Raw genomic sequence first — 72,089 nt, forward strand, 5'->3', positions numbered from 1 at the left:
GATGTATCCAATTTTTTTCGGATTTTGGATATACCCGAATCCGATCCGAAATCCGTTGGATCGGATTTAGATTTGAATTTTCGGGTATTTTTCGGGTTCGGATCTGGTTCGGGTTTGGTATAAAATTTCGGGTTTGGATTTGGATTTTGTCAAATCCGACCATATTGCCATCCCTAATCAATATCAGCGGAATGCAATCTTGAAAAAATGGAGTAGCTCTAGTTCAACTACTTACTATCCAGATTTGCAAGAATATTAAGTTCGATTCCAGTGCATTTCTTATCTGAAGTGTAATCATGAATGTAATCGAATTCATATCTAAAGTTTCACAAAACTTACCAGTGACTTTTCCCTTATAACTCTAATATTTGATGAGTATATTATTAGGCGATTTTAAATTACGTAAAGTTTGAAACCTCACTGGTACACCCTTAAAGATCATATGAATTCAATTATTTCTGATCTTTAATTTGATTGTTAGCTGCAATATAAATGCACATTATCAAAACCTACCTAAATTCACAACTACCCAAAATCAAAAGCTTAAAATTCACAACTACTTGAGGTCTTCCCGTTTAAAACATTGTATTTATTTTCCAGTTTAAGCCATCCTATTTAATTTCTGAACTGACAGCTTTCACCAAAATATGCATATATACAGATTCTTAAATCATTTAAGGTTATACTAAAAATAAACTAGGTAGTAATAATAAGATCAAGTACATTCATTGATATTACACCAGTACATTGATCAAGCAACTTAATAAAGCTAATAGGTTAGAATTAGAACTAAACATTTGTTTCGTTTCATAATAATACAATCATACATATGTTAATGTTTCTTCCCCTTGACGAGTCCACAAGTGCTCAATCAGATCGTTTCGAAGCTGGTGATATAACTCACTTGACCGTATCTTTTTATTACGAACAAGGAACTTAGAAAATGTGGATGTTTGATCATGTGAAACTTTACTTGGCCTCTCGTAGAGTAGTTCAATTCTTTCATTGTCTTCTTCACCGCGTTGATACTCAATTGTCATATAGTGCAAGATATTACACGTTTTCATTATGTAATACAAATCAACTTGGTTTCAAAAACGAGCCAGTCCTTTCATAATTGTAAAGGTTGCTTGAAGTACACCAAAGGCTCTTTCAACATCTTTACGATATGCCTCCTGCATCCTTGCAAAATTAGCCTTTTTTTCATCACTTGACTCCCTAATAGTTTGGACTATTGTTGCCCACTTCAGGTATATTCCTTCAGCAAGGTAGTAGACCATTTTATACTATCTTCCGTTGATCACGAATTGTGCCAGTGGGGCTTGACCAACACAGAGGTTGTCAAAAAGAGATTGATCAAGAACGTTAATATCATTAAACAAACCAGCCTCCCAAAGAAAGCATGACAAATCCACAAATCATAAGATGCAACTGCTTCAAGTATAATGTTATACTTTTTAACATGTCCCGTGTACATTCCATGATACGCAATTAGATTTTTTCCAAATTGTCAATGCATACAGTCCAAGATTCTTAGCATCCCTCTTGCGATATCGGTTTCATTTGGAGCTCGCAAGTACTCTGCTTTAAAAATCTGCACAACTCCTTTATAAAAAAAAATTAAGCGACTCAATAGCAGTACTCTTTCGATTTTTATATATTCATCAACACCTGTCAACCGACATTCCATACGCAAGCATGTTCAACGAAGAGGTCATCTTCTGAATACCTGATAAACCAACAACAACAACAATATCATGTTTTGTCATGAAATAGTTGTCATGTTGCTGAAGTTGAGTTAAAATCCTTTTAAACAAAGATTTTGGAAATCTGAAACAGTTGACGAAAATGTTTATCATTGAAAATAGAATGTGAGGAAAAGTAATCCGAATGTATTCTTTCGTTCGTAGCAGCTCTATCACGTCGAATGAAAGCTCTACCAACAATGGAACCAAGATGATCTACTTTTGAATTTTGATTAGTTTGCATTTATTTATAGCTGCTCAATAAGACTTGTGACTTGTAGCATTGAACACTCATTTTCATCATCAGAAGAATTCCCGCCGAAATCTCCCCGTTATATTTTTTTTAGAAAAAAACTGCACATAATAATATTTTGTTAAGAAACTATAGAGAAGATATACGAATTGTAAGACTTTTGAGCGATGGTTCAAAGTCTATATGTTTTAAGTTAAGTTCTAGTACATGACTTTTGTGGAATGTTGGTTAAATTTGAATGAAGTCCTATTTTAGAATATGTATCGGAGCACTAGTCCTATTTTAAGATCAAAATACACTTTTTAATTTCAAATTGTAACAATAATTATAGTCATTTTCTCTTTAGAATTGAATTTGCTCTTATATATTCAAAGTTATCAAAATTTTAATAACATAATCTTATCGAATAATTTTTTTATTATTATATTCGATAGTTATCGAGCTCCTCTTATCTTTTGTAAATATTCTCACTTTCAACAAATCATATACTATATATTCATTGTTATCCAACTTTAAATATTACTTCACAAGAAAAAATGATATAATAATAAAATTGTATTAGATATCTGTTTTTGTCGGGGTAAAATATTAGATATCTTGATTGTAAAAAGATATCATTATTTGTTTAATATTAATTTGTGTACTCATTCAACCCACTTTTACAATAAAAAGGAAAAAAAAATGTGATGCGATTTTCATTTCAAAATTTTCTATTTACTTGCTACATTCGCAAAGATGCTCCAACGTAGTATCAAATATACCATATATTTCTCCATATATTTTCTATAAAATATATACTCTATTATATTATACTAATAATCTCCATTTTTGTTATTTTTTGAATAAATACTAATTATCTTTTAATTTTACACTCCTAGTTACTAGTACTACAGTTTTATTCGACTATAAATTAGTACAAGTTGCATCTACAAAGCGGCGTGTGTTTCAACTGTGCGTCTTCTTGTGTGTGTAATCTTTGTACTCCCCCCTTCTTCCCATGGCAGCCGCCGCCGTCGCCGTCGCCGCCGCCGCCGCAGCAACCACCGCCGCAGCCAATCTCCAAACACTCTCAACACAACCCCAAAAGACCCACTCTTTCATCTCCAAAACCCCGTATCAAAAACCCCTCTTAACCCTCTCTAAAACCCTCCCCTCAACCTCCTCTCTCTCCAAAACCCTCTTCACATCTCTCTCAAACAACCCCATTTCCACCGTCATAACCTCAAATAATCACACCCCAGATCAAGATTTGGATGAAAAACCCCGAGAAGAGTGCGGTGTTGTGGGAATTTACGGTGACCAAGAAGCCTCAAGACTGTGTTATTTGGCCTTACATGCTTTACAACACCGTGGTCAAGAAGGTGCTGGGATTGTGACAAATAATGACAATGTGTTGCATTCCGTCACTGGTGTTGGCCTTGTTTCGGAAGTGTTTAATCAGTCTAAGCTTGATCAGTTGCCCGGTGATTCGGCTATTGGGCATGTAAGGTACTCTACTGCTGGTGCTTCTATGTTAAAAAATGTTCAGCCTTTTGTTACTAGATATAGATATGGTTCTGTTGGTGTTGCTCATAATGGTAATTTGGTTAATTATGAAGAACTTAGAGTTAAGTTAGAGGAGAATGGGTCGATTTTTACGACTAGTAGTGATACTGAGGTTGTTTTGCATTTGATTGCTATAAGTAAAGCTAGGCCATTTTTTTTGAGGATTGTTGAAGCTTGTGGGAAGCTTGAGGGGGCGTATTCGATGGTGTTTTTGACTGAAGAAAAGTTGGTTGCGGTTAGGGATCCGTATGGGTTTAGGCCGTTGGTTATGGGTAGGAGGAGTAATGGGGCTGTTGTGTTTGCTTCGGAGACTTGTGCGTTGGATTTAATTGAGGCTACTTATGAGAGGGAAGTTGCGCCTGGAGAGGTTATTGTGGTGGATAGAACGGGGATTGAGTCTTCGCTTTGTTTGATGAAACATGTGGTGCCGAAAGCTTGTATTTTTGAGCATATTTATTTTGCTTTGCCTAATTCGGTTGTTTTTGGAAGGTCTGTTTATGAGTCTCGTAGGAAGTTTGGGGAAATACTTGCTACTGAGGCACCTGCTGATTGTGATGTTGTGATTGCTGTTCCGGATTCAGGGGTCGTAGCTGCTCTTGGTTATGCTATGAAGGCAGGAGTGCCATTTCAACAAGGGTTGATCAGGTCGCATTATGTTGGGAGAACTTTTATTGAACCTTCGCAAAAAATTAGGGATTTTGGGGTTAAGCTTAAGTTGTCTCCGGTTCGAGCGGTTTTGGAGGGGAAGAGGGTTGTGGTTGTGGATGATTCAATAGTAAGGGGGACAACATCCTCGAAAATTGTTAGGTTATTGAAGGAGGCAGGAGCCAAAGAAGTTCACATGAGGATCTCAAGCCCACCTATAATTGCTTCTTGTTATTATGGGGTGGACACACCTAGCTCCGAGGAGTTGATATCCAATAGAATGCGTGTGGAAGAAATCAGGGATTTTATCGGTTGTGATTCACTCGCCTTCCTTCCAATTGACAGCATGAAAGAATTTATGGGAACTGATTCTGAGAACTATTGTTATGCTTGTTTTTCTGGCAAGTACCCTGTTCTGCCCACCGGTAAAGTGAAACGAGTTGGTGACTTTTTGGATGATGGACTAAGCGGAAGTATAGATTCCTTTGATGAAGGATGGATCCATGGAACTAAAAATGAAGTCGGGAAGACTATAAACTCAGTGAAAAAAGAAGATGAAGCTGTTGCATGATTGCTGGTTTATACTGCTAGTCAACGGATATTAGAAGTGAAAACTCACGGTTGCTACATGGGATGTGGAATGAGAGTAGTTTATTTACTGTTTAGGTCATTTCTGGCAAACTTTGTAATGTTATTCTGTTCTGGAGATTTTTATATGCAGTTCATTAGTGTCATGATCATGATGAATGTTGTATGAAATACCATGCTCGTCTTTTTGGGTCTGTTTATGTTGTGAACTGTACTCGTAGTCTGTAGCGAGTGAAAGTCTTATAGTCACTGTTAGATGATATCAAATGACTTATCAACCGAAACTTTTGTTTTTCTTCTAAATTGGCGGATTATACTTGTATTGTGTGTTTCTAATCCACATTGTTCAACTTGGGGATGTCTATGTCAAGGCCCTTGAGGTTGTATCTATAACCTTGCTTGAAGGTTTGATCAAAATTGAAGACGGTTCCTCAAATCTCTGTTCTTTTTGTTATGGTCAATTACAGAACGGGGGTTTCATCTTACACACTGCATATAGGATTTTCCCAAAAAATGTTGTAAATACTAACACCCTCCATATATTACTACAAGTTCACTCCTGTATTGTGCAAGTGCTGATGAATGCAAGTTCACAAGGTCGCATTCGCATCATTGGTTTTTAACGAGGGATCTGAATAATTTGATTATAAGAATATCCCATCCATTTAACATTAGGTAACTGGAGAAACTGGACAAAAAGTTCTAGAGTCCAAATGTTTTAGAAATATTAAGAGAATAAGTGCTTACTGAAAATAAATGAAGAAAACAATGAAGCAAGAAATTGGTTTCACTCATCAATACAAGTTTGGGTCACCTTTGGTCCAACTGAAACAAGGTAATATATTTCTGGCATTTATAATCAAAAAACATGGTAGACAATCACTACAACACACATTGTGGAAGCTGTGAATGTATAATGATTTGGTACAGGAAATTCCTTGCAGCAACTCTCGTGCAAGCATAAAGGGAGTCAATTTCAATGAAAATAAAAGTGAAGCTGGCAGGAAAGACTTCTGCACCTGGGTTGGAGGATAACTAAAACTAATCAAGTATGTGAACATTGCTGCTTTTGAATTCTAAATGAGCATCTAATTGAAGTGCACACATTACATTGACAAACCAAAGTATCTTTGCCTAATGGAATTTCCATCAGGATCGACTTCATCCCCTTTAAACCTTGCCAGTAAGTGTGATCGATCATACGAATTTGTTCTTTTACGTTAAATATGGGACTTGGGAAGTCATCTGGAGCTCGTAAAAATGCTGAAATACTTTTGAGTTAAATATAAATAGATTTGTACTACAAAACCAGATTTGGTAAAGCTAGTAGATTTACAAAGTGAACCTCCTTATAGGCCTGCTAAGGCTAGACTGGATAGCTCCTTAAAGAACTACCGGCGAACTTCCAGGGGTGCCCATGAGTCTTCAAGCCGGTTCTTATATTGGTAAAACTGCACATCATATTTGTAAATCAAGTCATATAAGGCGCACTTGTACCAACAGGCAACAATTTTAAGACCTTATGTAATAAAAATTACAGCTCAAAACATGAGCTGCTGTTGTGTGACTAATGGGATAAAAAGCTAACATGTATCGAAGCATAAAAGGCACATATTATACCTCTTTTACAATCTCTTCAGATTTCAAGCCTAAGTCTTGCTGTTTAGCTGCTGAAGAATCTTTTGCTGATTTGATATTAGCCTCTATAGTATCCACCTAGCAATCAAACACAAAAAAATAACAATGTTTTAGTTGAACTTTTTGTACAAGGAATATAAACCAAATAAAATAATAATCAAAAGATTCTGAGTGTACCTCAGTAAGAAGTGCTTCAACATTTCTCTTCCTTAATTCAAAGTGATGCTTTCTCGATTCTACTTCGAGCTTTACATTTGTCAATTCTTTAGTAGCTGCCTCACAGTTGAGCACTCCTTCCTTTTCTAATTGCTTTTTTAGTTCATGCCGTTGGTTCGCTGATTAAGACATGTCACCCTAGTTACTACCAAGAGAAAAAGGACTAAATCTGAACTAAACAAAGTGTGCAACCTCTGCCTTGTCGTTCCACCAATTTAGCCTCAAGAGACTTGTCCAATACTCCCTCATCGGCCAGCTTTAATTTTAGAACCTTCATTTCCTTTTCAATTGCTTTTGCAGAGTTCACCTATTTGAAAAGGGGTTCTTTAGATCACAGTCATGCTATTAAAGTTTAATGGATGGAAGATGGAACAACTGTCAAAAGTTGTAACCTTGGCTAATGGACTATCAAAGGAGCAGCATATTGCATATTAGATACCGTAAACTAAATTTTCTTTTAAAAGATGATAAAGTTGAAGTGCTGAATACATGGGTAATCTTTTCACTTTGCCTAGCAAACAATAGGATTAACTCACCTATCTAACAGCTAAGACCAACTTCTATATAACTATAACCACTTGAACCCACAAACATTGTTTATGAATGATGGAAAATTAAACAGGTAAATATAATCAGTTTGAGTATCAAACCTGTTCTTGTATGTCCTGCATCTTAGCAAAGTGCTTTGACATTTTCTCGGACGCCTGACACAGAATAAACATTACAAGTTATCATTTCTTTTCTTTTAGTTGGTAACAAAAGAAATACCCTTCCAAGTTCTATTTTGTCACCCGATTTTACCCAACCTATCATCTGTACCAATCTAATTAAATATGACTAGGCTCAAATACTTTGATAAGGGGTGTGCATGAATCGAGTCAGTTCGGATTATTTCGAAAATCGATACACAATTCAATTCCTATCTTTTGACCATAGACAAACCAAAAATATACAGTTTTTCGGTTCAATTAACAGTTCAGTTCTTAATTTTTATAAAATGAAAATTACAATACAAACTGAACTATGTGAGCTAACCATGAATTCCGTAATACAAAATTACAAGTCTAATTTACAAGCTGATTACTAGACATAGAAAAATTGTACCCCAGATCACCATGGATGTACAAGCTGAATAATGGATTATGCCTTGATCAGAATGAATTTTGTTCAAGCTATTGCATAAAAGTTATTGTGGTGAATGTACATCTGAACATCAAACAAGCTTAGCAAATTCAGAAATTAGTGTTAGATTGTTATCTCATTAGACCACCAAACAAGCTTTTGATTCCAACTTCTACAATTTAAATTAGTTCATGCATTAATACTCGGCCTATTTCATACTACATTCAGAACTATAAACATTTTTTCTACACATAAGAAACTCCACAGAAATTTCTAGCTTATACTCTGGATTGCTGTTATTCTATTATTGTGCCAGGTAATCTTGATGGACCTATCATATACAGTTGTTAAAACCCATTTCCCAGTTCTGTTTCGTCACCTGGCCTTATTGTCCTAAACCTATCATAATATAAATAATTAAATCTGAATAGAGCCAGTAGAACCGGAAGTTGGAGGCTTATAAAATTTCGACTATATTTCAAGAACTATAACTGGATGCAAGAAGAGTTCGCAGAGTTTAATCTTCAAAATCAAAGTTAGAGTTTGTTTTCTAGATAATTGAACTTTAACCCCAACCAGAGATAAGCAAAAAAACAAAGCCCTCAGATATATTCCGGGTAGCTACACAAGTGAAGAAACACATGTACAAACTTTTACTAGTTCAGCTCAGACACACCAAGAATAATGAAGAATCAGTAGTAGAATACCTTTGTGTAAACTTCACAAGTGGAAGTCTTCTCCTGAAAAGATAGCATTGCTGACCTTTCAGCATTCTTTGCCTCTGCTAGGATTGCTTTTCGCTCCTCTAAGGCTCTCTTTAAATTTGATAAAGATATTAGAATACTAACTATCATAAAATATGTTGAAAAATTTGAACAATACAGAACACCTACCAAAATTAGAATATAGATGGAAAGGGGTTAAAAAAATTGAGGAATGAAGAATTTTGTTGCGAGAATTAAAAACATTAAAAAACAATAAAAAATGAGGGCTGGGGTTGATGCAAAAGTTTGGGAATGGATGCTCCGCACACACCAATATAACGAAACTTAGACACCAAAAAAGTAAGTAAACTCCTGTAACAGTATACAAGTCATATGCTGGTACACCATCTCCATTCACTCACTATTTGAAATGTTTAGATGAAAACAATATTTCAATATGAATAATCTTGAAAAAAATGATCAAACAAGAAAGAAAAAGACATCAGAAGGATATCAAGGCTTCAATTTTTTTATAAATACGGAGCTAATTTGAAATCTTTCATGTACATATATATTAAAACGTGCCTGCAGTTCACGAGGATACCTCATTTATCAACATTACAATTTACAAGTACCTGCAATTTATCCGGTGACTGAACGATTTTAGAACGTAAATTGGCATTTTCTTGGACAGCTTGTACCAAAGCAAACTCAGCACTGGAAATCTGCGATAGGAAATCGAAACGGCAGTCAAAACATACATAAAAGTTAAATATTTCTAGTATTCAAAATGACACCATTGTTGTTTATCTTCAAATCGTTTTATTCGAGTATTAGCTATTGACTTCAATTGTTTGGAATAATAAGAAAGAGATTTTGGCACCAAATAGTTATATCAACATAGTTAAATTATGTTTGCACATTATCTTCAGTCTACAATTGTTGGAGGTGCTTAAGAAGCACTAGTACAACCTTTTCATCCATTTCTTTTGCATTCTCCTTCATTTTTTTAATTGAAGCCTTCAAAGACATCTGATGACTGTTAAGACCAGGGATAGTCTGATGCAATTCTTTAACTTTAGCTTCAACTTCTTGAACAAGTGGGATTGAACTTTCTCTAGCTTTGTTGTACTCTTCTATCTCTGCATTTAACTGCAGGACACTAGTTAGACAATACATTGACACTTTAAGCACTGATCTCAATTCAATAAATTACAGACAATTAGATATACCTCTGAAGTTTTGCCCTCCAACACTTTTCGCCGGTCATCAATCAACATCATCTCCTCCATTATTGGATTCAAAATATCCAATTTTGTTCCTCTGGAAGATGTTCACTTTTAAATAGGTCTAATACTATTTAAAACTATAAGGAAATATAATGATGTAATTTACATGTATGGTCACAAACATGAAGTATAAAACAATACTAGTGATTGAATAACTTGTTAAGTTACAAAAGTAACCGCTTAAGTTGCTTCACATAATTTGATTTTTTCCGTAATAAACTTATAAATTTAATTACAGACACTAAGAAGTTTAAACCTTGTACATCCCGACAAGCAGTGTTGTGAAAAGCGTGCCTAGGCGCAAAGCGAAACAAAGCGCACCCTTAGTGCCTCATATATGTCGAGGCGAAGCAACTTCAATCAAGCGCACGCTTTTAGCCTTGAAGCACAAAGCGCGCTTAAGCGGTAGAAAAGCACGCTTTAGCGAAGCTAAGTGCTTAATAAGAAATTTATTGTTATTGGGCCACTTTTAAGGCCCAAAAGTACTAACCCATAACAAAAAAAGAATTTTGGGTCACTTTTAAGGCCCAAAAGTACTAACCCATAAAAAAAAAAAGAATTTTAGGCCCAAATAAAAAGGCTATATTAGGCTCTCAGCTTTCAACGACTTTAAAAGGGAAAACCCTAGTCGTCCTCTCCTCTCATCTTCTGAAGAGCGCCATTCAGCACAAACCCTAATAATAAGTAAGTATCTTCTCACTTACTTTCTCTGTCTACATGTTTATATATACATACATATATATTATCTTCCTTGTCTTCTGCTCCTTGTCCCCATATATAATATATAACCCATACATATTCACATGCACATACTTAAAGTTTATTATATAAACTTAAAGTTTATCTTTCAGATTGTTAATTAAAGATGACTAGCAAAGCTATTGATCCCGCTCATAAATATGCCACTCGAAACACCACATGTTTGTACAAGTTCACGTACAATTTATGTGGGAAAGAAACAACAGAAGGAGTTTTTAGAGCAAAAGAACATTTAATTGGGGGTCGAAGAAATGCAAAGAGCTGTCCAAAAGTTCCATCAGAGGTGAAAAAAGAGATTGAAGAGTACATGGCTGGAAAAAAGCATGCTAAAGAGGATGAGAAAATACCATTTGAAAATTTGGGATCAGATTCAGAAGAAGATTTAGAGGAGATTGAAATTCTGCAAAAGAACCTAAAAAAGACATCCGGTACCTCAACTTCAAACCAGAAAATGAAGGGGCCGCTTGATTTATTGTTGAGACCTCATCCTGAAAAAATGGTTCAAAAGCGTAAGGGCCAGACAAGGTTGGATGAAAACGACGCTATTAAGAAAGAATTAAGAGTCATGGCTTGTACAGCTTTTGCAAGATGGATGTATGACGCTGGTATTCCATTCAATGCAGTGAACTACAATAGTTTTGATACGGCAATAGAGGCTATCGGACAATATGGTTCAGGAATGAAACCACCAACTTACCACGAGGTCAGAGTGCCATTACTGAAAAAAGAAGTGGATACAACAAGAAAGATTATGGCTGAACACAAGAAGGAATGAGAAGCTAATGGTTGCTCAATCATGTCCGATGGTTGGACAGACAAAAACCAGAGGACATTGATTAACATTCTAGTTAACTATCTTAAAGGAAGCTTCTTCATCAAGTCTATTGATGCAACATCATATTCAAAAACTGGACAAAAGGTTTATGAGCTGCTTTCTCAGCATGTTGAAATGGTTGGGCCGTCAAATGTTGTGCAAATTGTGATAGATAGTGTTTCTAACAATAAGTTTGTTGGACGAATGCTGGAATCTGTTTTAGACGCCGTGCGCTGCACACTGCATGGATTTGATATTAGAAGACAATTTGATATTAGAAGACATTTGCAAATTTGGAAGAATCAAGAAAACATTAGAGAAAGCAATTGCTTCCGGTGTGCAGCACACGACGTCCAAAACAGATGTTCATACTTTGCTTCTAGCATTCGTCCAGCAAACTTTTTGTTAGAAGCACTATTTGTCACAATTTGCACAACATTTGACGGCCCAACCATTTCAACATACCAGCTCATAAACCTTTTGTCCTGTTTTTGAATATGATGATGCATCAATAGACTCAATGAAGAAGCTTCCTTTAGGACAGTTAACTAGAATGTTAATCAATGTCCTCTGGTTTTTGTTTGTCCAACCATCGGACATGATCGAGCAACCATTAGCTTCACATTCATTCTTGTGTTCAGCCATAATCTTTCTTGCTGTATCCACTTCTTTCTTCAGTAATGGCACTCTAACCTCGTGGTAAGTTGGTGGTTTCATTCCTGAACCATATTGTCCGATAGCCTCTATTGCCGTATCAAAACTATTGTAGTTCACTGCATTGAATGGAATACCAGCGTCATACATCCATCTTGCAAAAGTTGTACAAGCCCTGGCCCTTAATTCTTTCTTAACAGCGTCGTTTTCATCCAACCTTGTCTGCCCCTTACGCTTTTTAACCATTTTTTCAGGATGAGGTCTCAACAATAAATCAAGTGGCCCTTTCATTTTCTGGTTTGAAGTTGAGGTACCAGATGTCTTTTTTAGGCTCTTCTGCAGAATTTCAATCTCCCCTAAATCTTCTTCTGAATCTGATCCCAGATTTTCAAATGTTATTTTCTCATCCTCTTTAGCATGCTTTTTTCCAGCCATGTACTCTTCAATCTCTTTTTTCACCTCTGATGGAACTTTTGGACAGCTCTTTGCATTTCTTCGACCTCCAATTAAATGTTCTTTTGCTCTAAAAACTCCTCCTGTTGTTTCTTTTCCACAGAAATTGCACGTGAACTTGTATAAACATGTGGGGTTTCGAGTGGCATATTTATGAGCGGGATCAATAGCTTTGCTAGTCATCTTTAATTAACAATCTGAAAGATAAAGTATAAGTAAACTTTAAGTTTATATAATAAACTTTAAATATGTGCATGTGAATATGTATGGGTTATATAATATATATGGGGACAAGGAGCAGAAGACAAGGAAGATAATATATACATATATATATATGTATGTATGTATAAACATGTAGACAGAGAAAGTAAGTGAGAAGATACTTACTTTATTATTAGGGTTTGTGCTGACTGCTGAATGGCGCTCTTCATAAGAATGAGAGGAGAGAACGGCTAGGGTTTTCCCCTTTTAAAGTCATTGAAAGCTGAGAGCGTGATATAGCCTTTTTATTTGGGCCTAAAATTCTTTTTTTTGTTATGGGTTAGTACTTTTAGGCCTTAAAAGTGACCCAAAATTCTTTTTTTTTGTTATGAGTTAGTACTTTTGGGCCTTAAAAATGGCCCAATAAAATTAAATATCTTATTAAGCGCTTAGCTTCGCTAAAGCGCGCTTTTCTACCGCTTCGTGCTTAAGCGCGCTTTGTGCTTCAAGGCTAAAAGTGTGCGCTTGATTGAAGTTGTTCGCCTCGACATATATAAGGCGCTAAGGGTGCGCTTTGCTTCGCTTTGCCCCTAGGCATGCTTTTCACAACACTGCTTCATAGTAAAAAGAGGAACAGACTCCAACAAAAACTAATCGATTTAGTATATGTCAAATACAACAGAGCATTGAGACGACGCTTTGAATTAAGAGATAAAATTGACCCTACATCACTTCTTGATGTTGATGAAAGCAATGAGTGGATGGTTGAAAACCTGGACGGGAAATCAAATGAAGATGATGAGCAGGTCTTCTCCGATGATGATGGACTAAATTGGTCAACAGTTGAAAAGGCTTCAGGTGCTAGAGAGCCTGCATATAACTCCAGGTCGCAATCAAAATCAGCCTCAAAGTCTAATAGGGTTCAAAATAACCCCAATCCTTCAAGTTCAAAAAAGAGTAGAGGTAAGAGGCCTCGACGTTTAATAGATGAGGACGAAGAAGAAGAACGGGAGTTTGAATTTGAAGAGAACACTTTAATACATGAAGAAGAGTCAGATCAGGATTTTGAAGATGAAGACTTCGATGAAGATGACTTTGGGGAAGATGATTGATAAAATATCTACATGTTGGGAGCTAGAAGCCTGGAATTTTGCCTGGAATTTTTCCCTCTAAAAGTATTATTTAATATATTATAAAGGATAAATTAAGTTATTTTTGGCTTAAAGTGTGATTTAATATATTATGAAGTATAATTATATTATAAACCTATATACATATATCCTAAATAATAAATAAAAAAATTTGTAAAACATGTGCCTAGCTTCTAAGAAGCGCGCGCCTCGCTTTTGCACTTTGCGCCTAGGCTCCAGAGAGTTTTGCGCCTCGGTGCGCTTAATGCTTTCGATAACACTGCCGACAAGCAAAAAGATAGAGAAACCCAATACAAGAAATCAAAATATCAACATTGTTCACAAGGCTAACTTTCAAACTCCAAAAATAACAATGACCTCCAAGCTCCGATTGTCATTATATTAAGATTCCAAAAGAACTTCTTAATCACGCAACTGCATAGCTTTTCCTGATAGGCTAAACAATATATCAACTATGCCCCAAATTTCAATTGTATACATGTTCCTCACAGTCTTCACCTAACAAACCTACATTCATTGAAACTTGTTAACGAAATTGAAGAAATACTTTTGCAATTCCTATGTTAGCCATTTAGGTAACTTTGAGGAACATTATTAGAAGTTTTAAGCTTAGGCCTTAGGGGGGAAATTCTGCATTTTCTTAAATTTATGAGGAATATATTAAGTTTAAGTAACATCTGGTGAAAGCGATTATCATTCCATTTCTGGCATAAAACCGACTTAAGTAGCAAGTACATTTGGTTAGAAGTAATGGAATGTGGTGGAAAATGGTAATAAATGAGATAATATTAATCTATGGACATATGTTCATAACGTGTATAAGCAATTAAAGCTATAAGTCTAAAAACCATAACATCAATAAAACTCTTATAAGTTAGTATTACTCAATTGGTTATCGACTTCAATTATATATACATTTTCAATTAAATCCTCTGATTAATTAGTACTCCCTCCGTTTCAAATTAGATGTCCACTTTCAAAAAATCACGTATTTTAAGAAAATTGAATGTTGATAAATTAATTGCATTAATTGACCATTATATGCGGAATGAGGTTGATCTAGGAAATATAAATAAGAGATATGTGAAGTAGAGTTGAATTTGGAAATATAAATTTGCACCGAAAGTTGAAGTGGACAACTAAATTCAAACAATTTTTTTAAAAGTGGATTTGTAACTTGAAAGGAGGGATTAACTTACATTAATAAAAAAAATTGAGATAAAAAGGGACCTGTAGAGAATGAAATTGAGCACGGCACTGAGAAAAAACTCAGTACGATCAGAATCAGGCCTAACGAGATCCTTAAGATTAAATTTTCTAGGGCAATAAAGAGCAGCAACAAAACCCCTAATTTTCTGCAACAAATTCATAATTTGAACCGACTCCAAATGGAGATCCGGATTCTCAAACTGCTGCAATGCATCAAAATTGATTTTTCCATCATCTTCCCTGCAACCAAAATATCAACACAAAACCCCTAAGTTAAGAGAATACATTTGCCTATACGTAGAGAGAGAGAGAGAGGGAGATAGATAGATGGAGAGAGGGGGAGGTGAGGAGCGGGAGAGGGGGAGAGGGGAGAGAGAGGGAGAGGGAGAGAGAGCGAGAGAGAGCGAGGGAGGGAGGGAGGGAGAGAGAGAGAGAGAGAGAGAGTTCATACTGAAATAACTCGAGGTAATAGAGGATACGTTTGTAGAGGCTTATTACTAAATCGGGGCTGGGGTGGAGTAAATCGGACTCGGAAACGCTGGCGATTTGAGATTCGGCGAGTAGTGACACTATTCCGTTGAGGGGGAGCCTGGGGTAGTCCCATTTCGACATCTTTTTCGAAGCTGAGGTTTTGCAGTGCGTGTATTATGTGTGTCAGTGTGTATGTATTATCACGATTACGGTAGGGAACGAGAATGGAGAATTATCCCGCCATGAGTTTCAATTTTTTCGCTATCCTTCGCAATTCATTATCTGTTTTTTATTAATTTTCGAGAATAATATTTCTGAGATTACTCAACTAAATTTTCTGTGATAAATAAAAATTCTTATATAAAAATACGAGGGTATTATTGTAATTATAGAAAATTATGTACAATACAAAAATATCAATAATATTTGATATTAAAAATCACATGTCAGGAATATTATTCTCTTAATTTTGAAAATTGTGTTTTAAAAAATAAAATTATTTTAATCATAATCATCTTCGATCATCATCAGATTTCTGATTTTACAAATTAGTTCCAGTAAATTATTTTGTTTATTCAATTTTTAATATCCGAGTAATTGTTACATTATTTTTGTAAACTAATATGTTAATGATAATAAATTAAATATTAATCTATTATTAAAATATACTCTACATCCAATTATTATTTCTGATTAATTGCCGATTATCGCTGCAGGATCCGGGGTCGGTTATCAATTTTAATAACATTGACCATGAACATCCTCGAATCAATTACTATTAAATAACTAAATTAGGCCGATTAAAGAGATTTAAAGATCAATCAATGAACCAAGGTCTTTGCCCCCGGTATGTGCTCAAGCTTGAGAGTGGAAATTGCATCATAAGCGACAGGGAAGATTTGATCTCCTCTCCAACAATAAAGGTAGGAGAAGAGGGTTCAGATATTTTTTTTTTTAAAATGATTTTTTTCGTCACCCAACTTTTTGTGTATTTATAAATTTACTATTCAACTATAATTTTTTTTGTTTTACTCATTAATGTTAGGTTCGGATTTTTTTTAGTCACTAATGTTAGGTTCAGATTTGATTATTAGTATTTTGTCAACATTTTATAGCATTATTAAAATATAGTGATAACTAATACAAAAAAATCATATGTCTTATAAGAAAGTTTATATGCGTCTGAGTTTGCCAGATGCATATGGAGGAGTCGTATAATGTCCGAATTATATACGCCTGAAGCACACATATTATTTTAAACATCTGGTCAGAACAGACATATATACATTATAAACAGACGCATACAATTAGTTCATATACGTTTGTTATTTTTTAGGTGGGGTACTAAGCTCAAAACTAGAATTATTAGGAAGATGCATCATAATTCGTACTAAAATTATTGGGAAATAAGAAAATAAAAAAATCAATATAATGAAATTAGCAAACTGATCATAAAGTACTAAAAACATTAAGAAATTACATATTAATATTTTACCAAACGACAGTTTCAAAAACCCAATGAAATCACTAATCACAACTCCTTCATGCAACTCTTATCGACCCATAATCAAAACTATAAACTCATGCATTCTAATGAAATGGTGAAACAAGTATATATATAAATACAAAAATAAAATAATGTTATAATAATGTGAATTTGGTATTAAATCAAACAACTCTCACAAGATATTTTTCTTACAAACATATTTGCATAACTTATTTTTTAAATTTTTTTTTGTATATAAAAGTTTAAACGTTAAATTATTATTCAGAAGGAAAAAGTTAAAAAAAATTATGAAACTACATATTTAAGGAGTCTTAAAATGCGTGTCAAACTATATATAAAGATATAGACATATATCAAATCATTAAAATATTACAAATTACCAATATGTTTTAAATAATGCTACAAAAAATTGAAATAATGCTAATAATTAAATCTGAACCTAACGTTAGTGACAAAAAAAAATAAACCTAACATTAGTCAGTACAAGAAAAAAAAATATAGTTAAATGGTAAGTTTCTAAAGACAAAATAAGTTGGGTGACGAAAAAAAATTTCTTTTTTTTTGAAGATTTTTCCATTCAATTTTTGGTGTTTGCCGAAGGTTTTTTTGTTTGCCTCGAGGTGGATGTTTGCCCATACTACTTCCTCCGTCCCATTCATTTTGAATGACCTTGTTTATATATCACGCACTTTAAGAAATTCAGGTTTAACTCTAATTTTAGCCACATAAAAGAGATAGTGGATAATAAAATAAGTATATTATGTGAATGTATGATTGTGATAATCTTAAATAACGGTATAACTAGCATAATAACTCGTGCGAGACACATGTCATTTTTTAGAGTTTTTTAATACATCATACAATTATAATGTTTATAGAGCAACTTCAACAATATCCGTATATAGGCTCTTCAGTCAAATTTTGAAGAAATAGAGATAAAATTTCTCTCCAACAAACTTCATGTACCCCTCTATAACATGAGGAGCTTTGAATGCTTCTTCACTTTTAGGAGTGAATATCTTCTCAACTATTATTATATTATATTATTCTTACCCGTTATTTTATATTTAATGAATTAATATAAATAGGGTAGTAAGTGTACGTTTAAAACGAAACGATTAAACTTAATCTTTAGAATGTCGTTAGTATGTTTACAAATAAAAAACTACAAATTAACATATATGTTGAATACAAAGTTGACCAAAATCTTGAATTTTATTTAAATAAACTATATGTACTGCTCTATATTATTACTGAGTTAACTACTAACTTACAATTAACTTACTCAATTTAAAAAAATAAAAAATGCATAACTGAAGTCAGAATGACTTGCAATCATAATATACAATAATGTAACATTTACATTATTGTTAATATTAAAGTTGATTTTAATGAAAAATATTAGTTTTTGAAATTCAACATATGTATGTATGGGAAAATGTTAGTTTTTTATTTACACTACTGTTAACAAAGTAAGATTAAGTTATATGTATGTGTGTGTGTTAGCATGTAAATTATTGTATGTTACATTTCTTAGTAAATTATGATGGTTTCAATTATTTATATGCTAAATATCTTATTTATGTACATGTATAATCATTATTAACATCTAGCGAGATAATTGATTACTTAAATAACATGCATTTAAAATTATTCAAAAATTGAAATCATGTAAGAAATAAATTGCTATAATTTATATATGGTATTCACATTATCACTGACAAATAATCCATATATATTTTTTACGCAACTGAGTATCAATCATGGTTGTAACATAAAAATGAATTATATATTTTTAAGACTTATTATTGATATTCATGATATTTTTTCAAGAATTCGAAAAAAAAATTGTATTTATATATTTATTTAAATCGTTTTGAAGTTTTTTTCATTACGACTCTAATATTTTTTCATGTAATAACTTCATAATATTTTATAATATTCTTCTAAAATTAAAAAATTTCAGTTCGATAAAGTTTTATAAATATTAGTTGAATTGGTTAATTCCTTCAAATTATTAAACAATATATATTTTTTTCTTTAAAAAATATAAAATGCATTGAATCAAATGCTACAATATACAATAGATATAACTTTTATTTGAATAATTAAAAATATTAAAATAATTCAAAATATTTGTACAATATTATCTTGATCAATGAATATTGTTGATCTAAAAGAATTCTTTTTAAAACGTTAGTTTTTTTTAAAGTGAAAAATGAAAAATAAATCGATTTAATATATAATCATAGTTTTAACAAATCTAGTGAGATCTCATTTCAAATTTCAAATATTCTTAAAATTGGGACAAATCCCAAAAATAATTATTTATTACCATTGAAGTTAGTAATTTTAATATAAATAATCAATTGACTTGATCCTATAAAAACTCAAACACATTAATTTATATTAACATAAGATATTAAAAAAATTTCACATTATTGGTAAGATATTCTCGCCGAGCTTGTAATTTAAATTTACTAAACGTATAATGTGACGATGTTTTTCGGCCGGGTCATGTATTCAAATTTCAAGTATTTTTTGAATAATGAGTTAAGTTCTAAAATGCATTAACTCATTACAATTCGAACTTATGTAAATATGTAATACCAATATAAATTATTTATATATAAGCAATTTTATATTCAATATTTTTAAAAAAAATTATATATGTATATTTTAATTACTTTTTATAAAAAAAATATGTTGAAAATATATGAGATATATTTTCAAACTAAAAAATGATTAATAAATAAGATAATAATCAATTTATGTACTATGTCTAATTTTATATCTGTAATTCAATTCTTTAAAATTAAGTGTACAAATATTCAACTAACTATCCTTTTTTTGCGGAATTCAAATAATTATCTTTAAAGTTAAATAAAATATTAATTTAGCACATTTACATATTATGTGTATGATAAAAAGAACATGTGAAAACATGGTGTAGTGGTAAGAGGTTGTATAGTTGAATGAAATAACTTGAGTTCGATTCTTACGAACCACATTTTTTATAGGCGTGACCGTTTAGGAATCAGATTATTAGAACGAGTTCAACAGTATTCTAGTGGATTTTCTTACAAATATTATAAAATATTAATTTTAGTGATTTAACACATGATTTTGAATTTTAAGAAATAATTTAAGAAAGAACGATTTAAAAAATGATTTAAAGAAGAACTAAAATACCGTTAAAGTGTCATTTTTTTCAAAATTCTTATAACTAAATTTAAGAACTCATATAAGGTCATAAAGGGAGCTTGTTTGTCTGACATTTTAAGGTGCAATGAACGTCTAGTTACGTTTATTATTTTTTGAAATATCCTTTAAATTAATTTTATTTTAAAAAATAAAAAAGAAACTATAACTATTAAGTCAATGCACCTTAAAACAAGTGTCGAAATCAAAATTTACCAAGTAATTTGAGACAAATTAAAACGTAAGCAATATATTAAGTTATAAAAAGTTGACGTTGCATCCGAACAATGTAACACCCCCAAATCCGGGGTCAAGATTTGGTGTCACTAAACAATCCTTACATAGAATAAAGAAATAAATAAATAACCCCTTGAATCCGGATCTTTTACAGGTCATGGTGTGAAACAAGAATCTAACCTTCTACAACTCACTTCAACTATAAAACAAGTATATATACCTTTGAACTAATGCTCTTGTCACATTCTTCTAACACCTTCAATCTCTCGCAACGGAAACTTCTCTAACTTCTGCTGTCTATCAAAGCTATTCACTTTAATCCTTATCTGTTTCTGGCAGAAATAAGAATTGACAAAGCAAGAGTGAGCCAAAAATGCCCAGCAAGTATATAATTTGAGTCTCAAACATTAATTTCAAAGAAAACTTTCAGACAAAATCTCTGAAATATTTTGAAGAGCGAAACACGAAATCATATAAAGGATATACTTTATCAACTTAAAATCAATTTGATTTGTATTGCTATAAATCACAAAGGACATAATGACATTTTTGTCAGAGCTTTTAGAGATCGCGTGTTTTCAAAATAGCTTCTGGTATCATTTCATAATTGAGCAATGGATGCAATAACTATTCATAAAACAACGTTCAAGAAATTCCTAACTATTCAGTATCCATCGTTATCGACTAAGTTTCCATAGACTTAGCCTGCTAAACCAGCCTGATAAGGACGGATTGAATAATTAAGAAGATCTCAATTCATTCAAGATCCTAACTATCACTGAGCAACTAATGCTGCAGCAACAATCTGAACCTCGAATATATTTAGAAACATTGTAATTTCCCGAAATTGAGGGCTAAGAAAGAATAACTTTAACCCATAATCACATTTTATTTCAAGAGGGAATGCCATTAATGGCGAACAACAATAAATTGGACTGAACACTAGAAACCAACATATGCACTATAACCTGCTGATCAGTCAGGAGATAATGCGGATCTATACCCAACTGCATAGACCCAACCAACATATGGGGCACCCAGGCAACTATGGCCTAAAGGGTCCGGTCCATCTCCGGCCCATAGGATCCAGTTCATCACTGGTCCTTATAATAATCGTCCAGCCCGTAGAGTATTTTGATATCAAATCATTCTGATTTCAAAACATCCCAAATTAGGGTTCGCAAATAACCCGAATGAATGGGTATTTGCTCAAAAGAGCAATCTAATTATAGGAACAAGAATTTAAAAGAACTGGCATAATAAGAGTAATTGCAGCGAAATATAAAACAGTTAACTATTCTGAACTTAGAATAGGAGAGAATAAATATTTGCAGTATTTAAGGAGAAAGGTTAGGAATACTTGCAGTATTTAAAAGGAAAAATCCAGAATACTTGCATAAACAGAATTATTTAATTCAGCGATATGTTTATCAATTCTAAACTGAGAATAGGGAAAGCAATACTTGCATGATAAAATTTAAAATAAATATCACTTGAACAATAAGTGATGATAGAGATACTTGCATAATATGAATCGAATTAAACGTCACTTAAAGGATAAGTGAGGTTAGGGTACTTGCCTCAATAAGCTTTAACCGCTATTGACTTTGGTTCGACTTTGATCGTTCGGCTTTATCGTCAAACTACTTTCCTATTCTTGATATGATCCCAACATTCAGACCCTTCAGTTGGAACTTCGTTGATCTCGACGTCTAATCACTAGATCGTTCCTAGTCCGATGTCAAATCTCGGGTCTTCCGTCTAAAACCTACAGGGTTGAAATACCCTAATTCAGATAACCGCTTAAGCTTAACATCAACTCGTTATCATATTCTACCCATACGATTTCATAACTGGATTCATATTTATATGTATTATCGAAATACACATAGCAATTATGGTTCACATCTTCGAAACTCGGTTCGGTATTTATTTTCAGAAAATACATATACTCGTCGTTTCGAAAAACAGGATAATCGATTATTTATAAACTATCTTGTCTTAATCGCAGTCAAGTTCATATAATATAATTGTATATAGTTATTCGATGTCTCCGATAATTATAGGTTACGTTCCCGTATTTTCGGATATTTTCCCGAAAATCGGGCAGCGTTTCCTTTGTTTATCGGCCTACCCGTCGAAATCAAATCGACGTCCATCCACAACAACAATCCAATCACAATAACAACCACGACATAATTCAATCCACAATCCAATTACCAAGTCCCAAACTCCGATTCGCTTAATTATTAATACTATTTGTATTTTGCATTTTCATTCGTATTTTTATTTTATTCCCATTTTCGTTTCACAACTAATTTACCAACTATTTTTATTTAATTAATAACGTAGGACTCAGATAGAAATCATCATCGCCCACCGTCGGCTCGCCGAAACTCATCGCCGACGGCGGTAAAATTCGTCGGTACCCGTTAAATTCGGGTTTCCATACGAATTCCACCGATTAATTTCAATCATTTCTCGTACGAATTTTATTTTATCACGAACCGTTAATCAATATTTTTCTGCAAAATTAATAAAAAGAATTTCAGTCAGACAATTAAATAAAATCACAGAGGCAACAATACGTGTCACGCACACAGGTACACAAGTCCGGCTGCCATGCCGGAAAAGTGCGGCAACCGGAAAGAAGAACAACACACCATGCAGCAAAACCCACGATGATCAAGCCAAACATCGGTATGACCAACACAATACAGTGAGTAAAACAGAGCAGACAACGGAACCGCAATAACAAAGCAGCCACGCGCCACCCACTCGCCACCGTCTTGCCGGAAAGATCCGAGGAGAGGCGGCGGTTCAAGGCAACGCACACACACACACAATTATACATATATAAACACATATGCAGCAATAACAGGTATGAACAATGAATCCAAGGCTGGAATATATAAGGCGGCGATCGGAAAATTACCGAGGAACAGGGGAAAACGGAAAGGGAAGAAACAATAGAGGGAGAGATAGAGATTACGGAGAGAGATTTTGAGAGAGATTGTAGAGAGACAGTCGAGAGATGCGAGAGAGAATTGAAGAGAGGGAGAGAACGAAGAGAGAGACGGAGACAATTGATGTTTATCAGGAAAAGAGGAGATATAATTATCTCTTCTGATTATTTTATTTTGTTCTTATCACCACTTATTTATTTTCTTATAATGTCTGACTCATTTCTTCGCAATTTAACGAAATAGTTGCACGTCAAATTTTATCGAGAAAATTATAAATTATATATCACACTTCCCGGAATATTCAAAAGATATCAAAATAATTTTTTTCATGATTTTTGAAATATCTTGGTATTAAATGTTGATTTTACAATTAAATGGAATCATAAAATTATTTAAAATTAAATAATAAATAAAATATTGATTTCTAAATTTTATAAACTCCTAAAAATAATAAATGAAGTTATAGCACAACAAAAATAATTTTAGAAACAATTTTAGCATTTTTATGAATAAATATTCAATAAAATCACTTTAAAATGAATTAAATGGATATAGCTCGATAATTGATTATAAAATTAATCCTCACATCTAACAAATCATAAACAGTTTATACCACAATGACACACAGTTGACTGAACCATCACCTATTTTATTTGTTTGATAATTCCATAATTACATTTATAAATCAGGTCTGAAAATGGGTTATTTAGCCGCTAAGTAACTGAAAAGACGATACGATTTTAATACCAGAATTGGATAATTATCAAAATAGAGCTTACTATAAAATACTTTATACGAAATTAAAGTGATAATGTCTCGCCTTTTGAGAATATAAATTCTTATCGATATATGAAATGATTTGCGTATCGAAAATTTCATACCGGTACTCCTACAGGTCAAATCGTAACCCGGCTCGAAAAAGTTAAAACACGGAAAATGTCCGGAATTACCAAATTAGGTTAGGAAGGAGTTTTCGGAAGCGTTTCGGGTTGTAAAAACGTAAAAACGATTGAAGTCGGACGATTCCCGGCTTTATAAAATAATTTTGGTAATTATTCAGAAAATAATTAATAATTCATAAATTAATATAAAATCATCTAACACTCCAAAAATTACCAGAAAAATACCTTAATTATCTATATTTTATTCTGGACATATTAAAATTAACATACTCACATTTTATTACATACAAACATCCAAATATTATTATCAAACACCAGATAATTCACTAAAAATTCATATAACATTCACATAATAATCATATATTGATATAAATAATTATACGATATTTCCCAGATGTTACATCCTTCCCCCCTTAAAAGGATTCTGTCCTCAGAATCACTCTAAGGAATAATATTAATATTTTTCAAGTATATAACTTTCATTTTCTCAGGTTAATCTCTCAACCTCATAATTTTTCATAACTTTAACGTATAATACCAATCTTTCCTTTATAGCCTCTTGCTAATATCATATTTTATTTATTGCTTGCATAATTCAACTCTCCATCTCCTATATATACTGGAGCTAGCTTACTCCTTCCGAATATCTACAGATAAACGCCTTATGAATGCGCTGTATGAGTAACGGTGAAGCCAACTCACTTCTACTTATCATGTCTATTTACTACTTAGGAGGAGCAACATAACACATCTTAATTCTCTTTTTTTTTTCTTTTTTTTTTTTTTAATTCTAATAACTCGTGCCTACATGCATTTCCAATTGTTACTCGGTGTTGAATTTCGTCCTCATATGTTTCTTCGTTCAAATAATCTAATTTGTAATCACTTCCTATCGCACTGGAGGTAACCGTTCCTGTAATCTTCTTCTTCATTTGTAAATGATGCACGGGAACCAGGGCGCATTGGCTTTCTGACGTTAACTATGATATTCCCCAAGTACCTTTCCTATAATTCCTCGGTCTCATTATTTTAATTACAATTTAGCGGTCTTTTACTGACATTAAATCTGTCAGTTACTCACATAACCTGAATCACCCTTCATTTTTATACGTAGGGAACTAAATTACCTTTCTCAGCTATATACATTTAAATATCTTATGAACTCGTTATGCCTATAACAAAAGGGTCAGCTCATTCGTAACCGTTCTATCTATCTCATTGTCTTGATGGATTAACTTGAGTTATACCAATCTGATTTTCTTTCTAATTTGAACAATTTGCGATTATGCACCTTCTATTTTCCTGACTGTTCAACTTTACTTCTCGCGTCTCCTTCTGTTTGGTTAATCTGGCCTATAATTGTTTTTAATCGTATTCGAGAACCTTTAGTTGGTTTCTTGTACTTTCACTCCGTATCCGCCCGATATACTAAACTCATGGCGTTTAATGCTTAGAAATGTTTTGAATATATTAAAACTAACAATTAAAAAGGCAATCTCGACCATCGCATTTAACTCACCATTTTGTAGTATTTTTCAATTTCTTTTTTTTTTTTTTAACAAATAGATTCATCAAGTGAAATCTTTTACTCTTTAAATAGAATATTAATTTGGAATAGAATGAACCATAACTTTATTCAAAACCGAACTCTTGGTACTAATACTAATTTTATTGTCATATTAAATTAGATATAAATATGAACTTTGATGCTAACAACGTTCCATACTGAAGTCAACACCAATCATCTATATTAATACCACCTTTGATATTTAACAACAAAATAAGTATCAGTATATTCCAGAAGTCGGATCAAACCTGCTCTCAATTTCTAACTTTTCCTATCCCTTTATTCATTCCCCTGCTTACATGCATTTTTGGAACGAACTCCTATTTTCAACTATCGACGTTCCATCTTATTCTCTTAATAGTTCTGGCACAACCGACATTCCCAACTTATATATTTTCTGGATTATTTTATAAAATTTCTTTATCATCCTTTTGATTTCACTTCTTGTCTTGATTAGTTCTTTGTTTTCATTATTCATTATCTTTTTTTTTTATACATAACAAATTTCTTTTTCTTAGTAATATTACTCTGTTTATTATTGAATAGGTCATTCCTGGAATTCACACTGGAATGAAGGCTTTTATTTACACTATTTAAATTCTTACTAACAAAATTATCGAATTTCCTCGGTAGCTATTTTCTTAGCCTTACTTGACGTGTCACAAATCACGTGTTTGACTTCTCTTCATTGATTCTCATCTCTTTTCCTGAGTTCACATGCGGACTTCATCAATCTCCGTCGTTCATTGGATGCTTGAATTTGCGAGCTTTCCATTATTCTATAGCAACTTCTATTCAACCGCTTCAGGTCTTGAAATATTCTTCTTACTAGCATGAACCAATAACTTCCTATTCTTTTTATTCATCAAAAAGAACATATTCTTCAGGATCACACCTTACACCCGATTTCAATAACATCACGCTAATTGAACTAGGCCTTTTTAATTTACAGTAACGCCATTACTTTTTCTCAAATTTCTATATCTTTCATTTCGGATCTGGAAATTATGTTAGAGCTTGACTCAATCTAATTGGAATCGATCTCCATTTAACTAACCATTAATTGGTAAAGTGGATCAATCAACTCCTTTAAATGGTCACTTAAACCAAGTGCTAACTAGCTAACTGGAATCAAAGACCAATTACATAAAGTCAGTTTGGTCATAACAACTTTCTCAAGAACCGAGACTGCAATTATCTGGAATGCTGACGAGAATGATCATATACTTCTTTGTTCTTAACTATAGGGTAATTTCTGAAAATTTGGGCAGCACTTCCCCTACACCATTGACTACCAGTCGGACTCAAGCCGACACCATTAATCAACCAAGTCATCCACAATCATATACATCCACTTCCATCAACTAAATCATCAATTCCCACAATTCACCTTTGATCAGCATCTAACTAGTATAACATATCTCTTTTTAATTGGGATTGGATCTGAAACCCGCAATGATTAATATAACCATACCTTTCTTAGAATATTACGAATTGTCCTTAATGAATTTAAGGTTTGATTTCATGATTCTGTTAATTTATTTCTGACCATTATTAATCGGTTTATCTTTTAATAACTGCGCATGGTCTCCATTATTACCATCACAATCTGGTAGAAACTCAATCGTTAGATTATTATTTCTTGAAAAGTTTCACAATCGAGTCACCATTGCTTCATCTCTATTTATGGCTTCGCATCGAACTTCCGTTACTGACCCGGGTATGAGCATTGGATTCATCATCCCTTACTTACGCAAATTAGAAAATTTTACAATTTCTTGAAGTACACGTTCGAAGTTTGATTACATTTAAGATTTCTTCCATCTTGAGTCTTCACGAACAGTATCTTCCAGCGACGAAGGGATGTTTCACGTCGTAATTACATGTCTGAGTCATTGTTCGGAATTTCCTTGATCTTTGATTATCGTCCCGATACTTGTTTGCAGCGTCTGACGCACATAACTTTGCTTCCTTATTTTGTAATAAATGTACGATTCACTAACCATTCATTTCGCGCCGAAATCCTCTAGTTTGAAGTGCATTATTTATCAACTTACAATCATATTCTCCTTTGACACGTAATTCTACCTGTCGCACTAACTATTCTATTTCTTTTGGAATCGTCAAAGAACAGACTCGATGCAAGAGGAGAGTTTGTAAATATGATTTTGATTGAAAAAACGGAATAAGGAATAACAATGCGACAACTGATTGAAGGAAGAAAAATGAGTGAAGGATGAGACAACCATATTCATACTCAAGATGGCCAGTCTTTCATACTATATGGCATACAGCACATGATTAGGTGGCGTCCCACCCGACTTTTCGTCATTTCGACAAAGCGTCATATCATAACACTGTTGTCTCAATTGGGAATCAAGAATTTGAGAAAAGCAACAATTTAGGAGGGATACAAAAATGTTCTTTCGTTTCCGCCTCATATGATTTATCAACAGAAAAAGCTCAGTCGTATTCACGAATCAAGATAAACATATACTATCGTATTAGAAGAAAGAATATTAGTGTTGATCACCTTCCATGCTTCACCTATATCTGTCTTCAGGATCGTGCGAGTACAGGTTCACGATTCAAGTCACATCATTGCTTCGAAGTGCTATCTGGAAATGCCTTTACATCAAATGCTTCAATAATTTGATCTTAATCGCGTCCTCCCGAAATTTATAATCACGGCTTCAGATTTCATCTATGTCGCGTAAAATACCCATCGATCACGCAATGCCTCAATTTCGTCGATAAAATACGATTCTTCTCTAATCATCTAGAAGATTCTGCCATTTCCTTCAATCATCCTCCGTCCATTCGAATCACGAATCTCATTAAATTTTAATAATTTCATGAATTGGGGTAAATAATATTTTAATATGTTGATTTAATTATTGATTTTATTAAACAACGTTTACTTTCATTCTTCACAGCAACCTTAAACCTTCTTCCTGCTGATGGGTCTACTTGGCCCTTTGAATAACAACACTAAGTCTAATTCCATTCTTCTTTTTAGATCATTTTCTCTTTATAATAACAAGAACATAAGTAGTAGTTTGACAAATCATTTGTAAAACTCATTTTATGCAAAAATCTTCTGAAAGTTGATTAAGAAAATCTTTTCCGAAATCTCATTTTTAAAGTTTTGGAAATCAATTATTTTGGTCGTCATTACTATATACATTACTTGCTATCTTCCTGATTTACCAATAAAATGTCTAATTCAAAGAATGTCCATATAAGGTCTCTCTACTTTGGTACTTCTTCCACTTTTCCTTGGACTATACATGCATTTATTAGCCGACGAAATTTCATTCACCGTTATATGCCATTTTATTCCTAACTTGGACTCAACGCTAACATCTGCCATTGTCTTTCATATTCATGTCGTCATCCTCGACGTTATGCTTACAACCACGCACGCAATTCGACGTTCTATATGTGAATAGGGTCGCATCTTCTTGCTAATCTTACCTATATCTAGGAAGGTAAATATTATTCCTCATGCAGCTCCCGATAAGTGATAAGAATCTTCTCGCAACGGTGATGCCTTCAAAACGTGCAACGTTGGTTCTTCATCAGCTTCCATTCACTGGTTGCCTCCGACGATAAGCTTTCCTTTTACCTAATTCTAAATTAAATCATACCATCACTCACCTAGTTTCCCCTTACACAAATGCTTACGAGATCACCCGCATTTCCTTCAAACCACATGAAAAGTAGGGTAACATACCCAATCTTCGTCGATTCCTTATTATTGTATGATCTGAGGTTTCAATATACCTATAATGTTGTGATATTCGCCTTGAACTTTTTCATCAATCCTATCTTACCAACTCCTTATCGGATCTGCTAACCCTAATTCGCACTCAACTTAATTTATCCTGAATATGTCTAGGGTCTTTCCTATCCTGTACGACCTATCATTCATATCTTACTCTAACCTATTCTTATTTCAGTGACCAATAACCTGCAGCTCTGATACCAAACTGTAACACCCCCAAATCCGGGGTCAAGATTTGGTGTCACTAAACAATCCTTACATAGAATAAAGAAATAAATAAATAACCCCTTGAATCCGGATCTTTTACAGGTCATGGTGTGAAACAAGAATCTAACCTTCTACAACTCACTTCAACTATAAAACAAGTATATATACCTTTGAACTAATGCTCTTGTCACATTCTTCTAACACCTTCAATCTCTCGCAACGGAAACTTCTCTAACTTCTGCTGTCTATCAAAGCTATTCACTTTAATCCTTATCTGTTTCTGGCAGAAATAAGAATTGACAAAGCAAGAGTGAGCCAAAAATGCCCAGCAAGTATATAATTTGAGTCTCAAACATTAATTTCAAAGAAAACTTTCAGACAAAATCTCTGAAATATTTTGAAGAGCGAAACACGAAATCATATAAAGGATATACTTTATCAACTTAAAATCAATTTGATTTGTATTGCTATAAATCACAAAGGACATAATGACATTTTTGTCAGAGCTTTTAGAGATCGCGTGTTTTCAAAATAGCTTCTGGTATCATTTCATAATTGAGCAATGGATGCAATAACTATTCATAAAACAACGTTCAAGAAATTCCTAACTATTCAGTATCCATCGTTATCGACTAAGTTTCCATAGACTTAGCCTGCTAAACCAGCCTGATAAGGACGGATTGAATAATTAAGAAGATCTCAATTCATTCAAGATCCTAACTATCACTGAGCAACTAATGCTGCAGCAACAATCTGAACCTCGAATATATTTAGAAACATTGTAATTTCCCGAAATTGAGGGCTAAGAAAGAATAACTTTAACCCATAATCACATTTTATTTCAAGAGGGAATGCCATTAATGGCGAACAACAATAAATTGGACTGAACACTAGAAACCAACATATGCACTATAACCTGCTGATCAGTCAGGAGATAATGCGGATCTATACCCAACTGCATAGACCCAACCAACATATGGGGCACCCAGGCAACTATGGCCTAAAGGGTCCGGTCCATCTCCGGCCCATAGGATCCAGTTCATCACTGGTCCTTATAATAATCGTCCAGCCCGTAGAGTATTTTGATATCAAATCATTCTGATTTCAAAACATCCCAAATTAGGGTTCGCAAATAACCCGAATGAATGGGTATTTGCTCAAAAGAGCAATCTAATTATAGGAACAAGAATTTAAAAGAACTGGCATAATAAGAGTAATTGCAGCGAAATATAAAACAGTTAACTATTCTGAACTTAGAATAGGAGAGAATAAATATTTGCAGTATTTAAGGAGAAAGGTTAGGAATACTTGCAGTATTTAAAAGGAAAAATCCAGAATACTTGCATAAACAGAATTATTTAATTCAGCGATATGTTTATCAATTCTAAACTGAGAATAGGGAAAGCAATACTTGCATGATAAAATTTAAAATAAATATCACTTGAACAATAAGTGATGATAGAGATACTTGCATAATATGAATCGAATTAAACGTCACTTAAAGGATAAGTGAGGTTAGGGTACTTGCCTCAATAAGCTTTAACCGCTATTGACTTTGGTTCGACTTTGATCGTTCGGCTTTATCGTCAAACTACTTTCCTATTCTTGATATGATCCCAACATTCAGACCCTTCAGTTGGAACTTCGTTGATCTCGACGTCTAATCACTAGATCGTTCCTAGTCCGATGTCAAATCTCGGGTCTTCCGTCTAAAACCTACAGGGTTGAAATACCCTAATTCAGATAACCGCTTAAGCTTAACATCAACTCGTTATCATATTCTACCCATACGATTTCATAACTGGATTCATATTTATATGTATTATCGAAATACACATAGCAATTATGGTTCACATCTTCGAAACTCGGTTCGGTATTTATTTTCAGAAAATACATATACTCGTCGTTTCGAAAAACAGGATAATCGATTATTTATAAACTATCTTGTCTTAATCGCAGTCAAGTTCATATAATATAATTGTATATAGTTATTCGATGTCTCCGATAATTATAGGTTACGTTCCCGTATTTTCGGATATTTTCCCGAAAATCGGGCAGCGTTTCCTTTGTTTATCGGCCTACCCGTCGAAATCAAATCGACGTCCATCCACAACAACAATCCAATCACAATAACAACCACGACATAATTCAATCCACAATCCAATTACCAAGTCCCAAACTCCGATTCGCTTAATTATTAATACTATTTGTATTTTGCATTTTCATTCGTATTTTTATTTTATTCCCATTTTCGTTTCACAACTAATTTACCAACTATTTTTATTTAATTAATAACGTAGGACTCAGATAGAAATCATCATCGCCCACCGTCGGCTCGCCGAAGCTCATCGCCGACGGCGGTAAAATTCGTCGGTACCCGTTAAATTCGGGTTTCCATACGAATTCCACCGATTAATTTCAATCATTTCTCGTACGAATTTTATTTTATCACGAACCGTTAATCAATATTTTTCTGCAAAATTAATAAAAAGAATTTCAGTCAGACAATTAAATAAAATCACAGAGGCAACAATACGTGTCACGCACACAGGTACACAAGTCCGGCTGCCATGCCGGAAAAGTGCGGCAACCGGAAAGAAGAACAACACACCATGCAGCAAAACCCACGATGATCAAGCCAAACATCGGTATGACCAACACAATACAGTGAGTAAAACAGAGCAGACAACGGAACCGCAATAACAAAGCAGCCACGCGCCACCCACTCGCCACCGTCTTGCCGGAAAGATCCGAGGAGAGGCGGCGGTTCAAGGCAACGCACACACACACAATTATACATATATAAACACATATGCAGCAATAACAGGTATGAACAATGAATCCAAGGCTGGAATATATAAGGCGGCGATCGGAAAATTACCGAGGAACAGGGGAAAACGGAAAGGGAAGAAACAATAGAGGGAGAGATAGAGATTACGGAGAGAGATTTTGAGAGAGATTGTAGAGAGACAGTCGAGAGATGCGAGAGAGAATTGAAGAGAGGGAGAGAACGAAGAGAGAGACGGAGACAATTGATGTTTATCAGGAAAAGAGGAGATATAATTATCTCTTCTGATTATTTTATTTTGTTCTTATCACCACTTATTTATTTTCTTATAATGTCTGACTCATTTCTTCGCAATTTAACGAAATAGTTGCACGTCAAATTTTATCGAGAAAATTATAAATTATATATCACACTTCCCGGAATATTCAAAAGATATCAAAATAATTTTTTTCATGATTTTTGAAATATCTTGGTATTAAATGTTGATTTTACAATTAAATGGAATCATAAAATTATTTAAAATTAAATAATAAATAAAATATTGATTTCTAAATTTTATAAACTCCTAAAAATAATAAATGAAGTTATAGCACAACAAAAATAATTTTAGAAACAATTTTAGCATTTTTATGAATAAATATTCAATAAAATCACTTTAAAATGAATTAAATGGATATAGCTCGATAATTGATTATAAAATTAATCCTCACATCTAACAAATCATAAACAGTTTATACCACAATGACACACAGTTGACTGAACCATCACCTATTTTATTTGTTTGATAATTCCATAATTACATTTATAAATCAGGTCTGAAAATGGGTTATTTAGCCGCTAAGTAACTGAAAAGACGATACGATTTTAATACCAGAATTGGATAATTATCAAAATAGAGCTTACTATAAAATACTTTATACGAAATTAAAGTGATAATGTCTCGCCTTTTGAGAATATAAATTCTTATCGATATATGAAATGATTTGCGTATCGAAAATTTCATACCGGTACTCCTACAGGTCAAATCGTAACCCGGCTCGAAAAAGTTAAAACACGGAAAATGTCCGGAATTACCAAATTAGGTTAGGAAGGAGTTTTCGGAAGCGTTTCGGGTTGTAAAAACGTAAAAACGATTGAAGTCGGACGATTCCCGGCTTTATAAAATAATTTTGGTAATTATTCAGAAAATAATTAATAATTCATAAATTAATATAAAATCATCTAACACTCCAAAAATTACCAGAAAAATACCTTAATTATCTATATTTTATTCTGGACATATTAAAATTAACATACTCACATTTTATTACATACAAACATCCAAATATTATTATCAAACACCAGATAATTCACTAAAAATTCATATAACATTCACATAATAATCATATATTGATATAAATAATTATACGATATTTCCCAGATGTTACAAACAATTTTTCATCACCTTGACTAAAACCTGAACATAGTTAAAACCACAGAAATCAGCACATGATTTAAATTATTCTTATATTTTGAAAAAAATTATTAAAACTTGATACAGTACATGTTGAAGACAGAAACAACTCAACTCTCTCTTCCGAAGATCAGTCGGTCACATAATACATTTATTCACCTATTTAAACAAAACTGTCTTCACTTTCCTGGGCTTGCTCCGGCTATCAGCGCACTTAGCAGCACTGACCCAAATGAATAATTGAAACCGACCATGATGAACTGTATTTCGCAAGCAAATAGATAAATTGGTAATGGTAAAAATCCTAATGTCAAGAAGTACAGCGTAGTATTACTCCAAATCAGCCATTTTCTGCACGGTCATGAGAATTTGATTTATGTTTTGGTGAAAATGTAAATCCAGCTGGAACCTTGCCCAGCAACATCTCAGATATCTTGATCTACAGAACAAAAAAGGCAACAAAACAATACAGAATACTATACATTAGTATTAAGATTATACAAATTACAAAAGAGTGCTGGCTCCGAGCAAACTTATAAGATTGCTTACCCAGTCTGCAGCAGAATCGGAGGCCATTAAGGTCTCAAGATCATCACGACCGAAGTATGAAGGGGACCGCCAATTTAGTTGAGCAGGGACGACATCTAGTACACCAACTGGAATATATCTATATGTGTAACTAAGCCATTCTAGCAAGAAATGTCTTGTTGTCTCTACACCTGTACCAACATTAATCAAATATTAGAAATCTCTGTCTTGTTGCAGCACAATTGGTAAGTTGAACAGGTTTGCATAAGTCAAATAGCACACTCAAATTATATGGAATATACCAGTGACATTTGACAGATAGGTATTTAAGAGATTTTTATTTTATCATCCTTGTCGAACTTAAAACACGTAACCGCTGATACAACTGTCCAAAATTATGAAGGAACCAAGGAGGTTTATCATCTTCCTTCATTACCCATGAGCCTTACGAAATCCAGAGACGTGACATTAAGGAGCTAATGTACCATTCCAGGAAAATGGCTGTTTAGTAGCTGTAGTGAAAAGGATAATAATGTTTCTTACTCTGGAATATGTAGAACAGATACAACAGAAATAAGATGCATTTACAACTACCGCCAACAGCAACTTGCCAACTTAACATCTTCCAAACAATTCAATATTCTAAATTCTGTAATCTAAGGGCCATATATAGTTTTTCTATTAATTACTTAGCTTTATTAATTAACTAATGTAGAATACAATCAAAGGGAAATATCAATGTATTGAACAATGAACATACCTTTTGAATCAGAGCCCCAATGTTCAAGGCCAACATGCACATAATCTTTTAATATGTTGAGTCTCTCTGCAGAACTGATATCCCAATGCCTCTGTTCCTTAATTTCAGTAAAAATCCAGGGCTGCAATCGCAAAAAAATTTACAAACATTTTAACTCGTAAAACAATGGGCAATATAACAAAATCTTCCAAAATGTATTTTCATTTTCCCCAAACTAATGTCGTAGCTACAAACCTTCATCAGTGCACCTCGAGCAATCATGAGTGTGGAAAGGTTGGGGCAGGCAGTCTTGTGCTTGTTCCAATCTAAATAAGAATAAACATCCCCGTTTCCTATGACTTGTAATGCATCAGGAGCTTTTCTAGCACAACCGTACACGTACTCCCAATCGGGAAGCTTGCTATATCGTTGCTGACGTGATCGGCCATGTATAGTTATAGCACTAGCTCCCCAGTTACTAATATCATTTATTAAACCCTCAACACGGTTTCTCCCCTCAAAGTATCCTGTTCGTACCTGGAGTACAAAAAAGAGCTAGTAAGTATTTATAAGAGAAAAATGTGGAGTTCAAACTTTGAAGCATCTGACTAGCACAACTTTGAAGGTCTTAAATTTAAAGTTCTAATAAATGAAACTTCATGCTGAAAGCGACCAAAATACAAAACAGGTCAGCTATTACAGTATACAGTTCAAGGTGCGATTTCTGTGTGTTAAATAATTGAACACAATTTCTGTATTATTATTATTATAAATGCTGCACTAAAACATCAGATAGTCAAAAGTAAAAAGCAAATATTAGACCTTTATTATTACTGTAAAAAGCCATTAATTTGATGCAAACTTTTCTAAATCTGTTTTATTGCAAATACATGACATGAGAGTTAAATAAAAACAGCAACTGTGAAAGACTAGATAATTAGTAAGGGTGTAGTTTCGTGGCTGAAATGCAGGTTAAATATTGAAATAATACTATAATTTAAACCAAATTTGACCAACTTTTGCTCAGCTTCTGTAAAAACTTAAGAGAAACGCAAACGTAGAAACATTGTAAATATATGTGTACAAATTTAATTTCTATGAAAACTAATTAGCAAAACGAACAACATTAACATTAATACACATCAGGGCAATATTACTTCATACCTTGACGGTTATCGGCTTGTCCACAGTGCCTGAAGCTACCTGTAAGACATTTTTTATTCTCACTGGTTTCGTAAGAAGAGCTGACCCAGCACCCTTGTTAACTACAAGGTCAATTGGACACCCCATATTAATATCAATGAAATCCACAGTGCACTCCTGATCTATAAGTTCAACAGCTCGTGAAACCGTATCTGGATATGCCCCACAGATTTGGACACCAAAAATATCCTCTGAAGAATGTCGTCTAAGAAGAGCCCATTCAGATGCTTGGCCCTATAAACATACCCCAGTAGTTTAGAATCGTTTTTCTATAAAGTTTTGTAAAGGACCAGAGATGTGTGACGATTATTTTAATAACATTAACAGCTTAATAATACCGGGACGCTTCTGAATTAACAAAATAACTAGTAACCTTATCTTAATTAGCACAGACAAGACACAGAGCAGAGAATTAAATCAAAGGGAAGCATGCTATGGGTGCTGTTTGATACTTTTCAGGAAAAACACTGCTTCATGCAAGAAAAAAGTAGATTTCAGAGTAAAATTTACTCATTGTTGTTTTTCATATGCTCAAGAAAATCATGTACCCAAAAACATAATTCAAAAGCAATTATACTCCACTAGCTGCCATTTTGACTTCATTGACCAATTTAAATAAAATAGTTACATTACTACAAACCTGTAAGAGGTTGGTGCACATTGCCATCTCACCACATGTTACATCAGCACCTAACACCTTGCAAACCCTTCGAAAAGGAAGATTTCCAACAGTTGTAAGAGGTGCAAGATAGAGCTTGTCACTAAAATCAATAAGTTTCTTTTCTCGAGCGTGTGTTTTTAGGCTTTTGTCTGTTTCGGTAGCAATATGGCTGTCTGTACTTGTAGGTTTCACGCACTCCTCTAGATCTTTCTCCTGGACACTTGAACCTATTTCAAAAAATAAACACCAAGATTACATAACTGACCCGATAAACAACGGTAAAGTGCCACAGACATTTTCGTAAGACAGACCATTATTTACTTCACATGACTGACTTTCATTGATTGATGCCTTGGCTTTTTTTAAAGGTCTGAGCTCATCAGGCATAGAAGTGTCATATATCTTGACATCTTCTTCTACCACTTCAGTACAACAGTCAGATCTAATACTCATGTCCACTTCAGCACAACCATTTCCTTCATTAACATGTGAAGCAGTTGAAACTGTAAGATCCTCTTCTTCATCATCTGCCAAATCTTTCTTCTTTGAATTAGCCTGTTTTTGCTATTAAATAAGATCAAATACTTTATAGTGAGTAACAAAAGTACATTCACAGGTTGTGTAAATTGAAAAAAGAAATCATTCAACACATTGTAATAACAACATATGATTGCATAACAAGCATTTACTAAGGATAGGCTTATAAGTGTATGATTATACCAAAAGTCCGAGTATTTTCAGTTGGGCATCAGCCTTGGGAAATTTCATTTTGTTTTTCCACAAGAGCTTCTGAACATCTTTTCTCAGTCCGTTAGTCTCAGATTCCCTTGTTTGAGTACTGATTGTCCCAGTATCAGCTTTATGTGTACCAAAAAATCTACAGGCCAGCCCATAAGGGCATGGACCTTCCTCCTTTAAAAAAGGACAATTTCCCTCCAAATCCACTGGTTTCTGCATTTCGGAACATAAACTCAAAACAAAGAGTTGGCTGGGAAAAATATTTTAGTCCGGGATGTTGCTTTTACCTCAGACTTAAAACCATCTACATCATGGCTGAAACGGCACTTGTCTCCATATTGACATGAACTAAGATTTCCAGATTTTGCAATCACAGGACATAAATGAAGGACAGACTTCTGCTCCTGCGAGGTTTGAAACGTTTATTGCCATTAATTCATTGTAAGATATAAACTAAATAAAAAAGAAACACATATCAGCGTACAAAGAAAGAAACATCACTTGTAAGAAGTCCAAACTCCGTAAGTAGACAAAAAAGGGTCATAACGGATACAATGTCTACTGAAAAAACTACAACACCGTCTCTGAAAAATCATCTACATCCTCATCAAACTATATAAGAACATCATATTTTATCCAATACGATAAGCAACTAAATTACACTCTACAGGGGGTCCTACTAGTCAGACATTATTGACTTACCACGCTTAAAATAACAACCATGAAAATCTAGAAACTAATCAAATAACAAACAATTTACACATAGTCAACTGCCTCGAGCAACACAGACATTATAACTAACAATTCCGTACCTCGAAGCAAAGATATTAATCTTGCAAACTAGCTCAGTTCTCGAAAAATAATATAAAGCTAAAAAATGTACTCAACCATAAAGGGCATACATATCATCAACTCATCATCATATCGAAAACTTCAAACTAATTTCTCATCATTGATAAAAAATATTTTCCCCAATTAGGCAACTTTCCGCAAAAATGGGCAAAAAAGAATCCATCTTTACGCAACAATTCATACAAAAGTTGAACACATATAATGCAAAACACGGTAAACAGTTAAAAAAGATTCAATCTTTATAAGTAAAATTGAACCTGTTTACGTTCCCTCTTGGCCTGGCGTTTAGATTTCTTCTCTTTAACAACAGAGGCATTTGAAGAAGGCTTGGTATCCAAAACGACGTCGTTACTGGGTTGTTGAATTGAAGATTTAATGGGATTATGACATAAAAATTGTTGCTTTACAGGAGCTATGGCTTTTGCTATAAGCTCTTCAGCCGTAGCTAATGGCTTCTCTGTATCTTTAGCTGCATTTGGGTCACCAAGATTTTCGGGTTGGAGTGCCATAGGATCCGACCCGTTTGTGTTTGGTTCAGGAAGAAGCGTAGACATCGGGGGTTTAGTGAAGATGAGGGTTTTGCTTTATCTCTTTGTTAGGGTTTTGCTTGAGAGGTGGGGGAGTTAAAAAAAACAACATGAAACGCTGTCGTTTTGGTTACTCAGTGCCGTTTCAATTTTTGTTAATTTCTTGCAGGGCTGCTTGATAGCCCAAGTTGGACCCAGGGATTCAGAGATATGTCATGTTTTTTACTAGATAAACACCGTTAAACCTGTGTAAATTACCCATTAATTTAGTGTTAATTGTTTGGGTTTATGATTATAAGATCTTTTAATAGAATGCAGATAAATCAGAATGGAATAATGCAACAAGACTGTTTCAACATTGCTTATTTGGAGCAGAATCTATCCAGCAGGTTTAGTATTAGGTTGTTAGGGTTTGTGTAAATCTTATTTATCTGGATAAACCTTATTTCAAACAAAACCATCTTATCTTATAAATAAAGTTTAAATCTCTCAAGCCTTATCTTTACTTAATTTATCTTTTTCAAACTTCTAACAAATTAGTTTCAAAAGTCTCATTCAAATATTTTTCAAACAAACTTATTTTCAAATCTTTTTATCTTATCCTTTGTTTGAAAATCTGTATACAACTCATTATTTCAGATTTGGCTAATGCTTTCACGTTAATCTTTCATCATCTGAAAATACTTTCTTATTCTATACCCGAGATACATATCCAGAAAATAAGAAGTCTAGTTTGAGTTGTAAACTTTCATATTATATTCTTGTATCTGAAATGTGTATTATATCACTTGTCCCGGGTTGTGGGAGTTTGATTACAACAGGAAGACCAAGTAGCTTTGTGCTAGGTAGCTGTGTGCTAGGGAAATGGTTCTTTCAAGTGGGCCAAGTTTGTAATTGTGACAACCCGGGTCAAATCCCGAGCCTTTTTCGAAAACCGGGTCAAGTCCTGATTCCGAGTCCGAAAGAAGTCGAAGCATACTGTCCCGAGTGCAGCCAACTTGGATTACGACAAGCCCACCACAGACCCCCAAAAGATCATGATTTGTTGGTGCACATAGTAGTACTACTTTGCCTTATAAACTAAACAGAAGTCCCAAATCTCCTCGATGTGGGACTGGGGTGTTACAGTAATCAAGGAAAGTTTGTAAGTACTTTGTTTTAAGTGGATATAATACATTCTCTATGCTAGTTGGCATGGGGACTTGGATGTAGACCATAGACTAGGTATAGAGTCCGAACCAAGTGAAAACTTCTGGTGTTTTTACTTTTCAGTTTTCAGCATTCTGCATTTCTTATTTCAGCATTTTACTTTCTGCAGTTAATTAAGACTGTCCCATTTATTGTCTCATTTGTAAAGGGACTGTCCCATTTGCATAAGAGACTGTCCCATTTGCCTTGACAGTTAGAATATTATATTATCTATCAAGCCATCGAATTTCATTTGGTATCAGAGCAGGTGCATTTAATTCTCTTTTTAGTGTTTATTTTGCTAGCGATCCATGGCTCAACCAGATAGGTATTCAAACAATTATCCACCACTGCTTCATGGTGCTGAAAACTACAATGACTGGAAGTTTCAGATGAAAATCTTTCTCCAGCGTGATGCATTCGAATGGGATGCTGTAGAGAATGGTTTTACAATTCCCATGAAAGAAGGGAAGCCAAAATCTCTCAAAGATCTTTCTCCTGAAGAAGTGAATGCAATGAACTCCAATGCTAAAGCTATGAACTCACTTCTCAATGGCATGGTGGCTACATAATTAAGAAAAGTATCAGCATGTACTACTGCCAAGCAGATCTGGGATACGATCAAAGTCAGCCACAAAGGCACGTCTAAGGTACGTGAAGTAAAATTAAGTATGCTAATGAGTGACTATGAAGGTTTCAGGTTGGAAAGAGATGAAAGCGTGCGAGATGCTCAAGGGAGGTTTTTGACATTGATGAACTCTATTTCACTTCTGAAAAGGATCATTCCTCAATCTGAGATTAATAGGAAAATCCTCAGAGCATTGCCAAAGAAGTTTGCTCCAAAGGTTACCATTCTGCAGGATTCAACACTGCTTTTGACTATGGATACTCTAACATTGTTCAGTGAATTGGAAGAATTCGAAAATCAGCTACGCAGATATGATGAAGAAGATGAAGCTCCTCACAAGAAAACTCTTGCACTTAATGCAGATGCATACGAGTCTCCTGATGATTCTGATGAAGAGATTGCTCTTCTAACAAAGAAGTTTCATAAATTTCTTGCCAAACGGAATGCCTCCAAACGACCTATGAAGTCACAGTTTCCAAAGAAGGACTTCAAATCTAATCCGAGCAAGGAGATTAAAACGAATCAAAGCAAGGATACGTGTTTTGAGTGTGGAAAGAAAGGGCACTTCAAAAAGGACTGCTACAAGCTGAAGAACAAAAAGAAGGCATTAATTACTTGGAGTGATGGTGAATCTGACGTGGAGATCGATTCAGACGATGAAGTCGCTCAACTTTGCTTTGTTGGACTAGAAGACAACTCCAGTGACAATGATGAGGTACATACTATTAAGTATAATTCAACTATATCTTCATCCGTGTTGAATTTGTAGGTCCAGGTTAAGAAGTTAAAAAAAAAGAATGCTTATTTAAAACAAGCATTAAGTGAAGTTCTTAGTGAAATGGATGACCCCATGAAGGAAGAAGCCTTGGTTGCAGAGAACAAATTCTTGCTTGAAAGGGTTTCAAAACTTACTGAAGAAAATCAATATCTCAAAAATGAAATTGAGATGAAAGATGTATGTCTTGAAGTCTTGAAAAAAGAGTCAATATATGTCGATCCAGAAACCGTTAAAGAAGACAGTGCTCCTGATCCACTGGTTCCGGAATTAAAGCAAAAAGTTGAACAACTTGAAAAGGATTTAGCTAAATATTTCCATGGAGAAGGAACTTTGAATGCTCTTCTTGGAGAACAAAAATCTTCTCTTGATAAAGGAGGTTTAGGATGTGAATCAATCAAGAAACGTGAATTTCAAGGAGGATATAAGCGAGCTCCTATGAAATATAAGATGCCTTATGAGAAATGTCGAGATTGTGGCAAAGCTGGCCACCCTACATCTGAATCTAGATTATGTGGTATCAAGGGCCACTCTTCTAACTCATCTTATAAATCGTCTACTAGATATAAATCTGCTAATACATCTGTTAATATTGTTCAGATGTGGATTAAGAAATCAGATAGACATTTATATAAGATTTGTGATACTAACCAACCAGGACCCAATGTTAAGTGGGTACCTAAAAGATAAAACAATTCTTGCAGGTCTGTTTGAAGGTCCATGTTCCGCGAAATAAATGGATCATCGATAGTGGTTGTTCACGTCACATGACAGGTGATAAATCCAAGTTTCTATCTCTAGTTGCCAAGGAAGGTGGCTTAGTTACTCTTGGAGATTCAAACACCGTCAGAATTATTGGAAAATGCACCATTGGTAATGACAGGTTTGCTATTTCTAATGTTCGTTTAGTTGATGGTTTGAAATACAATCTCATTAGTGTAAGTCAACTTACTGATGCTGGTCATAAGGTTAAGTTCGATAAAGATGTATGTTATATTGGTACTCAAACTAACGAGTTTGCTTTAGTTGCCAAAAGGAAATGAAATATTTTCGTGTTAGATTTTGATGAACAGCAGGAGGAAATTTGTCTTTCTACTGTTCAAGATCAGCAGAATCTTTGGCATCGACGTCTAGGTCATGTTCACATGGATCTTCTTCGGAAGATATCTTCTCATGATCTGGTACGAGGTCTACTTAAGCTGAAATTCAAGAAGATTGAATCTTGCACAACATGTCAGCTAGGAAAACAGGTGAAAACTTCTTTTACTGCTAAGAATAAAGTATCAACTTCTGTTCCTTTGCAGCTCCTTCATCTAGATCTTTTTGGTCCAGGAAGGTATGTAAGTTTGGGAGGTAAGAATTATGCTTTTGTTATAGTTGATGATTATTCTCGTTTTACTTGGGTATTATTTTTACGAACTAAGGATGAAGCTTTTGTTGAGTTTTAGGATCTTATTACTAACCTTGAGACTAAGTATTCATTTAAGCTCAATACTATTCGTAGTGACCATGGAGGTGAATTCGAGAAGGATTTCATAACCTTCTGCAAATTGAGAGGAATCACTCATGAATTCTCAGCTCCGCGAACTCCTCAGCAGAACGGAGTAGTAGAACGCAAGAACAAGACTTTACAGGAAACTGCCAGAACTCTACTGCATGAGAGTAAGCTTCCAAGGAAATTTTGGGCTGAAGCGGTACACACTTCCTGTTATGTTTTAAATAGAGTACTTATTCGTCCTATTTTGCTTAAAACTCCGTATGAATTGCTTAAGAAAAGGACTCCTAACATTAGTTATTTTCGAGTATTTGGTTCCAAGTGTTTTATTTTAGATACTCAGAATAATCGAGGCAAGTTCGATGCAAGATCTACTGAAAGAATCTTCTTGGGATATTCTACAACAAGCAAAGCTTATCGTGTTTATAATTCTGTCAAGAACAAAGTAGAAGAATCCATCAATATTGTATTCAATGAATCCTCAAGGAATATATCTCAAATTGATAAAGACACTGCGGATCTATCGTCTCATTCCCAAATGAGACAGTCTCATTCTGAAAAGAGTCAGTCTCATTCTGACAAATCAAGCAGTCAAGACTCTCCAGGTCCATCTCAGTCTTCTGATAATTCTTCAGGATCTACTCAAGTTTCAGATGAATCTTCTGGCTCTCCAAAGACTCCTGATAGTATTTCAAATGTGAATTCTGTTACTCCTCCGGATAAGTCTTCACAAGCGGAAATGAGGCAGTCTCTTTTGAATGAGACAACTCCTATTCATTTCCAGGCAGACAATTCTAATGAGGAAGAGATGAGTAATATTCAACTTCCTAAGTCTTCTAGGATTGTGAAGAATCATCCACCAGATAATCTTCTTACTGATTTAGATCAAGGAATTTCTACTCGAAGCAGATTTCATAATCTGTGTGCATTCTGTGCATTTGTTGCTGATTTCGAACCAAAGAATGCTCAAGAAGCTGTTGCCGATGAACACTGGTCTGTTGCCATGCAAGAGGAATTGAACCAGTTCGAGCGTTGTGAAGTTTGGGAACTTGTCCCACCTCCTCAGGATGCCAAGATCATTGGTACTCGTTGGTTTTTCAAGAATAAGAAGGATGAAGATGGAAATATCATTCGAAATAAAGCTCGTTTGGTTGCTCAGGGATACAACCAGCAGGAAGGAATCGATTATGATGAGATATATGCTCCAGTAGCTCGTTTAGAAGCTATTCGAATCTTAATGGCTTTTGCAGCTCACAAGAAGTTCAAGCTCTATCAGATGGATGTCAAAAGCGCATTTCTAAATGGCAATCTTAAGGAAGAAGTCTACGTGAAGCAGCCTCCAGGTTTTATTCATGAGAAGTACCCTAACTATGTTTACAAGCTCAAGAAATCTGTCTATTGATTGAGACAGTCTCCTCGTTGTTGGTATGAATGTCTCAGTCAGTTTCTTGTGAACAATGCTTTCATTCGTGGTACAATCGATCCAACTCTCTTTATTTTTCATAAACGTGATAACTTTCTTTTAGTACAAGTTTATGTTGATGATATAGTATTTGGATCTTCTAACGAATCTTTTACAATCGATCCAACTCTCTTTATTTTTCATAAACGTGATAACTTTCTTTTAGTACAAGTTTATGTTGATGATATAGTATTTGGATCTTCTAACGAATCTTTGTGTAAGTGGTTTTCTGATTGCATGCATAAGGGATTCGATATGAGTTTGATGGGTGAATTGCAGTTCTTTCTAGGGTTGCAAATTAATCAGTCTAATGCAGGAATATTTATTCACCAAGGCAAGTACATAAAGGATTTACTCAAAAGGTTTGCACTTGATCATGTCACACCTAAATCAACTCCGATGAGTACTTCAGTTAAGCTTACTAAGGATGAACAAGGTACACCTGTAGATGTCACTAAATTTCGAGGTATGATCGGTTCATTATTATATTTAACTGCCTCACGACCGGACATTATGTATAGTGTATGCTTGTGTGCTCGTTTTCAATCTCAACCTAAAGAATCTCATTTGAATGCTGTTAAACGCATTTTTAAATATTTGAAAGGTACGAGTGACTTGGGATTATTTTATCCAAGCTCCTCTTCCTTTGACTTAATCGGTTTTTCAGATGCTGACTGTGCAGGGTCACAGGTTGATAGAAAAAGCACAAGTGGTGCTTGTGAATTTTTAGGAGATTGTTTAGTTGCATGGCATAGTAAAAAGCAAACTTCAGTAGCTCTTTCTACAGCTGAAGGAGAGTACATTGCAGCTGGAAGTTGTTGTGCGCAAATTTTGTGGATGCAACAAACATTGCAGGATTTTGGTATTTCTTATTCAAATATTTCTATTTATTGTGATAATACTTCTGCCATTAATATCTCTAAAAATCCTGTCATGCATTCTCGTACTAAGCATATTGATGTTCGTCACCATTTTCTACGAGATAATGTTACTAAAGGTAATATTGAGCTTATTTATATATCTACTGAGAAACAGCGTGTAGATATCTTCACTAAGCCTTTAGCTGAAGATAGATTTTGTACAATACGTCGTGAATTAGGTATGTGTTCTCTCTAATTTATTACGTATTTTTGTGTAATTTTATGTGATTAGTTGTTTTAAATTTTAGTGTTAATCATTAATTGGTACATGTGCTTATCTGTTTGTTACCTGTTTGTATAATAATTAGTATTATTTTTTTTATTTAGTCCGTGTGTTGTTGCATGTTTATTTCTAATAGATTTAGGATATCTTTTGATTAGACTTTTCATATCCTTGGAACTCGTGCATGTATTACTCTTTCAATACATCACTTTTGTCTTGCACATGTTCACTTCCTCTTCCATCTCTAACTCTTCAGTTCCTACTTCTTTTTAAATCCTCTTTCTTAATCTTTTCATTTTCTTTTCTCATTCTACCCTCTCATTCTCTCAAAATCTTATCTTTTTCTCTCATAAACCTAAAATCTTCCCTCTTCCATGGCTCGCCATCCGAGATCCACCGCTAACCAAACCCCGACCGCTGGTCCGTCTGGTTTGAAGCGTCGTCGTGTTGCTACCGTTGTTTCCGAAGCGTCAAGTGAAGCATCTCCTGATTCGTTCGACAGATATGCAAAAAAAAGCGGCTCCAAAATCTTTACAAAGCCTATTCTTAAAGAGCGGATTTGTGATATTGAATTGTTGACCCGAGTTGGAGTGTATGAGTTGTTCAAGTTTCAAGGGTGTGAATCGCTGTTGTCACCAGAAGAAGTTATCTACCCAGAGCTTGTCCGTGAGTTCTATGCAAATTTTCAATTGCTTTCAGAAGGCATTGTGTTTTCCAATGTTCGAGGGACTCCTGTCGTTTTCAAGGCTGATGCTCTTGCCAGAATTGGAGGTTTGTCAGATCAAGGGGTGTGTCCTTTCACAACACACCAGGCGTTTGTTGATGTTCCGGGGCTTCATTATGAGGAACAACCAAAGCTATTGTTGGCGAGAACTTTGTTGATGTTTCTATCAAACCATCGGTATCATACGAATTTATTGCCTCGTAAAAGTGGTCGAGATCGAATCACTTTTCAAGATTCGATTTTAATTTCTATGTTTGTCAAAAAGGTTCCTTGTGATGTGTCTTCCCTGATTATCAAAAATATGCACCATTGCTCGACTCATGAGTCGATGCACTTGGCTTATCCTGAAGTTTTGTCTAAAGTGTTTCAGTATTTTTGTGTCTCTGTTTTTTCTGTTCAATCTGAGAAAATTAGTACGTTGTTTGATTTGTCTGTTTTAACAGCAAATAATTTGTTTGTTTCAGAGTCAAATAAATTGCTTTTTGATGAAACTCATAGGCACGTTGGTGGACTTCCAAAATCCCCAAACTATGCCTCAGACCCCTTTGATCAGCCTACAAATACTCTTCTTAATTCTTTGTTGATTAAATTAAATGAAAATTTTGCCGCTTTGGCTAATCTTAATCAACTTTTGCATCTGTTGAGACTTTGGGTTCGCTAACCTCACAGGTTAGTATGATGCATGCTTCGTTTGAGTTATTTCGTAAGTTTGTTTGTTCGTCCTTGGATTCAATCAATGCAAAGCTATCTGTTTTGCATACTTCTGATGTCAAGTTGGCCAAAACAATAGACTTTGAGCTTGGGACTCTACAAGAAGGGATGATTTCCTCGGCCAAGGCCTGAGAAAAAGAGTTTGTTAAGTTGTTTTTCAAGCTAGGTTCAAAGACTAAGTTTGTATCTCAGCAGTTGTCAGCCATGCAAGACAAGAGCAAGATATACTGGCACAAAAAAAGAGACTGGATTGGCGATTGCACTTTAGAAGAAATCACAGCTCCTCTGCCACTTCCTGCCATCCCTCCACCTTCGGTTTTCGGCATGACCAGAGAAGAATACAAAGAAAAGATCTTTGACTGGATTTGTGAAAGGGACGGAAAGACACCAGCTCAAGATGCTTTTAACAAGCTTTTCTCAGAATATGGTTCTGCTCCTGTCTTTCCATCTGCCAAGGATAAAGCTTCGGGCTCGGGCAAAGGAAAATGGAAGGCTCCAGTCAACATTGATGATGATTCAGACTAAGCCTTTTTACGATGATGAAGGGGGAGAAATTCTGGATGCTTGCTTGCTTGTTTGTGTTTCTTTGTTTTTGTTTAAGCTTTAAGACTTTAGTTTTTCTATGTGGTTTCCTGGTTTTTAAGACTATGATGATTATGTTTTTGTGTTTCAGACTAAGGTTGTTTGAGGATGTTCGATGATTGATGAATGTTTTTTAAATGTTTTAAAAGAAAACTAGACACCCTGGTTGAATGGGTGGGTTTTTTCTTTGGGGTTTCTTAGTTTTATAATTGAGATTGTCTCATTTGTGTGTTTCATTCTCATTATATGCATACTGTCTCATTCATCCTTAACATATCTTACTGTCTCATTCACATTGTTGCATTCATATTATACTTGTTATATTCTGTTATTGCTAATTTTCTACCTCCAGGAGCTTTAAGTGTTTTTGATAGGGGGGCAATTTGTCATCATCATAAAAGGGGGAGAATGTTAATTGTTTGGGTTTATGATGATAAGATCTTTCAACCGAATGCAGATAAATCAGAATGGAATAATGTAATAAGACTGTTTCAATATTGCTTATCAGATTGCAGCAGAATCTATCCCGCAGGTTTAGTATTAGGTTGTTAGGGTTTGTGTAAATCTTGTTTATCTGGATAAACCTTATCTCAAACAAAACCACCTTATCTTATAAATCAAGTTTAAATCTCTCAAGCCTTATCTTTACTTAATTTATCTTTTTCAAATTTCTAACAGATTAGTTTCAAAAGTCTCATTCAAATATTTTTTAAACAAACTTATTTTTAAATCTTTTTATATTATCCTTCTTTTGAAAATCTGTTAGAATATTGCCTATAAATACAACTCATTATTTCAGATTTGGCTAATGCTTTCACGTTAATCTTTCATCATCTGAAAATACTTTCTTGTTCTATACCCGAGATACATATCCAGAAAATAAGAAGTCTAGTTTGAGTTGTAAACTTTCATATTATATTCTTGTATCTGAAAGGTGTATTATACCACTTGTCCCGGGTTGTGGGAGTTTGATTACAACAGGAAGGCCAAATAGCTTTGTGCTAGGTAGCTGTGTGCTAGGGAAATGGTTCTTTCAAGTGGGTCAGGTTTGTAATCAAGGAAAGTTTATAAGTACTTTGTTTTAAGTGGATATAATACATTCTCTATGCTAGTTGTCATGGGGACTTGGATGTAGGCCATAGACTAGGTGTAGGGGCCGAACCAAGTGAAAACTTCTGCTGTTTTTACTTTTCAGTTTTCAGCATTCTGCATTTCTTATTTCAGCATTTTACTTTCGGCAGTTAATTGAGACTGTCCCATTCATTGTCTCATTTGTAAAGGGACTGTCCCATTTGCATAAGAGACTGTTCCATTTGCCTTGACAGTTAGAATATTATATTATCTATCGAGCCATCGAATTTCCTTTAGGACCCGGAAGAATTATCAAATAGCCAGGGGTGATCAAGACGTGGTATAAGGTTGAAATCACAAATCGGATTAAGGTAGTACGGGTTGAAGTATCATATCTCATATCATGCGTTTGGTTTAACGTTGGAATGAAATTTTTTAATTTAAAATTTTTTAAGTCAATAATTTTAATTTAATTAAATGTATTATTTTATTATTATTTTAATATATTTTTTATTCATATATTTATTTGGTATTAGATAATTACATTTAAATACTTAAATAGAAATTAAATCATAATTATAATTATAAAGTTGATTTCCATACCGTTCACTCACACCCACCTCTCTCCTGGGGCATGAAAAATTCATACCTTGGGGGTTTGAGGAATGAGCCTTAATTTTTTTTTTAACCAAACACTGGTAAGGGTTTGGAATGACTAAAATCTATATCTTATTCCAAAATTTGGCGCACCAAACAACCCCTTATAGGTTTACATTTTTTTAATTTTGAAAATATAAATTTTATTTTATACACCATATATACAATATGACAAGTATTCAAATACAAATCAATATTAGAATACAAACTACAAACCAATAACAATCACATATTTAATCCATTTCTCTCACCTCTATGTGTACTATGTATTCATGTATATATTTTCCCTTTCATTTTTAATTTGACTTTTCATGTTATTCGGTTAACTTTTTTTAAAAAAATAACTTCACTGTATTTTTCTCCACTATATTTGGACAAGAAATCGGTATTTAAACTTATCCGAATCACTAAGTTGAAATCAATACTATTTCAGGAAATAGTAGATTTTAGTGATTTTTGTAGGCATAATTAGTGATTTATCGTCGAAATATATAAAATATGGTATTCATACTGATTGTTGGAGAATGTAGAAAAATATAGTGAAGCTAGATTTTAAAAAGAATTCACCAATTGACGAGAAATATTCAAATAAAAATGAAGGGAATTAGGTGGAGTTGTGCGTGGAAGGGTGTAACTAAAATGACGGTGGTGAATTTTTTAGTTTGTATTTCAATTTAGTTTGTATTGAAAGTAAGACTCTATACAATATATAAATTACTTTCAATTATATATACTAAAATTATGTATAATACATGCTTTTAGTCCAAAATTACTTATAAATTTAAGTATATTATCTTTTTGGATAAGCATCTTCCAAAATACTAAAATCACCATGAAAATACAATAAATATTATTATGAATCATGATCGTAGAAATCGAATTTAAAAATCGGACTAAATCGGTTGAGTTATCCATTACGATTTATCGAAAATCGGGGATTTATCGGAATGTTAAATCGAATATATTATAATATTACTTTTAACGGTCCTCTTCCACAAAGCCAACCAACCCTTCTGCAATGAATCATTGCAAAAGGTCCTTCCACAATGTTTCATTGCGGAAGACGAGAACTGATAAATTTTATTTTCTGTAGTTAACAATTTTTATTCGATTAAAACTAAAAAATAGGTATAATCGAGACAATTTCAAGCGATTAAGACGATAACGGAGAAAATTTCTTGTTTTTCTGTTTCCACAAGTAAATTTTTATTATTTTCAATTTTTTATGATTTTTAAAAGTAATTAAATTTGAAAATTTGAATAAAGGAATTTGTTTCTTTTTAAAAAAAATCTAGAAAAAATATAGGAAAATAAAAACTTTGAGAAAATAAATATTGTAATTTTTTTGACTAAATTTATGTTAAATTTAATTTTTTATGATTTTTTGAAGTAATTTAAATATGAAAATTAGAGTAAGTAATTTAAAAAGGAAAAATAAAAAATATTTTCAAAAAATTCTGGATAGAAATGTACAATTTTTTTTAAATAAATAGTGTTATTGTTTTGTCCAAATTTATATTTTTTTTCAATTTTTTATATATTTTTTAAGTAATTTATATTTAAAAATTCGAAAAAAGGTTGGTGAGAATACATTTAATGCTCATTCCACAATGATTCATTACGGAAGGGGTTCGGTGAATGTGCGTTTAATGCTTCCGCAATGAATCATTGCGGAAGGAGTATTCAATTCTCCAACCAACCAACGCGCCAATGACGCGGAATTATAAAAAGTTTCCTCTCCTTCCGCAATGACTCATTACGGAAGCATTGTACTTCCGCAATCAATCATTAAAAAAACATCAATTTTTTTTTCTTTTTTTAAACAATTTTTTTGTATCACAATTTTTTTTATAAAATTTTAAATTTCATTATAAATTTAATACCCTATTGATTTTATATAAATTTTTGATATCATTTTTTAAAAAAATTTGAACATAAATATTGTTTATTTTATCTTCTATTTGGTAAAATAAATAAAATTAACAAATATAATTTTAATTCTCTAATAATTTATTTATGATATAAAGTCTGGTTAGAAAAGAATAATATACAATTATGTATCAAACTATTTAACACATTATAATCACAAATGAAGTACTTTTGAGTATAAATTCTATCATTTGTTCGAAATGAAGAATTTTGTACATTTAAACTATTTTAACACATTATAATCACAAATGAAGTACTTTTGAGTATAAATTACTAGGCAGATTGTCTCCCGACGGATGAAGCATTTTGTAACTCGACAGATGTTAAATTATGTGCTTCATTAGTTGTAGATTTTTCTGCATTATCCTTATTCACTGTTTCTTGATCACTTTCATCCTCACTGTCATCACTAACCATCTCCCCATTATCAAATTTGAGGCTTTCATGGAAATCTCCATCTTGCAGTCCTTCAATCTTTTTCTCATCAAACACAACATGTATTCATTCCATAATAATGTTGGTTCTTAGATTGTAGACTCTATATGCCTTTCCAGAACATATCCAACAAAAATTCCTTCATCTGTTTTAGCATCAAACTTCCCATGTTGATCAGTTTGATTCCTCAAGATAAAACATTTGCAGCCAAAGACATGAAGAAATTTTAGAGTTGGCTTCCTGTTCTTGAACAATTGGTAGGGTGTCATACACTTTGCTTGATTAACCAAAGAAATATTCTGAGTGTAGCAGGCAGTATTCACAGCTTTAGCCCAAATATATGTTGGTTCTTTGATTCTTCAAGCATTGTCCTTGCAGCTTCAATAAGAGATCTGTTCTTTCTTTCCACTACTCCATTTTGTTGTGGAGTTCTTGCTGCAGAAAATTCATGCATAATCCCATTCTCTTCATAGAATGATCTCATCACAGAATTCTTGAACTCAGTTCCATTGTCACTCCTGATTCTTCTTACTTTAAAATCAGGACGATTGTTGACTTGCCTTATGTGATTGATGATGATTTCACTAGCTTCATCTTTAGACTTTAGGAAATATGTCCAGGAGAACTTTGAGAAATCATCCACAATTACTAGGCAAAATATTTTCCTTGAGATATACAAAACATTGACTGGTCCAAATAAATCCATGTGTAACAATTGCAAAGGTTCTTCAATTGTTGAATCAAGCTTCTTTCTGAATGATGCTTTGATTTGCTTTCCTTTCTAGCAGGCCACAATCCATCCTTAGTAAACTCCACTTGAGGAATACCTCTATCTAGTTCTTTCTTGACAAGCTCATTCATGGTCTTGAAGTTTAGATGGGACAACTTCTGGTGCCATAGCCAACTTTCATCTTGACTTGCTTTACTGAGAAGACAAGTGACAGATTCTGCATTTGATGAGTTGAAGTCAGCTAGATACACATTTCCTTTTCTAACTCCAGTGAGAACCACTTTGTTGCGCCTTTTGTTTGTCACAACACAGGCTTCTGAATTGAAGGTTACTGAGTTGCCCTTATCACAAAGCTAGCTGATACTCAACAGGCTGTGCTTGAAACCATCCACTAGGGCAACCTCTTCAATGATGATACTGTCTTTTGAAATCAAGCCATATCCCACAGTATAACCCTTGTTGTCATCTCCAAAAGTAATACTAGGGCCAGCTCTATCTTTGAACTCTGTGAGCAGGGTAGAATCTTCAGTCATGTGCCTTGAGAAACCACTATCCAGATACCAAAGATTCTTTCTATTTCCATGCACACATCAAAATCAAATCAAGTTGATTTTGGTACCCAAGTTTCCTTGGGTCCTGCCTTGTTAGCTTTCTTCTTTGGTTTCTTAGGTTTGATCTCATTTGACTTGGGAATTTCTGATTCATCCTTAGTCATTTGAGTTTGACCTTTGAAACCGGTCATTAAAATAGAATTATCATGCATATTTTGATTAACAGGAAAAGGCATGCTGTTTGCAAACATGTTATTCCAGTAAGGCATGCTAAATGGCATTTGAGGCATACTAAATGCAGCATAATATGGATTAGGTTCAAATGGCATATTAACAAATTGTGCATTCATATTCTGAGTAGACATATCATTCATAGGAATGGTAGGCATAGCGGTCATGTTGGGAAAATAGAGAGGTACATACATAGGAGTAGGCATGGCAAGTTTGCAATTAACAGATAGGTGATTAACACTACCACACTTAACACAGATTTTTCTTGGTGCATATTTATCAGGTATGTAGTTGTTATGCTTGTTAATTCCTACTTTCCCATTTCTATTGTTTTTCTTTTTAGCTTCTACTTTAACCTCAATCTTTTCTAATCTGTCAATCAATTGCATGATGGACAAATGACCAACATTAACTTTCTTCTCCTTCTTCACTTGACTAGATTCTCCGGGAACAAAGTTTTTGGAAACTGATCCATATTTCTCATTCAGCTTGGCAAGCTTAGCTTTGCTCACAAGTTTACTTACAGCCGATGGATGTGGCTCTTTGTCACTCGATGAATAATCTTTTTGATTATCCGACGGATGATTCTTATCATCCGTCAAGTCCACATCTGTCAACAATCCTTCAACCAAATTGGATTCCGGCTTCTCCTTACTCTTCTTCCAGGTTGCATCACAAAAGGACTCAATACCTTAAACTTTAGTGATTTGAGCATGGACATCTCTGGATGATTTCCATGCTTTAATCACTTCATGTTCTCGTTCAAGCTGCTTCTTTAAAATCTCTTCTTTCTTCAAGGACTCAGTTATTTCATCCTTAGCAATCTTACATTCAATTCTCAATTTTTCAAATTCAATAAACCGAGACTCTAGCACATTATTCCTCTCACTTAAAAACAAATTGTTTTCTTTAATTTTAGCATTTTCCTTAGTGAGGGACTTAAGTGTAACACACAAGTGATATAATTCTGTGGACATGTCATTGATTGCATCATTACACTCAGCTTTAGATAAATGTGCTAGGGTAGTCGTGATTACCTGATTACTTGAAGGACTTGTTTCTGTTTCATCAGACTTGGCCATCAGGGCTAGATTGACATAGTTTATTTCTTCTTCTTCATCCAAACCATCTGTAGCCCAGTCATTCTCCTGTGTGATGAAAGCCCTTTCCTTTTGTTTGAGCAACTCAAAGTATTTTTGTTTATAATCAACATGACCAAACTTCTTCTTGCTAGAATCAGACTTTCTACATTCACTGGCAAAATGCCCTGCCAAGCCATATTTGAAACATTTGAATTTGGATTTATCCACCATGTTTCTATTTGGCTTGGCTGCTCCAAAATTCTTTTTGAATTTGAGCTTGGCAAATCTTCTGGATAGGAATGCTAGATGTTCATCAATATCATCCATATCATCTTGGCTCAAGTGATATTCATTTTCAGCTACCAGCCCTTTGCCCTTGCCTTCACAGACCTTTGATGTAGACTCAAAAGCTTCTACCCTCATCTCTTTCTCTTTCTCTAACTCAGCAACCAGTGCTATGGACCCTCCTTTCTTCCTTCCTTTCTCCATCCTCTCATCTTGCTCAATTTCAAGCTCATAAGTTTTTAGGATGCCATACAGTCTCTCCAAGGTAAACTCCTTGTAATCCTGTGAATTTCTCAATGAGACTGTCATTGGCTTCCATTCTTTTGGAAGAGATCTAAGGAACTTGAGGTTAAAGTCTTTTGTTTGATAAACTCTTCCATGCAACTTCAGAGCATTTAGTAGCTTTTGAAATCTACTAAAAATGTCAGTGAGAGACTCACTTTCTTCACAGTGGAAGTGCTCATATTGCTGAATTAGCAGCTGCATCTTGTTCTCCCTTACTTGCTCAGTACCATCACGAATAATCTGGATTGTGTCCCAAACCTCTTTGGCTGTTTTGCAGTTAATTATGTTATCAAACATATCACCATCAACTCCATTGAACAATATATTCATGGCCTTCTTGTCTTTCCTGACTTGCTCAATATAAGGATCTGACCATTCATGCCTAGGCTTGGGAACATATGGTTCATTGCCTGTTGCAGCTCTCATTGGTACATGAGGACCTCTCTCTATGCAATCCACATAGGCCTCATCTTGGGAAAGAAGATGTAGGTGCATTTTCACCTTCCAGTGGTGATAATTATCTTTGTCCAGAAAATGAATTTTAACTCCAACATCCTTCTTGTTCATCTTGTTGTTTGTTGTGATCTTTAAACTCTTTGTACTTCAAGAGCTTGATCTGATACCAATTGTTATTCCCTAACAATACAACAAGAATACAGAAGGGGGGGGGTTGAATGTAATTCTGGCTACTTTTTCAAGATTTTAAAACAGTTCTAACTCGATAAATATATGAGTATTTGATTTGCAGAATGCGGAATGAAAGAGTTATATAAATCAAAACACAAAGTAATAAAAACATAAGCTTTTAAAACTTTCTGGTGGATTTGAAAGTATCCACCATGTATATATATATATATATATATCGAATGAGAACTCTGTGAAGCTTGATTAGCTCACAGGTGCTTACAAGTATGAACAACTAAACTTACAGAGAAATGCTACAGAATACAGCTTGAAAATGTTTCTCTGAAAATGTATGTGCTTAGTTAATTGTTCCACTAGCTACACTTGGTTTATATATCACCAAGTTTACATGACAATAAAATAAGAAAATAAAACAAAACATATCTAGTCTAACTTTATGCTGTTTCACTACTCTATTCCAGCTAGAGCCGGCCACATGTGCGGGTTTGAACCGCTCATTTGGGACCGGTTCGTACGGAAACCGTAAAAAATTCGGACCGAACCGGGCCTATTCAAACCCGCCCAACTCGCTAAATTAGGTGAACCGAATACGAATTCTAATTTTAGAACCCGGAACCGCACGAGCCCGCACGAACCAAGCCCGCACGAGCCGCACGGACCAGGCAACTCGCACAGCCCGCACGCGGGTGTGCCTCACGTGCCAACGTCTTTCTCGTCTGATCTGCGATGTCTGTGATTCTGTGACTGTAATTGCAACGTTAACCTGCAAGTTAACGATACACTCCTCCACCTCCAACGACACTTTGATTTCCTTATAAATATATACATACAAACAACACTTTTATTCACAATTTCTTCGACCTCAATTTCTGTTTCTCTCAATCTCAATTTCTCCGACCTCCAACTTCTTTCTCCGACTTCTTTCTTCTTTCTCCATCTACATTCTACATTCATACATACATCCATAATCATACATTAAAATTTACACTTCACAAACATAACCCAACTCTCAACAATTCACGTTTATAATTCAATCCCCATTCGCAATTTTTAATTCAACAACAAAAATTCGAATATAAAATAAAGGTAATAGAAATAGACGAACAGGAAAATGGAACAGGGAAGAGGGAGCATTTCTTCTCAAGGTTCAACCCCGTCGGCTTCGATGCTCCCGCCTCGACTCGGATCCACGTTTAATACCGAAGAAGGTATGTTATTTTCCTGTCAATTTTAACTGAAAATTATGGGTTTATGCTTCTGTGATGTTAGATTTTGTGTGTTTTTGATTGTATATATAAGGCGGCGGCTTCTAGAGTTCTAGTTCTGGACTTCTGGCTTCTGTTTCTATTCTATAGATTAGGTTTCTGCTTCTGTTTTTTGGTCAACTGAATTCAGCTACTTTTATAAGTTTTTTTCTCTATATATTAGGAATTTAGGATAAATGTTATGTACTTGTTTATTCGTTTATTATAATATAGTGTTTATTCATTTTATAAATTCATTTTAATTGATGATTGTAAATTCCTTTACTAATTTTATTCGTTTTTAAATTTCTGTAGGTGCTACGAGTTCGAGACAATCATCGCACGTGTGGACATATTTTTTGAAAGAAGCTATGCCGGATAATCCGAATAGATTTAAAGTATATTGTTTGATTTGTGTACAAAATGGTAGACCACAACCACCATTTAGTTATGCTCGAGGGACCGGCACGGGAACACTAAGCCGATATTTGGAGAATATTCACTTTATTACGAAGGCGAGTCACGAAAGCGGAGAAGCACGAAGAGGTCCACAACAATCACAACTCGGTGGTTTTATGACATCAACGGGAGGTGGAGGTATGCCTTTTTCCTATAGTAGAGATAGAATGATAGAAAGTTTTGCTACTTTTGTTACACTAGACGAGTTACCATTTTTCTCACGGTGAGAGTGATAATGTAGAATATATGATGAAAACTACGATAAATCCGGAATTTAGAAAAATTCCTAGAAACACACTAAAACGACACACAATAACACAATATCATTGCGCTAGAGCACAGTTAATTGAATTTTTTCGAGAATTTGATGGTATGGTTTCGTTAACTAGTGATTGTTGGAGTTCGAGTCAAGGTGAGCCTTATATATGTGTTACCGTTCATTGGATTGGTGTCGATTACATGTTACAAAACGAATTATTGCATTTGATGTTATGGACGAATCACACACCGGTTATAATATTATGTCTAGAATTTTAGATACAATTAAAGAATTTAATTTGTTTAACAAGGTATTCACAATTTGCTTAGATAATGCTGCTAATAACAACAAATGTATTAATTATATTAGGACCGAAATTCCTTTAGTTTTAGATGGAGTATTTTTACACATTAGATGTTGTGCTCACATAGTTAACTTAACGGCTCAAGTAGGAATTCAACAAATAACTAATTTATTAGAATCTATTAGGAAGGTAAGTAAATATCTACGTTTGGCGGGTAAATATAGGTCTAGGTACAAGAAATTGTGTAAAGAAAATGGAATAAGGCCGAAAAAATGGGGTATCGATTGTCCTACAAGATGGAGTTCGACATATAAATTACTTGTTGAAGCAATTAAATGTAAACCCATTATTACCATCTTATATAACGACGATCCAATTCACCAATACGAAGGAAGAATTATTACCGAGGAAGTATGGGAATTAGCATCTACTGTACGTGACATACTTTATTGTTTTGCGCATGCTACTAAAGTTTTTTCTTATGTTTATGGACCAAATGTACACCATTGTATCATTGAATGTGTTAGTATTGTTACTACTTTAAAGGAATACGAAGAAAATGATAATTTTAGTGATATTATTACGGATATGAAAATTAAATGGATTGAATACTTTACCGAATTTCCGTATATTTATGGTATTGCATGTCTTCTTGATCCCGGTGTTAGGAAGGAAGGTTTAGAAAATATGTTAGAACATTATTATGCAGTGTTAGGAGTTTCATATAATCATGTTTTATATGTAAATAATTGTTTAAATTTGTTGTTTCGTCTTATAGATATGTATGCTCCAAAAACTCAAAGTACTATACCACCTAAGAGTAGTAATACTTCTAGTAGGTTTAGTAGTACCATTTCATCTATACTAACCAAAAAACAAAAATGTAGAATTTCCGAGTCATCTACCGTACCTTCTTCTGCCACTAGTATGGTTCACGAATTTTTTTCATATAGTTATGAGTTAAATGATGATTTTGATATACTAACATGGTGGAAGAATCATGAGTTACAATTTCCGGTTTTAGCAAAAATTGTAAAGGATATTTTAGTTGTCCTGGCTTCTACAATTGCGTCCGAGTCCGCTTTTAGTGCAGGCAGAAGAGTGTTAGATGAGAAGCGATCCAGTCTTGCGCCAGACGTTGTAAAGATTTTAGTTTGCAAACAAGATTGAGATCAAGCCGATAAAAGACAACAAGGAAGAAAAGAAGACTCCGACGATGACGATGAGCCATGGATGACAATGGATACTTCATCCGAATCGGGAACCTCAACTAGCGAATAACTTTAGAACAAATATTTAATGTAATTTTTTTAAAGTTCTAATATCATTTGATTTGTAATTTTTTAATGTTTGATGCGGTTTGTTCCATTTTTTTAAAGAGGAGTCCTCTCACATCATTTGTAATTTTTTTAAATTAATAAAATTTAAAAGAGGTACCGTCCTCTTTTTCACCAAAAACTTAAAAAAATAAAATTAATTGATTACAATTATAATATTTCGAATAAATTATGTGACATAATAGAAAATAATGTTACATTTTATTAATTATTTTTTAATAAACATTGATATACTAATTTTGAATTTTATATAGTAAAAAATATTTATTATACATCTTCAATACACGAATTTTCAATTAAAAAAATACAAGTGATTAAACTCTATTTATAATTTCTCTGTGCTTGACTGCTTGCCGCTTAGACATCACATTCACATGTGATGTGACATAGACATAGTAGACAGTAGAGTGCACATGGATGGATGTTGTGGCTACGTGGACCAAAAGTTTAAATCTAACTCAACACACACAACCCGCACTCAACCCGCACGGCTCACGAGTTCAGTGTCGGTTACGAGTCCGTGTCTGTTAGTTCGAACCCGGCCCGACCCGATTTGTTCAATTGCATGTCGGTTCAGTGTTCGCTGTTCGTGTGTTCAACCCGTAATCAACCCGGCCCGGACCGCACTAGTGGCCACCTCTAATTCCAACATCTTTGAATCTCTTCATAATAGCATGGAAATGGTAATGCTTCTTTGTTCTCAAATCCCTGCTGAATAGGCTGCCACATTCCTTTTGCAAACACCCAACGCATGTGACTGTGTTGTCACTGTCAACAGATATTTGAATTTGATCATCCGTCGGGTACATGCTTGTCATCCGTCGGGTAGCTTTGTTGATCATCCGTCGAATAGCTTTGTTGATCATCAGTCGGGTAGCTATTTGTCACTTGACTCCATTTCATTTATACAGAATTACAAGACATCTTATATTTACAATTAATCAACCTATTCTGCATATCCACTAGTAGTCAACATGACTCATATGCTCTTACAGAATCTACACAAAGTTATTTACAGAAATGTGCTTCAATACTTATTTGTTACATAAGATACTCACCCGGTGGATGCCAAATACTCATCCGTCGGGACTATATTACATCATCCATCGGGACTATATTTAATCATCCGTCGAGTGCTACAAAATTCACTAAGTTAAATCTCCTAAGGTGTTTTGTTTAATTTATAATCAAGTTCACAACATATTCCTAACAATTAACTTTCCCAGGATGCTTGACAAATGAGGATATATATTATCTTAATATATAGACTTAAATATATATCCAAATTATCATGCGCGTAAATGGAATGTTTCTTCTTTAGAATCCAAGATTACATGCAAAATTTATCTTGGCTTATCATCTTCTTTTCTGAGATACCTATCAGCCCATGTGTTGTGACAGTCCTAGGTTTTGACCACTGACACTATCAGTAGCTATAATCTATGTTAGCCACTGATAATTATTTGCCATACTTCCTTAGCCATTGAAAGTCATTCTGCTACAGTTTCCCTTAGCCATTGATAGTCACCTGATTAGCAGTTGATAGACTGACGTATATAGCAGTTGTTGCTCCTCTTCATTTAGGAGTTAATGATTCACTTCACTTAATCTGAATTATATGGCATCGAATATTTATACCTAGCATTCCTATTCTAGATTATCCATTGAGTCAACATGACTTCTAAATGAATAGTTGCATTGCTATCTGTTTATTGAGTAGTCAGAGAAAATGTTACAATGACCACATCATTTGATGGGGAACTCCTCCAATTGTTATCCCTTAGGTTGGTTAACAATTGAAGGTTACATTATGTCTTAACATAATTATGCAAATATAGTTTTGTTTATCATCAGAATTTAGGTTTGATTCCTAACATTATTTATTTTTTCATTATTTAGCATTTTTCTTATGAGAAATAGAACAAAATGAACAAACCAAAATGTCTCTAAAATGTCACTTCTGGATGGGCTATCGTGTAGTGTTTTGGAAATAGGAGAAAACATTACATCGAGTAGCATTTTGTCCATTTTATTTTTTATAATATACACAACACGCTACATGAAGTAGCATTAAAGGTGTTCATTTTGTTAAGCTTTTATTATGTATCTGATAGGGAATAAAATAAACCCCGGTTGCGTAATTAATATTGCATTAGTTATATCAGAATTGGGCTGACAGTTAAGTCCATTAGAAAGGGCCCAAAACCCTAAATATTAATTAATTTCATAATTAATTAATATAGGATAAATCAGCTGATAAATAAAGTCCGATTAAGGATACAATTCCTTGGAGATTGGTCTCCAAGAAACCTCATAGGATAACAAGTCAGTTTCCTACTTCTTAGGACTCCAAAGTCCTAACTAATTCAAAGACTTGCCCACCAAGTCTCCTAACCCTAATCCAATTTAAGGACTCCCAAACATCTATATAATGGGCCTCACCCCACAGATCAAAACTACGTTTTGACTTGATCCTTGGCAATCAGTAAGGTACGTAGGCATCTTGTTAAGGCAGATCGAGTCACGAGACACAAGAGCAGTCAAATCGAGCCTCGAATCTCACGAACCCTAGTAGTAAATACAACAATTAATATTCCTTATTTTTCAATCCATAACATTTGGCGCCGTCTGTGGGAAAGCATAACAACAACCATGGCGAGAATATGGAGTGGAAACAGCGCCCCTGGAGGAACACCAGCTGGGACGACCTAAATGATTTCGTCAACGGTGGAGATACCTCCGCATTCGACCTATGCCGCCATCCAAAGAGGAGCCCAGGTAGGGGCAACTGAACCTCAGACATAAGGGACGATTCCCCCGGCTCCTCAAGGGTCGAATCCTCAACTTCAACAACTACATACACCTATGAATTCTCGATCCGTTGGGTATGAGTATTCAACTGTTGTGACCACTAACCCCCCTTATGAGATGCCCCTTTACCCCGAGGTTGGAGGAAGTGGACATGTTAATCGGAGTGAAGCACAAGGGTAGACGCCCCAATATATACGTGGTTTGGCTCCTATCTCGGAGGATCAATAATTCTTTGGTCCTTACACTGAGAGAGACTCCGAATCTTCGGATGATGATGTGTCCCCAAGAAGGAGGCGTGCTGGTAAAGAGCCGATGCCTGATGGTAACCAGCGCCTCAGGAGCACCAGAGGGACGAATTCCCAAGAAGTGTAGGAGAGAATCAGGGCTCACGAGGCTGAGATTCAAAGGCTGAAGCGCGATTTGGAGGCGCACCAGACCTCTAGAGCCCCACTACCTCCAAGGGAGAGAAATCCTCCTTCAATCATAGACCTGGATGGTCCACTACAGAGAAGGACTGTTGTCCCGAGGGCTAATCTAAGTAATCTTCTTCCCCTGGGAGATCCTGATGACCCTACTTCGCCATTCACTGAAGAAATAACGAACGACTGTATCTAAAGAAAGTTTAAGATGCCCACCATCAAAGCTTATGATGGCACTGGAGATCCCGCTAATCATGTTAGGACATTCTCTAATGCACTGTTGCTGCAGCCCATGAACGATGCTATTAAGTGTCGAACTTTTCCTCAAACCCTGTCGGGAATGGCTCAAAGATGGTATAGCCGTTTGCCTCCGAATTCTATTGGATCCTTCAGAGAGCTAAGTCAGACTTTTATTAAGAAATTCATCAGTGGGAGAGTGCATGAGAAAAGCTCAGCATCCCTCATGAGCATTGTGCAAGGAGCAAAAGAGTCCTTGAGAGACTATCTGAATCATTTCACCAAGGAAGCTTTAAAGGTCCCAGATCTTGATGACAAGGTAGCTATGATAACACTGCAACAGGGAACCAGGGACGAGTTCTTCAAGATGTCATTGGCCAAGCATCCCCTGAAAGTATGTTACAACTCTAAGATAGGGCCGGGAAATATATCAAAGTGGAGGTGAGCATGAGGAAGACAGTAGTGAATAACGAGCCCATTGGTGGCAAGAAGCGAAAAACTGATCTGGAATATATTGATAAGGACAAGTATTCTAGAACTGAGCAAAACACTGATTGACCCCGAAGAAGGGAGAACCTGGGCAAAAGTTCAATGAAAATGCTAAGTTGAATGCTCCTAGAAGCCAGATCTTGATGGAAATTGAGAAAGATAGAGATATTCGTTGGCCTAAACCTCTGAAGGCTGAACCTACCAAGCTAGATAAGAGCAAGTATTACAGATTTCTCAAGGATGCTGGTCATGACACCGATGAGTGTAGACAATTGAAAGATGAAATAGAGTTTTTTTATTCGAAAAGGAGGGTTGAGCAAGTATACAGGAGATGGAGGAGATAGGAATAACAATGGGAGAAAGAATTTTGATGATCGTAGGAGGGACCAAGACGATCAGGGGCGAAATCCCCAGCCTAGGGAACCGGTGATAAATGCAATCTTTGAAGGAACACAACCTCGATGGCCTGTGATAAATACTATCTTTGGAGGGCCAACTGCTGCTGGTACATCCAAAAACTCAAGGAAAACATATACTAGAGAAGTTATGCATATTATTGGGGAAGCTCCGAAGTGGTCTAGGACAGGAGTGACAATGACATTTGATGATTCTGACTTGGAGGGTGTGAAATTTCCTCATGATGACCCGCTGGTCATAACACCGATAATAGGGAATAGCCCGGTGAAGAGGATCCTTGTAGATAATGATGCCTCGGTGGATATCTTGCTCCATGATACCTTTTTAAGGATGGGTTATAATGATTCTCAATTAACCACGACCGATATGTCGATATATGGATTCGCATGAGTGGAGTGCCCCGTGGAATGGATAATTAAGTTGCCAACGACCATAGGTCAGGAACCAAGACAAGCAACATAAATGTTGGACTTTTTGGTGGTAAAGGCTAGTTCAACTTACAATGCGATCATGGGAAGAACGAGAATACACACCTTCAAGGCAGTCCCTTCTTCCTACCACTCAGTGATGAAGTTCCCAACCCGGAATGGGATTGGAGAAGAGAGAGGGGATCTAAAGATGGCAAGGAGTTGTTATATGGCCGCTCTCAGGGCTGATGGAGTTGGGGGGCAGGTTCTGCCTATTGAAGATCTGGATATCCGTGAGAATGACGAGAAAAGAGGGAAGCCAACGAAAGACTTGGTTCCGATTCCTTTGGCTCCCGAGGATCCTGAAAAAGTGACTTTCATTGGAGCAACACTAGATGAGCCCCTTAGAGGGAAGTCGGTGAAATTTTTACAAGAAAATAGTGATGTGTTTGCATGGTCGGCAGCTGATATACCAGGCATAGACCCGAAACTGATCACTCACAAGCTGAATGTGGATCCAAATTGAAAGACTGTGAAGCAAATGGAAAGAAGCTTTGCTCCAGAGAGGCAAAAAGCTATTAAACAAGAAGTAGAGAAGCTCTTAGAGGTTGGTTTCATTGAGGAGATACAGTTTCCGGAATGGTTAGCAAACCCTGTGATGGTAAATAAGGCTAATGGAAAATGGATGATGTATATAGATTTCATCGATCTGAATGACGCATGCCCTAAGGACTGTTTCCCATTGCCAAGTATAGATAAATTGATAGATGCTACTGCCGGTCATGAGATGCTGAGCTTCATTGATGGATTCAGTGGATACAATCAGATCAAAATGCACACATCCCAAAGGTATCATTCATAACTGACTTTGGTGTTTTTTGTTATCTTGTTATGGCGTTTGGTCTCAAGAATGTAGGAGCCACATATCAAAGGTTGGTGAATAAGATTTTCAAGGGCCTTATAGGCAAAACTATGGAAGTTTATGTTGATGACATGTTAGTCAAGAGTCCAGTGAAGACTGACCACATAGCCCATTTGAGGGAAGCTTTTGAGGTCCTGAGATATCACAAAATGATGCTAAATTCTGCAAAGTGTGCTTTTGGAGTTGGATCTGGAAAGTTTTTGGGACTGATGGTCTCCAAGAGAGGAATCGAGGCCAATCCTGATAAAATAAAGGCAATTTTGGACATGGAGCCCCCAAAGACTATCAAAGATGTTCAAAAGCTCACTGGAAGGGTTGCTGTATTGGGGCAGTTCATCTCCAAATCTGGGGACAAGTGTTTGTCATTCTTCAAATCCTTGAAGAAGGTTAAGGATTTTGTATGGACTGAGGAAAGCCAGAAAGCATTCGAAGAGTTAAAAAAGTAAATGGCTCAAGCCCCGTTATTGGCCAAACCAGCTCTGAATGAGGTTTTGTATCTATAATTGGTTGTCTCGGAGAATGCCTTGAGCGCTATATTGGTTAAGGAGGAACTTAAAGTCCAGAAACCCATATATTATGTCATTAAATTCTTGCACGGAGCTGAGTTGAATTATTCAACTATTGAGAAGTTTGCTTTAGCCTTGGTGATGGCCTCAAGGAAGTTGCGCCCTTACTTCCAGACTCATAAAATTGAAGTGCTAACAAATCATCCCTTGAGAAATATTATTCATAGTCCCAAAGCTAGCGGAAGGCTGATTAAGTGGGCAATAGAATTGGGAGAATTCGATATCAAATACAAGCCATGAACGACAATAAAAGCCCATACATTGGCTGACTTCGTGGTGGAATGTACCATACCCAACCAAGAAGTCGGGGGGCAGGAAGATACTATACCTCAAAACACAGAAGGTGATATAGGATACAAAGAAAAGGACGTTAAGGAGAAGGAATAATGGGTTCTCTATTTTGATGGAGCATCAAAAACAAATTCTATCCGAGCAGGGCTAGTTTTACAAAGCCCCAATGGGTTCTTGATTGAATATGCTATGAAGCTAGACTTCCCAACTACAAACAATAAAGCAGAATATAAAGCTCTGATAGCTGGCCTCGGCCTGACAGAAACATTGAGAGTCAAGAACTTAAAAGTCGGTGGAGACTCGAAGTTGGTCATATCCCAGGTCAAGGGAGAGTTTGAGGCAAGGGATGATACAATGGCTAAGTATGTCCGCCTAGTTTGGGCTGTGATGACTCAGTTCGATGAATGCCATGTTGAGCACATCCCAAGGGAGGAAAATGCTAAGGCGGATGCGTTGTCCAAGTTTGCTTCATCAGAGATAGAGGAAAGTTCAGGAAGTGTATACTTCCACGTTTTAAAAACACGGAGCATTGATGTTAAGCTTGTAGCTCCTATAGGGTTGGGGACGTAATGGATAGATCCCATTAAGGCCCATATTCAAACTGGTTGGCTACCAAATGATGTGACTGCAGCACGAAAGTTGGCTGTTCGAGCACTGAGATACTCTTTGATCGATGGGATTTTGTACAAAAGATCTTATGTGGTTCCTTACTTAAGGTGTCTCAGACCTGATGAGGCACGTTTGGCTCTTGAAGAAGTACACGAAGGTATCTATGGGAAACACCTAAGGGCAGAACACTGGCTCATAAGATAACTTGTTTAGGCTTTTTATTGGCCAGAGATGATGGCTGATGCCAAAGAATATGTAAAGAAGTGTGATCGTTGCCAGAAACATGCACCTGTTGTTCGACAACCCCCCAAGATACTGACTTCCATCAACTCTCCCATCCCCTTTGCCATGTGGGGAACGAATATACTTGGGCCTTTTCCCATGGCCACAACTCAAAGAAAGTTCTTGATTGTAGCCATAGATTATTTTACTAAGTGGATTGAAGCCAAACCTCTGGCTAAGATCACAACAAACAGGTTGCACAATTCCTGTGGGAAAATATCATGTGCCGATATGGAATTCCCCGTATCCTGTTACCGATAATAGAACACAATTTAACAATGAGGAATTCAAGAAGTATTGCGAGGAGAATGAGATTGAGTTACAGTTTACCTCCGTAGCTCAAGCCAATAGGCAAGCGGAAGTGGCGAAACATATAATCCTGGTTGGACTGAAAAAGAGGATCGAGAAATCAATGAATAAATGGGTGGATGAAATACTCCCAATACTATGGGATTATAGAACTACTTATAAAGTCACAACTGGAGCAACTCCCTTCATGTTAGCATATGGGGCATAAACGGTTGTTACTGTGGAGATATCACATTCGTCTCCCAGGATCCAAACTTTTAATGCTAAAGAAAATGAGGATGGGCAAAGATTAGCCTTGGATCTAATTGATGAAATACAAGATAAGGCACATGCGAAGATAGTGGAATATCAGAAAAAGGCTTCATTCTACTACAACCTAAGGGTTAAAGAAAGGTTCTTCAAGCAAGGTTACTTGGTTCTGAGGAAGGTGGAAGCTTCCGATGTTGGGTAAAAGGGAAAACTTGCCCCAAATTGGGAAGGGCCATACAAGGTCAAAAGTGTTCAAGGAAGAGGAATCTACAAGCTGGCGACTATGGATGGTTTTGAAATCCCGAGAACCTGGCATGCATAGAACCTGAAGATTTACTATGTGTAAAATGGTTGAGCACGATTCTCACTTGTCAAAATGACAAGTAGGTTGAAAAGCACCTTGAAGCTTTGCCTGCTTAAGATTTTATATGTTAGTTTTATAAGACTATCCAATTCTGCAAAGAATTATGTAAGGGATGAATACCAAAGAGTTTACAATATATAAAGTTTCCATATAGGACGTATCACAAACTGTTTGGTTCATCTTATGCATGGTTGAGTTTGCTTATCTACTTTCGGCACAAATACGGAGAAGCATTAGAAAAAGCTATGGAAAGGCATGAGAACTAACTACCCTCGAATAGTACGAGTACATAAAAAAAATAGTAAAAGAGCGAACAAACAATTTCAGATAGCTTAAATAGAGCCCCGAAGGGTAACAAAGTTAAACTTTTAAAAGTACTTTACAAACTGAATAAAACACTAAAGTTAAACACTCGGCTTAGAAGGCTCAGACTCCTCGGAGCTACTCCCTGAAGTCTCATCAGATGTTTCCTGAGTTGTCCCCTCGGAGGTTTCCTCAGAAGTTTCCACGGTGGTTTCCTCAGAACTACCCTCAGATGCCTCAGGTGCCTTTGGAGATGCTGGTTTTGGGGGTTCCTCCACACTGGCCTTTTTCACACTTGGATCAGCCTCTTCCTCAGAGGAGGATTCCTCTTCCTCGGAACTGGACTCAGGCTCTTTTCTTTTCTGACTTTGGCTCACGACCGAGGCCTTTGATGAAGAAGATCCATGATCAGGAGAAGTAACTGATCGTTCCTCTTCACGAATAAGTTCCACGACCCTATTAGTTACTCCCCCCATCCTTGGGATCTTGAGAGGGCAGGGGAAGGATTCTGCTTCAAGTGTTTCCGGGTACTCAGCCTGAATAGCCGCAACCGCGGCATCCCAGCCCTTTTTATAGCTCACGGGGTGAGTAAGCGCGTCGTGCTCCACCATCAGGTCTTGGAACTCCCGAGTGTCCATCCAGGCATCAAAGGCTTTATCTTTTTGATTTTTGAGAATCACAATCTCAACCCGAGCCATTTCCAAGTCGGAGGTTGAGGAGGCAAGTTGGGCCTTGAGATTTTCAATTTCTTGGTTGGCCTCTTTCAATTTCTTGCTCGTATCCTCTAAGCCAACCTTCCAAACCTTAGCTTGGTGAAGTGCCCCTTGAAAATGGACGTTCGCCTACAAGAGATAAAGAAAAAGTGAGAAATAAGGAAAATCACGACAAAAGGTAAAAAAAAACAAAAAAATACTGTCGCTAGAGCCTGAGCACCAAAAACCTCGTTAGCCTCCAAGTCTTGTTGGAGGACAAAGTCTTGGTAGTCTACCAGGGAAATAGACTGAATTGACCATTCTTTGGCGTGTTTAGTATTGCCAACGATCGTGTCTTTTCCCCGAATTCCCCAGGTAGGTTGAAAGAAGGCCCCCGGCTTCTGTTTGGTACGCAGGGGTTGGCTGGGGCCTTCTTCGTCCCCGTCTCTTGTTTGGAGTAGAAACTCAGGGAAGCGATCCCCAAGGCGCGGATCCTTGAAGACCTTTCCAGCGCACTTCATCCTGGTTGTTTCCAGGTCCTTTGGCTTGGTAGCCTCTTTGATCTTCTCAGCCACTGCATAAATTAAAGGAAAAAGGATTGGAAAGATAATAAAAGGCAAGAGCAACAGAAAATAACTAAAGTGAAGGAAACATACCTTGCTTAGAAATAGGAGAACGACCACGTTCAACAAGAACCGTCTCTCTAATGAGGTCCCAGCAAATGTGATGCCCCATTGTCCTGGGTAAGGAGGTTGAAGGCCTTACTCTCCTCCTCAGTCAAAATGATATCATTTGGACTCCCGTCAACATCTTGCCCAAAGGACGAGCGAAAGAGAGTCCCCCAGTCACCGCCTTCCTAAAGGACATAAAGAAACTCTTTCTTCCACCCCAAGTTGTTGTCAGGGATGAACTTCCCGTTCACTATGTAGGGAATGGTGAGGCGCTGGTTCAAAGAAACCCACCCCGGATTCTTGTCGGGGCTATTCTTGAACTGAAATATCTTTCTAAATATAGCGACCGAAGGAGGGACATCGTGCTTGGCGCATTGCGAAAAATAGCAAAGGATCAACCTCCAAGAGTTTGGAGGGAGTTGGCAAGGGCTGATGCCCACATCTGCGAGTAAAACTGGAATGAAAGGATGGAAATGAAGTCTATTACCTGCCCTCAAGCTGTCCGTAAAGACATATATGGTGTCCTTCTTCCAGTGGCAAGCCTGTCGGCCGGACCTGCGGGAACCAGCTTGTACGGCTCCTTGTCTTGAAGAAAGATCTCATCTTGTCTAGCTCCTTTGGATCTCGAAAAATATTGACGTGATCAAACGCATCCAGATGTGCATCGGACGGGTACTCATCCCCTCGGGTATTGATCATATCAATCAAGGAAGTGTACCTTGACCGGATGGGGAACTCGTTCAACTTTTTGGCCACGTTCATCTTGGCCAAACGGGTCAATCTCTTATCTGCCATCTAAAGAGAGCAGAATAAAAGATAGTTTTTAGACACAAACTTTATACATAAAGTGTGCATAAAAATGAAATAAAGGTATTTACCTAAAATAATGCTGGGAAAAGGGGGAAGTGGGTTGCTAAGAACGAAAGCTTCGAGGGACTAAAACTCCGACCTACAGTTATCCTTACGCCTCCAAGATTTTTAAGAGAAAAAGAGAGGAAGAGAATTTAGAAATGATAAGTGAGGAGTGAACAACTCTACCCACTCCTTTATATATGAAATGTGGTGAAGATGAAAAGGCAAAAAGGCCCAATAAGTTGGAAGCCCAAAGAAAAGCCCACATTCCGGAACTTTCCAGAATATATTTGAAAATTCTTGAGGATTTCTAAAAATAATTAAAGGAAAATAAAATCCAAAAAGGATTTGGAAAAAAAAGGCCCAAATCAAGGCCCAAATCCAAAGAGGATTTGGAAATATTGAAGGCCCAAGTCAAGGCCCAATTCCAAAAAGGATTTGGAAATATTGAAGGCCCAAGTCAAGGCCCAAATCCAAAAAGGATTTGGAAATATTGAATGCCCAAGTGAAGGCCCAAATCCAAAGAGGATTTGGAAATATGAGAGGCCCGAACCAAAGCCCACATCCAAAGAGGATTTGGAAAAAAGAGACTAGGATCCAAGTCGAGGTCTAGGTCGTGAATCCTGGTCATATTTATTCGAACAGAAGCCAAGAAAAGGGCAAAAAATCAATCAGGATCCAGGTCGTCAAAACGACTAGGATCCAAGTTGAGGTCTAGGTCGTGAATCCTGGTCGTATTTATTCGAATAGAAGCCAAGAAAGGGGTAAAAAATCGATCAGGATCCAGGTCGTCAAAACGACTAGGATCCAAGTCGAGGTCTAGGTCGTGAATCCTAGTCGAAATTTTACAAACATGAATCAAAAAGCGGCCAAAATTTTGATCAAGATCCAGGTCATTAAATCGATTAGTATCCAGGTCGAAATCCTAGTCGTGAATCCTAGTCGAAATTATTCGACCAGGCCTCAGGAGCTGGCCAAAATTTCGACTAGGATCCAAGTCGAAATTACGACTATAATCCTGGTCGAAAAAGGGTTGAAATTTTAGAAAAATTCCTGAAAATTAGAGAAAATTACTGGAAATTCCTGAAAAATCACAGAATTAAGGGAAAATTCTTGAAAAATCTTAGAAATAAGAATAAATCCTATAAATTAAGGGAATTCCTTGAAAAATTCCTGAAAATTATGGACGTATTCCGAAAATTAAAGAAAAATTCCTGTAAAACCCATAAATTAAGGGAAAAATACAAGATAATTCCTAAATAACAAGAATATAGGTAAAAGAAAAGTGATAAAGGGATTCTTGAATATCCCTGAAGCCGTGTACAAGGCAAATCGTTGTAAATGTGTAGGTCGCTCCACACTTTACGCAAAAACGAGATCCTGTAAGGGAATGAATGAACTTAACTTCTGCGAAATCTTTTTATAATTTCCCAGAAGTTGGGGGGCAAATGATAGGGAATAAAATAAACTCCGGTTGCGTAATTAATATCTCATTAGTTATATCAGAACTGGGCTGGTAGTTAAGCCCATTAGAAAGGGCCTAAAATCCTGAATATTAATTAATTTCATAATTAATTAATATGGGATAAATCAGCTGATAAATAAAGTCCGATTAAGGATACAATTCCTTGGAGATTGGTCTCCAAGAAACCTCATAGGATAACAAG

The 72,089-nt window shown here is 35.3% G+C and overlaps 4 protein-coding genes across 6 annotated transcripts; 1 reads left to right on the top strand and 3 right to left on the bottom strand.

Moving 5' to 3' along the window:
- Nucleotides 1-2,896: 2,896 nt before the first annotated feature.
- LOC141668038 (amidophosphoribosyltransferase, chloroplastic-like) lies at nt 2,897-4,967 on the top strand. The gene has a single exon (XM_074474721.1). The coding sequence runs from the start codon at nt 2,996-2,998 to the stop codon at nt 4,757-4,759; it is 1,764 nt and encodes a 587-aa protein (XP_074330822.1). The 5' UTR covers nt 2,897-2,995; the 3' UTR covers nt 4,760-4,967.
- Nucleotides 4,968-6,028: 1,061 nt separating this feature from the next.
- On the bottom strand, nt 6,029-15,770 carry LOC141667259 (kinetochore protein NUF2 homolog). 2 transcript variants are annotated; one of them, XM_074473675.1, is made up of 11 exons: nt 15,438-15,770; nt 15,008-15,226; nt 9,689-9,779; nt 9,429-9,608; nt 9,092-9,181; nt 8,460-8,567; nt 7,281-7,334; nt 6,823-6,937; nt 6,592-6,749; nt 6,397-6,492; nt 6,029-6,227 (listed from the first exon to the last, which is right to left on the bottom strand). In XM_074473675.1, the coding sequence occupies exons 1-11, from the start codon at nt 15,596-15,598 to the stop codon at nt 6,168-6,170; spliced, it is 1,332 nt and encodes a 443-aa protein (XP_074329776.1). In that variant the 5' UTR covers nt 15,599-15,770; the 3' UTR covers nt 6,029-6,167. The 2 variants fall into 2 exon arrangements, with proteins under 2 accessions (XP_074329776.1, XP_074329777.1); XM_074473676.1 differs by lacking the exon at nt 15,438-15,770 and adding an exon at nt 13,400-14,284 and having other exon boundaries at nt 15,008-15,143.
- LOC141667260 (uncharacterized) lies at nt 9,786-13,393 on the bottom strand. The gene is made up of 2 exons (XM_074473677.1): nt 12,813-13,393; nt 9,786-12,622 (listed from the first exon to the last, which is right to left on the bottom strand). Exon 2 carries the CDS (start codon nt 12,606-12,608, stop codon nt 11,775-11,777), a length of 834 nt encoding a protein of 277 aa, XP_074329778.1. The 5' UTR covers nt 12,609-12,622; nt 12,813-13,393; the 3' UTR covers nt 9,786-11,774.
- An 18,338-nt stretch (nt 15,771-34,108) lies between the features above and the next one.
- Nucleotides 34,109-39,487, bottom strand: LOC141668311 (tRNA-dihydrouridine(47) synthase [NAD(P)(+)]-like). Of its 2 annotated transcripts, none has more exons than XM_074475128.1 (10): nt 39,051-39,487; nt 38,229-38,345; nt 37,924-38,154; nt 37,515-37,758; nt 37,183-37,430; nt 36,504-36,776; nt 35,595-35,876; nt 35,361-35,481; nt 34,622-34,791; nt 34,109-34,511 (listed from the first exon to the last, which is right to left on the bottom strand). In XM_074475128.1, the coding sequence occupies exons 1-10, from the start codon at nt 39,345-39,347 to the stop codon at nt 34,413-34,415; spliced, it is 2,082 nt and encodes a 693-aa protein (XP_074331229.1). In that variant the 5' UTR covers nt 39,348-39,487; the 3' UTR covers nt 34,109-34,412. The 2 variants fall into 2 exon arrangements, with proteins under 2 accessions (XP_074331229.1, XP_074331228.1); XM_074475127.1 differs by having other exon boundaries at nt 37,515-37,767; nt 39,051-39,485.
- Between the last annotated feature and the right edge of the window lie 32,602 nt (nt 39,488-72,089).

The sequence above is a fragment of the Apium graveolens genome, chromosome 6 (genome assembly GCF_009905375.1).
Source record: "Apium graveolens cultivar Ventura chromosome 6, ASM990537v1, whole genome shotgun sequence".
Taxonomy (NCBI): domain Eukaryota; kingdom Viridiplantae; phylum Streptophyta; class Magnoliopsida; order Apiales; family Apiaceae; genus Apium; species Apium graveolens.

What these genes read in the sequence shown, in the direction of transcription:
- LOC141668311 (XM_074475127.1), bottom strand. Translation starts at nt 39,347, where the DNA reads ATGTCTACGCTTCTTCCTGAACCAAACACAAACGGGTCGGATCCTATG. An exon ending in CCAAGAGGGAACGTAAACAG is followed by an intron (nt 38,346 to 39,050) that starts GTTCAATTTTAC and finishes CAAACCTCGCAG; the next exon opens with GAGCAGAAGTCTGTCCTTCA. An exon ending in TGTGCACCAACCTCTTACAG is followed by an intron (nt 36,777 to 37,182) that starts GTTTGTAGTAAT and finishes GTATGTTTATAG; the next exon opens with GGCCAAGCATCTGAATGGGC.
- LOC141667260 (XM_074473677.1), bottom strand. Translation starts at nt 12,608, where the DNA reads ATGACTAGCAAAGCTATTGATCCCGCTCATAAATATGCCACTCGAAAC.
- LOC141668038 (XM_074474721.1), top strand. Translation starts at nt 2,996, where the DNA reads ATGGCAGCCGCCGCCGTCGCCGTCGCCGCCGCCGCCGCAGCAACCACC.
- LOC141667259 (XM_074473675.1), bottom strand. Translation starts at nt 15,598, where the DNA reads ATGTCGAAATGGGACTACCCCAGGCTCCCCCTCAACGGAATAGTGTCA. An exon ending in TGGAGGGCAAAACTTCAGAG is followed by an intron (nt 9,609 to 9,688) that starts GTATATCTAATT and finishes AGTGTCCTGCAG; the next exon opens with TTAAATGCAGAGATAGAAGA. An exon ending in TGCAGGACATACAAGAACAG is followed by an intron (nt 6,938 to 7,280) that starts GTTTGATACTCA and finishes CTTTTCAAATAG; the next exon opens with GTGAACTCTGCAAAAGCAAT.